Raw genomic sequence first — 71818 nt, forward strand, 5'->3', positions numbered from 1 at the left:
GGGTGGAGGTGATGAATACCTCTGTGTTGTCATGGACAGATAATTTTCTGGTTAGGGTTAGTATCAAAGCTACGATCCGCCCCTGCAGGGTGGCGGACTTATTAAGACGATCCACCCTCAAAGGCTGATGGATCCTCTTGGATTCCAGATAGCCTTAGAGGGTTCTATGGCTGGTATCGTCGACGATCCTATTGAAGCCCTGGTCAATAGATGGAATCAAGACCTAACTAGGGCTATCGACATGATCGCTCCAAACGTCCTCTCCAACCTGCTTCTAACCGGGTGGCTTGGTATACAGAAGATCTTAGGGAGTTGAAGTGGGAAGGGCAATGACTAGAATGACTATGGTGGAAAACTCAACTCATATCTGACAAGACATGACATAGAGAACATCTTTGTTCCTATGGGGTGGCAATATGTGCAACAAAGAAAGCTTTCCTCTTTGCACACATTGCATCTGCAAATTCACATCCAGCAGTACTGTTCAGGCTGGTGAGAAGTCTAACTCAGACACCTTCCCCCCTGAACCTGATTTTAGAGCCTTCTGTAGCTCGCTGTGATGCCTTTAACAATCATTTCACAGATAAAATCTCTTGCGTAACAGCCAACTTAGATACCGTCATTATAGCAGAAGCTGATAATGGAGTGTCCAGCAACTCCCCAAGTAGGATTACACTGGATCAGTTTCAGTTGGTGAGTACCAACGACATGGACAAGTTGCTTGGATGAGTGAGGACGACGACTTGCCCTCTCGATCCCTGTCCTTCATGGCTGGTCGTCCAGGGTGGAGATGCAGTTGGACAACAACTACAGAATATTATTAATGCATCTCTCAGAGAGAGGAGTTTTCCATCATGCTTAAAAGAGGCGGTAGCATGGCCACTTCTAAAAAAGCCCTCCCTGGACAATAATAATTACAGACCAGTATCAAATCTTCCATTTTTCGGCAAAGTGATTGAGAGGGCAGTTGCCTTCGAACTCCAAGCAGTCTTGGATGATGCAGATTTTCTAGACCCATTTCAAACCAGCTTCAGAGCAGGATACCGAGTTGAGATGGCTATGGTCACCTTAGCGGATGATCTATGCCGGAGTATTGACAGGGGGAATGTGTCTGTGCTGGTACTTTTGGACCTCTCAGTGGCTTTCGATACTGTCGACCATGATATCCTTCTGGATCATCTGAGGGGACTGGGAATCAGGGGCACTGTGCTTCGGTGGTTCCAGTCCTATCTCTTGGGCAGGTTCCAGATGGTGATGCCTGGGGGTAGCTGCTCCTCAAAGAAGGAGCTGTCATATGGTGGACCACAAAGTGCTATCCTTTCCCCAATGCTATTTAATATTTACATGAAATCGCTGGGAGAGATCATCTGGAGGCATGGGTAGGGTTGCCATACGTCCTGGAAAACCAGGAATGTCCTGATTTCTAGGAGATTCTGAAATGTCCCAACTGGCGGGGCAAGAATCCTGGATTCCTGGCCCAGCTGGCCGGAGAAATTCTGATCTCCAAATGGTGCCTTGAGCCTGTATAGTGGAGCTGCGGCAGCAGAGACAAAGACGCATCAATCCGTTGCTTTTTCCAGAGCATCACTGCTCCTCCACAGGCTCATCTGAATCACTCACTGAGACTCACCTTATTGTGCCTGCGGCTGCGTAGAAGAAAAACAACAATGAGGAAAGGCGCACGTGTTCTCCTCAGGCTACCTGAGTCCCATGCAATGCAAAGGAGTTTGGTGAGCTTGGCTGGTTGTGGTCAGACCTTTAGAGTAAGTGTGGGGCGGAGCTGCTGGGTTATTTGTGTGGGAAGAAAGAGAGTTTTGTGGGGGACAGGAGCGAGCGAGTGAGTGAGTGAGTGAGTGAGTGGGGGACAAGGGGGTGAAGGAGAGAAAAGGAGAGAGGGGAGAAAGGAAAGGAAAGTCACTCCCCCCCAAAAAACACCCTTTAAAAATCCACCTCCTTGGATTTGGGTTGCAAGCCTCAAATCTGTTACTTGGAAGTAAGATGCAGTTAATTTAAGACGTCTGGTTTTATAGTAGTTGATGTTTTAATTGAAAAATTGGGCTTCACAAAAATTGGGCTTTCCCTAGATATTTACATATTGCTCAATTTTTTTAAAAAAAAATCCTACCCCCCGCACCCCCCAAAAAAATTTGTCCCGGTTTTGTGGATTCAGAATATGGCAACCCTAGGCATGGGGTGGGGTGCTATCAGTATGCTCATGACACCCAAATATATTTCTCTGTGCCTTTGACAACAGTGTCAGCTCAGGGGCAAGAAGGTAGCTCAGTGGCTGGAGCACATGCTTTGCATGCAGGAGGTCACTGGTTCAATCCCCGGCTTATCTGGGTGGCACGAGGAACGGAATCTGCCTGACACCTTGGAGAGCCACTGCCATTCAGTATACTGACTCAGTATAAGGCAGCTTCCTAATGATTAATAAATGGATAAGGTTGCCTGGGACCAGGCCTACTTCTGGACCCTCGGTAAATGCTCTGAGATCCAAGATGGAAGAAAAGGAAGACATCAGCATACCAGTTATACTCCGCTGAACTGGACAATAACTCTTCATGATAAACTGCTATTTAAAGTGTGCGAGTGGTGTGTACACACAGCACACGTTTTGGTTTCAAGCCCCTTTCCAATATGCCTCCCAAACGGGCAGGGTGGCAAGAAGGAGAGAAGGAAGGCTCCATGCCCCCCCCTACCAAGAGGCCTTTTCAATGTCACTGTTTCTTCTTCACCTGATGAAGAACACCCAGATGGATCAGTGGTTTTGGCTGAGTTTCTCATTAGCCACTGTTTATCTTGCCTGACGGCTGGCCATTGTTCACATAGTTACCACTTCATCATCTAAGCAACCTCAGGAATGGGGGCTGGTCAGGGCCATGAGTCCTGGTTGCCCTCAACTAATCTCAATTTTGTCCGCCATATTCCTGGGATAAGGAAGTTGGCAACACCTTGTCACTCAGCCAGATGTCCAGTTTCCTGAAGTTGGCATTTGCAGCCGGACAGTACCAAGGCCCTATGCCCAGTGTGCTTTGCAATATGGGAGAGGCAAGTGACAGAATGAGTACCAATGAGTAGGTAGGGAAATCAGCTTTTTTCAGAGCTGAGAGAGGAGCTTCAGACCCTGCAGCCCATCCTAGTCAATCAACAGCTTGAATACTGGGTGATACTGCACCATGGGGGGCAATCCACATGGACCTTAGAAGGTAAGCTGGCTTCCCCATCACTTGCTGCCATGTGGAAAGGGGTTTGCAGGTAACATGGTATCCTTCCATGTTTGAAGGATGCTGAAAGAGGTAGGATTAACTGAGGGCGATGTTAGGGCCTTTCAATTATTTGATGCTCAGTTAATCACAGAGCAGTACTGCACCAGGCCAGAGAGGCTGAGGCGCTATGGTAATGCCAGTGGTGAGCCGTTGGATAGAGACAGTCTCAACTTATAGCAAATTCCCTATTAATAAATGCAAAATTTGGAAACAAGTTGCATTAAAAGAATAGCTTTGAAAATAATTTTAAGAATGCACAATCAAATGCATTTTTGCACCCTTCTCTTGATTATTTCCTGGATACACGTTTGACACAGTCTGTAAAGGTCACTTTTGCGATCTACTGCTGAGTTTCTTCCAGGTTTGATTCAGCTGGACGGTATCTTGCCCTCAGTCTTCTAAACCGTTGTTTTAGTCCTTTCCTGTAGTACACAGCCAGGCCGATATTAATAGCAGCAGAAGTAAGGAAAAATACAGTTCCTGCAATAATTGCCCCTTTGGAAAAACTCATGACACGCTTCTTTGGTGGAGGCGGCCCACTGTCAGTGCTGCCACCAAGGCCTTTTTTTGAGCAGTCTGGAGGGGTCCAGCCATAATCACAGTGACAATGTTTGTGGTTGTTGCATATTCCGTGATTATGGCACTTTCTGACATCACAATCATACTTCAAAAGGGACACATTTGTGCATTGTCCATCAATACACATCATGTCAGTGCCACAAGGAGTGCCATCTCTCACTGCTCCGATATCAGCTAGTCCCATTCCACTATGGTAGTCTGTACCCCAACACAGCCTAGTGCTAAGGGCCGTTTGTATTACGGTATTGTGTTCTTCCAAAGAAGGCAATTTATCAATATTTTCACACTGGATTCGGCCACACAGGATGTTCTTGGCATCACATTTCCTGAAAGCCCCATGTGTAAGGCCACAGTTGCCAAAGCGGTCACCTTGGACATTCATTTTTTCAAAACAAGCATTTGAAGCAACTGTCGCTTTGTTGCCAAAGATCATTTTGCACTGCCCATTGTGAGTAGTGCAATTTCCATGATAACAGTATGCACCGTCATTGCATGGAGCACCATCTTGCACATAAAGATCTTCAGGACACTCCTCGGAAGTCCCATTGCAGTACTCGGGGAGATCACAGACGCCAGTCTGCCGTCTACAGAGCGTTCGTGCTGGGAGATATTGACACTTGGCACAGCACTGTCCAAAAGCGCAAGAGGTGCCTGAATGGAACTGACAATTGGATTGGCAACAGGGATCCGACTCACATTGCGTTTCTGAACCACAGTCACATTGCTCTCCATGTTCCACGACTTCGTTGCCACAGTATTTGAATTTAATTTTTTTATCAGGGTCTGGTGGAATTAACAAGCAAGCGGTGTTCCTTTTTGCAAAATACTCCTTATAACTGCAATTGCTAAACCTATCTGTGTTTGCTTGATATGTAGCCATAATGCACTTCTTTCGACTACAAGTACAGTAATTTTCATCATGAGACATGCCAAGAACATGTCCTAGTTCATGGGCAAATGTGACAGCAAAAGAGAACAAACTGGAAGTCATAAATGATTCAACAGCAGATGCCCAGTCAGTGCTACAAATTGTTCCTACGAATGCTAATCCAAGTGTAATTCCAAAATTCTTATATGCAAACAAGTGACCAACATCATTCTCTAAGCGTTTGACTAATGAAACTTTTCTCCACTTATTGAAAGCCCCAAGTGTGTGACCTATGCTGTCAGAAATGTTTATGAGGTTCTTTGCAGACCAGATCTCCAGACCAACTAGAGTCAACTGAACAGAAAGTGGGTCATACAATGAGTTTCCAAGATGGATGACATTCAGAACTTGTAAGGTGATAAAGCTTTCATTTTTGCCAAACTGAACATATCGCTCATGCTCTACCACAATTGCAACCTCTGCATACCTGATGTGTGACCACCACTCTGTTTCAGGAACACTTTGGGCTGCTACATTATCTACGTTCTGGATCATGGCTTTTTGACGTCTTTGGTTCTCCTCTGTTAACCCACACCTCATGCGGACTGCACCCTCTTTTTCTTCCAACCGATACACCACATGTTGAAAGGTAGGAGATGCCTGGACAGGTTCTATTTCGTAGCTCCCGTTTTCTAATTGAAAGAGACCCCTGAGTCCCCCTGAACAAGTGCTGAGGGTGACCAGAGAGGAGGGTTTACCTTGTACAAAGCCACGGTAGAAACAGTCATCCCTGATGAAAGGATAGTCCACCTGGAGTTCCCCCTCCTTACTATAGGTGAAGACGGGGAAGTGTTTAGGGACAAATCCCTTCTTCTGCCTGAGGTGCACCATATGGCCCTCCCCCTCAAGCTGTAGTAGGTAGGTGACATCCTGGGGTTCCCATCCTCCATATTTGGGGGTCAGTTTCCTTGGGATGGTCACCTCATACGAAGCATACTTAAAACCCTGGGGAATCTTATGAGCAGTCATGTCAGCTAGGATACTTCTCAAGAACCAAATGAGAAGACATGAGAAACCTCTAGTCATTTTCCTCCAATGTACGTCCACTGGCATCACATCCCCACAAGGGAAGCCCGCTTGCAGCTGTTGACAAGGTGGAATGAGCCTGTCTGTAGTTAGCAGTGGAGGAGGAGGAGGATTCTACACATAGCAACTATCTATGAGCTTCCTTTGGAATGGGGGAGGAGCTTGGAAGATCAAGAATGGAACAGAATGGCAGAGTTATGGTGGGAATGAAATGATCCCCCAGAAGTGGCTGGCTAAGGCCTTAGCTAGACTGGGTTTTATCTCGGGGTGAACCCCAGGATCATCCCTGTGTGTCCACATGATGCACAGGGGATCCCAGGATCAGGGGGATGATCCCTCACTTGCCCTAGGATAGATCCCTTTCCTTTAGGCCCACTTTTTCCCAGGCTGAGCCCAAGACCGCGGAACGTGTGGCCCGTTGCCACTGTTTGACCTGGCTATGCGCGATTACTTGCACGGAGCCTTGAGCCATGCACGGGGCGCAGGGCTCCTCAGGAGCACTGCTCCCATCGGGGGTAAGGTGGGAGGAGCGGGAAAAGTAGTTTTCTCTGTCTTCTTTAAAAATTAAAAAAAATTGGCAGGCACAACACTCCTCTTCCTGAGGTCGTCGCGCCTCACGTGTAAATGGAGGAGGGATCTCATGTTAATTGCAACGCAAGATCTTCCCTCCTCCATCATGTGATAAAAGGTAGGTCTAGCTAAGGCCTTAAAGTGATACCAAGTAATGAGAACTTATTATGGAGGCATTCCACCTCACTGATGGTTTTAGGTAAGAACATGAGAACATCAGAAAAGCCATGCTGGATCAGGCCAAGGGTCCATCTAGTCCAGCACTCTGTTCACACAGTGGCCAACCAGCTGTTGACCAGGAAACCACAAGTAGGATATGAAAGCAACAGCACCCTCACACCCACGTACCCCAATAACTTGTATATAAATGTTTACTGCATCTGATTTTGGAGGTAGCACATTGCCCTCAGGACTAGTAGCCATTGGTAGCCTTCACCTCAAGGCATTCACCCAACCCCCTTTTACAGGTAAAAGTAAACTCCTTTAATGGTAAAGTTATACTCCTCTGACCTTGCCACTAGAAAATTCTATGTATATTGGTAAGGCATTTCATGTTGAAACTAGGATGCATGTGCCAATTGCTGGCCTTCCTTTGGTTGAGAAGAGGTGATTTAGTGCTCATCAATAGTAAATGTGAAATGTCCAGATGTATGGAAATACTTTCAACTTGTCAAAAATGACTTGAGCGGCAATTTTAGAAGCATTATTTATTTCCTTTCTATACCGTCCAATGACTGGAGCTCCCTTTTTCCTTTTTCTGTGATTGGCAACTCCAAGTGAACTGACTCCCAGTAAAACACATGCAATTGCCTTGGTCAGTTCAGGAAATAAGCCTGTGATGAAGGCTGAAAATCCCTTCTACCTATGTAAATACCTGAAAGGTTGTCTGCCCCCACATACAACCATTAGGCCACTGCGATAATCAGGAGAGGCCACGCTGTGCAGAGCCACATCTGGCACCCACAGAGCAGCCGGTCTTCTCTGTGGTAGCACCCTCCCTCTGGAACGACCTCCCCTCTGCAATACATCAGGCACCAATGTTCATGTGCTTTTTTTGATGGTTAGTAAAAACCTACTTGCTTCTCCTGGCTTTCCCCCACCCCCAACTCATCTAACTGCTTCTATGCATTGGATGATGCACTGTTCTGTAGTTTGTCATGAAGCGCTTCAGCATTTTAAAATGGTAAGTAGTTCGCAAATGTTTTAAAATAAATAATAAATAGATCCAATTTGCAGGATCTTGTCACTGCTTTCAGTTAAAAGAAAATAATAATCTTGGGTGATACAAACATGGGCCTCTTGCTTGGACCTTAGAGATATTGTACATGACGTCTGCTATCACCAGAACTTCGGATCCTAGAGGTACTGTATTAGGTGTTTGCTCTCAGCCTTAGAGGGTTCTATGGCTGGTATCATTGACGATCTTGTTGAAGCCCTGGTCAATAGATGGAATCAAGACCTAACTAGGGCTATCAGCATGATCGCTCCAAACGTCCTCTCCAACCTGCTTCTAACTGAGCGTCTTGGTGTACAGAAGTTCTCAGGGAGTTGAAGTGGGAAGGACAACAACTAGAACGTAGATGGCAGACAACTCAACTCATATTTGACAAGACACGACATAGAGAAAATCTTCGTTCCTATGGGATAGCAACAATACATGCAGCGAAGAAAGCTTTCTTCTCTGCATGCATTACATTTGCAAATTTGCATCTAGCAGAACTGTTCAGGCTGGTGAGAGGCCTAACTCAGAAACCTTCCCCCCCTTAACCCAGTTTCAGAGCCTTCCGTAGTTTGCTGTGATGCCTTTAACAATCATTTCACAGATAAAATCTCTTGCATAAGAGCCTACTTAGATACCGTCATTATAGCAGAAGCTGATAATGGAGTCTCCAGCAACTCCCCAAGTAGGATTACACTGGATCAGTTTCAGTTGGTGAGTACCGACAACATGGACAAGCTGCTTGGATGAGTGAAGACGACGACTTGCCCTCTCGATCCCTGTCCTTCATGGCTGGTTGTCCAGGGTGGAGATGCAGTTGGACAACAACTACAGAATATTATTAATGCATCTCTCAGAGAGAGGAGTTTTCCATCATGCTTAAAAGAGGCGGTAGCATGGCCACTTCTAAAAAAGCCCTCCCTGGACAATAATAATTACAGACCAGTATCAAATCTTCCATTTTTGGGCAACGTGATCAAGAGGGCAGTTGCCTTCGAACTCCAAGCAGTCTTGGATGATGCAGATTTTCTAGACCCATTTCAAACCAGCTTCAGAGCAGGATACCGAGTTGAGATGGCTATGGTCACCTTAGCGGATGATCTATGCCAGAGTATTGACAGGGGGAGTGTGTCTGTGCTGGTACTTTTGGACCTCTCAGTGGCTTTCAATACCGTCGACCATGGTATCCTTCTGGATCATCTGAGGGGACTGGGAATCAGGGGCACTGTGCTTCGGTGGTTCCAGTCCTATCTCTCTGGGAGGTTCCAGATGGTGATGCCTGGGAATAGCTGTCATATGGTGTACCACAAGGTGCTATCCTATCCCCAATGCTATTTAATATTTACATGAAACTGCTGGGAGAGATCATCCGGAGGCATGGCTGGGATGCTATCAGTATGTCAATGACACCCAAATATACGTCTCTATGCCTTCGACAACAGCATCAGCTAAGTATACTGTATCTCCTCTGAATGAATGCGTGAAGGCAGTAATGGGCTGGATGAGGAAAAACAAACTGAAGCTGAATCCAGACACGACAGAGGTGTTTGCTGTGAAAGGCCATAACTTGGGTTTGGAGGAATGTCAACCAGATCTGGATGGGGTTACACTCTCCCTAAAAGACTATGTTCACAGCTTGCGGGTGCTTCTGGATCCGTCGCATCAAATGACAGCCCAGATAAATGCGGTAGCCAGGAGAGCCAACTATCAGCTTCGGCAGATACGCCAGCTGCACCCCTTCCTAGAGTCGGAAGTCTTAAGGACGGTAGTGCATGCACTGATAACTTCGAGGCTTGATTTCCGCAATGCACTCTACATAGGGCTTCCTTTGTGCCTAGTCCAGAAACTTCAGCTAGTTCAAAATATGGCAGCCAGGCTGGTCACTGGTACACCTAGGGGAGACCACATTACAACAGTTTTAAAATCTCTTCACTGGCTGCCAATTAGTTTCTGGGTGAAGTATAAAGTGTTGGTTATCACCTTTAAAGCCCTACATGGTTTGGTTCCAGGCTACCTGCGGGATCTCCTTCTCCCGTACAATCCGCCCCGCACACTCAGTCCTCTGGGAAGAATTTACTCCAGTCAACAAAAGCAAGGCTGACAACTATTACCCAGAGGACCTTTTCCTCAGCCGCTCCCAGATTGTGGAATGGCTTGCTGGGAGAGATTTGTCACCTTAACAGTCTTTCGAAATATAAGAAAGCCATGAAGACTGATTTCTTCCAGCAGGCCTACCCAGTTGATTTTTAAGATGTCTTTTTAATAATGTGCTGCATTTAATAATGTATTAATATTAAATGTTTTAATTAGTTATATGTATTTTATGGTGTTTGCATTTGTGTTGTTGATCCAGAGGGAGAGGCAAGTAACAAATAGATGATGATGATGATGATGATGATGATGGTGGTGATGATGATGATGATGATGTGGTGGCACCTTGCAAACCTGGGCTGAGGGGCAAGAAGGTAGCTCAGTGGCTGGAGCACATGCTTTGCATGCAGGAGGTCACTGGTTCAATCCCCGGCTTATCTGGGTGGCACGAGGAACGGAATCTGCCTGACACCTTGGAGAGCCACTGCCATTCAGTATACTGACTCAGTATAAGGCAGCTTCCTAACGATTAATAAATGGATAAGATTGCCTGGGACCAGGCCTACTTCTGGACCCTAGGTAAATGCTCTGAGATCCAGGATGGAAGAAAAGGAAGACATCAGCATACCAGTTATACTCAGCTGAACTGGACAATAACTCTTCATGATAAACTGCTATTTAAAGTGTACGAGTGGTGTGTACACACAGCACATGTTTTGGTTTCAAGCCCCTGTCCAATTTTGCCTCCCAAAAGGGCAGGGTGGCAAGAAGGAGAGAAGGAAGGCTCCATGCCCCCCCCCCACTCCACCAAGAGGCCTTTTCAATGGGACTATTTGTTCTTCACCTGATGAAGAACACCCAGATGGATCAGTGGTTTTGGCTGAGTTTCTCACTAGTCACTGTTTATCCTGCCTGACGGCTGGCCATGAGATACACACAGTCTCTCAACATATAGCAATTCCCTATTAATAAATGCAAAATTTGGAAACAAATTGCATTAAAAGATGCAATTAGCTTTAAAAATAATTTTAAAAATGCACACTCAAATGTATTTTTGCACCCTGGATACACGTTTGACACAGTCTGTAATGTTCACTTTTGTGATCTACTGTGGAGTTTCTTCCAGGTTTGATTCAGCTGGACGGTATCTTGCCCTCAGTCTTCTAAACCACTTCATTAGTCCTTTCCTGTAGTACACAGCCAGGCCGATATTAATAGCAGCAGCAGTAAGGAAAAATACAGTTCCTGCAATAATTGCCCCTTTGGAAAAACTCATGGTACGCTTCTTTGGCGGAGGAGGCCCACTGTCAGTGCTGCCACCAAGGCCTTTTTTTGAACAGTCTGGAGGGGTCCAGCCATAATCACAGTGACAATGTTTGTGGTTGTTGCATATTCCGTGATTATGGCACTTTGTGACATCACAATCATACTTCAAGAGGGACACATTTGCGCATTGTCCATCAATACACATCATGTCAGTGCCACAAGGGGTGCCATCTCTCACTGCTCCAATATCAGTGGTCTCTATTCCACTATGGTAGTCCGTACCCCAACACTGCCTAGTACCTAGGACCGTTTGTATTACGGTATTGTGTTTCTCCAAAGAAGGCAATTTATCAATATTTTCACACTGGATTCGGCCACACAGGATGTTCTTGGCATCACATTTCCTGAAAGCCCCATGTGTAAGGCCACAGTTGCCAAAGCGATCACCTTGGACATTCGTCTTTTCGAAACAAGCATTTGAAGCAACTGTCGCTTTCTTGCCAAAGATCTTTTTGCACTGCCCATTGTGAGTAGTGCAATTTCCATGATAACAGTATGCACCGTCACTGCATGGAGCACCATCTTGCACATAAAGATCTTCAGGACACTCCTCGGAAGTCCCATTGCAGTACTCGGGGAGATCACAGACGCCATTCTGCCGTCTACAGAGCGTTCGTGCTGGGAGATATTGACACTTGGCACAGCACCGTCCAAAAGCACAAGTGGCATCTGAATGCAACTTACAATTGGATCGGCAACAGGGATCCGACTCACATTGCTTTTCTGAACCACAGTCACATTGCTCTCCATGTTCCACAACTTCATTGCCACAGTATTTCAGTTTAATTTTTTTATCAGGGTCTGGTGGAATTAACAAGCAAGCGGTGTTCCTTTTTGCAAAATACTCCTTATAACTGCAATTGCTAAACTTATCTGTGTTTGCTTGATATGCAGCCATAATGCACTTCTTTTGACTACAAGTACAGTAATTTTCATCATGAGACATGCCAAGAACATGTCCTAGTTCATGGGCAAATGTGTTGGAAAAAGAGGACAAACTGGAAGTCATAAATGATTCAACGGCAGATGCCCAATCACTACAAATAGTTCCTACGAATGCTAATCCAAGTGTACTTCCAAAACTCTTATATGTAAACAAGTGACCAACATCATTTTCTAAGCGTTTGAGTAATGAAACACTTCTCCACTTAATGAAATCGTCAAGTGTGTCATCTATGCTATCAGAAATCTTTATGAGGTTCTTTGCAGACCAGATCTCCAGACCAACTAGAGTCAACTGAAGAGAAAGTGGCTCATACATTGAGTTTCCAAGATGGATGATATTCAGAACTTGTAAGGTGATAAAACTTTCATTTTTGCCAAACTGAACATATCGCTCATGCTCTACCACAATTGCAACCTCTGCATACCTGATGTGTGACCACCACTCTGTTTCAGAAACACTTTGGGCTGCTACATTATCTACGTTCTGGATCATGGCTTTTTGACGTCTTTGGTGCTCCTCTGTTAACCCACACCTCATGCGGACTGCACCCTCTTTTTCTTCCAAGCGATACACCACATGTTGAAAGGTAGCAGATGCCTGGACAGGTTCTATTTCGTAGCTCCCATTTTCTAATTGAAAGAGACCCCTGAGTCCCCCTGAGCAAGTGCTCAGGGTGACCAGAGAGGAGGGTTTACCTTGTACAAAGCCACGGTAGAAACAGTCATCCCTGATGAAAGGATAGTCCACCTGGAGTTCCCCCTCCTTACTATAGGTGAAGACGGGGAGATGTTTAGGGACAAATCCCTTCTTCTGCCTGAGGTGCACCATATGGCCCTCCCCCTCAAGCTGTAGTAGGTAGGTGACATCCTGGGGTCCCCATCCTCCATATTTGGGGGTCAGTTTCCTTGGGATGGTCACCTCATACGAAGCATACTTAAAACCCTGGGGAATCTTATGAGCAGTCATGTCAGCTAGGATATTTCTCAAGAACCAAATGAGTAGACATGAGAAACCTCTAGTCATTTTCCTCCAATGTACGTCCACTGGTATCACATCCCCACAAGGGAAGCCCGCTCGCAGCGGTTGACAATGTGGAAGGGGCCTGTCTGTAGTTAGCAGTGGAGGAGGAGGAGGAGGAGGATTCTATACATAGCAACAATCTATGGGCTTCCTTTGGAATGGGGGAGGAGCTTGGAAGGTCAAGAATGGAACAGAATGGCAGAGTTATGGTGGGAATGAAATGATCCCCCAGAAGTGGCTGGCTAAAAGGGCTACCAAAGGATGGGAACTTATTATCAAGGTATTCTGCCTCATTGATGTTTTTAGGTAAGAACATGAGAACATCAGAAAAGCCATGCTGGATCAGGCCAAGAGTCCAGCTAGTCCAGCACTCCGCTCAGACAGTGGCCAATCAGCTATTGACCCAGAACCCACAAGTAGGATATGAATGCAACAGCCCCCTCCCACTCATGTACCCCAATAACTGGCATATAAAGGCTTACTGCATATAATTTTTGAGGTAGCACATAACCATTGAGAGCCTTCACCTCCAGGAATTCACCCAACCCCATTTTAAAGGTAAAAGTAATCTCCTTTAAAGGTAAAGTTATACTCCTCTGACCTTGCCACTAGAAAATTCAAAGTCCCTTGGTAAGACATTTCATGTTGAACCTTGGACACAGAGTTCACAAAGCATGTGCCAATTGCTGGCCTTCCTTTGGTTGAGAAGAGGTGATTTAGTGCTCATCAGTAGTAAATGTGAAATGTCCAGTTGTATGGAAATACTTTCAACTTGTCAAAAATGACTTGAGCGGCAATTTTAGAAGCATTATTTATTTCCTTTCTATACCGTCCAATGACTGGAGCTCCCTTTTTCCTTTTTCTGTGATTGGCAACTCCAAGTGAACTGACTCCCAGTAAAACACATGCAATTGCCTTGGTCAGTTCAGGAAATAAGCCTGTGATGAAGGCTGAAAATCCCTTCTACCTACGTAAATACCTGAAAGGTTGTCTGCCCCCACATACAACCATTAGGCCACTGCGATAATCAGGAGAGGCCACGCTGTGCAGAGCCACATCTGGCACCCACAGAGCAGCCGGTCTTCTCTGTGGTAGCACCCTCCCTCTGGAACGACCTCCCCTCTGCAATACGTCAGGCACCAATGTCCATGTGCTTTTTTTGATGGTTAGTAAAAACCTACTTGCTTCCCCTGGCTTTCCCCCACCCCCAACCCATCTAACTGCTGCTATGCATTGGATGATGCACTGTTCTGTAGTTTGTCATGAAGCGCTTCAGCATTTTAAAATGGTAAGTGGTTCGCAAATGTTTTAAAATAAATAATAAATAGATCCAATTTGCGGGATCTTGTCACTGCTTTCAGTTAAAAGAAAATAAAAATCTTGGGTGATACAAACATGGGCCTCTTGCTTGGACCTTAGAGATATTGTACAAGATGTCTCCCAACACTAGAACTTCAGATCTTAATGACCCCACCAACATGGCTCAGCATCAGGTCGCTGCATGAGAGCCTGACACCTTCCTAAAAGTGAACCAGCGCTGGAGGATACTCAAGTCAAGAATTCAGTTCAACTACGACAGCATGGCACAAGGGGAGTAGGCTGTACCATGCACAGCAGGTTGGCAGGATCTGCTCCAATAGGACCTTGAGGTTCACCTGGTTGGGGCTTGGTGATGGCTTGGCATTTTTTCGTTCCCGTTGGTTCAGAGGAGCCCAGTGGGGGTGTGAGTTCCCAGCAGAAGTCCCTATTGGCATTGCATCCAATGGAAGTGGCCTGCCACCAGCTGCCTTTCAGTGCTTGTTTCAATCACTTGCTGCCTGCTACCAAAGGGGAGATTTGAAGGGGAATACGTGGGTGTATTCCCCATACTTTTCAGATGGTTGAACGCAAGGATGAAGTCAAGAATTGGGAAGAGGAGAGGAGTTAAGGGGAAGAATGTCAAGGTGTCTTGGGCAAATTGGCTGGCTGGCTAACTAAGTTATAGGTATAGCCCAGCAAAAGCATTTGGACAGAGGGATAGTGCTAGCAAAGTACTAGGTGCTATTCAGAATACCTTTGGCCTGCTTGTCTGGGATATGATGGGGCCTTTGGACGCAAGATAGCTTTCAATTCTAAATTAAGTGGGATGTGAAGGGGCCAGAATATGGCTTCAATTCATGATGCCGGCCTGGCCCATCACAAGGAAGGCCCAACAGCACCTCATCCTGTCCCACCCAACTTGTCCTCACCTAGTGCGGGCTTTACCACCTGCCTTGCTCGGAATTGAGCTCTTGGAGTGCTAGCACCAGGTATCTGTGCTACAACGTGCATCTATTCTTAGGATGCTCCCAGTTTAACAGGATAGAGGACCCAGGTAACCACATCCAGAGTGTAAGTGAGACAACCTGTCCCCCTTTATCAAAGGGCCCAAGCCCAATTAAGTCAAAGCTTGGGCCCTATTTCTACCTGATTACCCATATAGCCATGAGAAGAAAAGGCTGAGGGGAGACATGATAGCACTTTTCAAATACTTGGAAGGTTGTCACACAGAGGAGGGCCAGGATCCCTTCTCGATTATCCCAGAGTGCAGGACATGGAATAATGGGCTCAAGTTTCAGGAAGCCAGATTTCAGCTGGACATTAGGAAAAACTTCCTGACTGTAAGAGCAGTATAACAACAGAGCCAATTACCCAGGGAGGTCGTGGGCTCTCCCAGATTAGAAGTATTCAAGAGGCAACTGGACAGCCATCTGTCAGGGATGCTTTAAGGTGGATTCCTGCATTCAACAGGTGGTTGGATTCAATGGCCTTATAGGACCTGCCCAACTCTACTATTCTATGATTCTATATCCCCCTTTGTGCATCTTAGAGTGTTCCCATTGGTTTGGTCACTAAGAGTGCTCCCTGATGAGCATGTTTAATCCTTGTAGAGTATTAGAACTGGGTCAGGCCTTTATCAGACTTCTATTCAATGCCATGATGAGGCAAGTCTCCCTCATCACTGCATATACATTTGTATATGCAGTGGTTAGAAACTTAGATATATGAGGATTTGGCTTCCCTGAAGCTCTTTCCTTTTGCAATAAGGGCTTTGGCTGAGTTTCTCATCAGCCACTGTTCATCTTGCCTGACGGCTGGCCATTGTTCACATAGTTACCACTTTGTCATCTAAGCAACCTCGGGAATGGGGGCTGGTCAGGGCCATGAGTCCTGGTTGCCCTCAACTAATCTCAATTTTGCCCGCCATATTCCTGGGATAAGGAAGTTGGTGACACCTTGTCACACAGCCAGATGTCCAGTTTCCTGAAGTTGGCCCTTGCAGCTGGACAGTGCCAAGGCCTTTTGCCCGGTGTGCTTTGCAGTCTGGGAGAGGCAAGTGACAGAAGCCATTCTACCAATGAGTAGATAGGGAAATCAGCTTTTTTCAGAGCAGAGAGAGAAGCAGACGCTACGGTCCATCCTAGTCGATCAACTGCTTGAATTCTGGGTGATACTGCACATGGGGGGCTATCCACACGGACCTTAGGAGGTAAGCCTACCTGCCAATCACTTGCTGCATGGGGAAAGGGGTTTGCAGGTAGCATGGCATCTTTCCATGTTTGAAGGATGCTGAAAGAGGTAGGATTGCCTGAGGGCGCTGGTAGGGCCTTTCAATTATTTGATGCTCAGTTAATCACAGAGAAGTCCTGTATCAGGCCAGAGGAGCTGAGGCGCCATGGTAATGCCAGTGGTGGTCTCGAGTGAGGGGATATGCCCTTGAGCAGCCTGATCTTCTACTTCACCCTCTAGCAAAAGGAACTTGGGCTTCTGTTTTATCACAAGAAGGGGCTGCCCCTTAACCGGTGCCATTTATACAGTAGCCAAGAAGTCCCTTCAGCATCAGGCTCATGGTACCTGGCTAGAGGTGCCATGGTAACACTCACTGCAGCCTTGAGTGTGGGTATATGCCCATTTGCAGTTTTGACCCTACTTTGCCCTACAGGGGAAAGAACATGGGCTGCTATTTTATCTTAGGAAGGGGCAGCCCCTTCTCTGTACCATTTTGATGGTAGCCAAGAAGCCCCTTCAGACATCAGGCCTATAGAACTATTCCATTTGGCAACCCAGACAGAATTGGGTCACCGCTGCTGCAGCGGACCTGGGGGGTGCCAAGATCTGGGCCATAGAGAGATGGCAGTCTTGGGCATGCATAAGCATACATTCGGAAAGGAAGATGGGTGCAGTTACCATAGATTCAATGTTGATAATTGTGCTCCTTTAACAGATTGGTGGAGACCACAGCCCTTGGGGGTCTTAATCTGCAGATACGGCATGGCACCTGGGCCAGCCGTAGAGTGACGCAATCTACTGTTGGCACGCAGTTGGGCTTGGTCAGTTGGCCTCTATCCAGCGGGGTGGCAGGCGAGACATGCTGTGATGGCATCTCTTCCATAAGCAGTCCAGTCTGGTTGGTTTTGCCCCAATGCAAGTGTGGTGCCCACCTGGGAGGTGGGGGGGGAGAGAGAACAGGGTTCCTGGAGCGCAAGTCTGCAACTTTACAAGCTAGGGCAGTCCTGGAGGATATCAGGATGGCCAGATGTCTATACTGTGTGATCAAACTTGTTCCCTCAGTGCCAGAGGCCTAAGGGTGGGGAAGTCCTTACTTTAAATAGGGCAATGATGAAAGTCAATAGGTAAATTCATCCATCTCCAAGGATTGGCAGGGATGTGCGATCCACCACTATCATGATATTTTGTTTCCATGGTTATCAATATCCTTTTTGCAATGACTTTGCTACAATAGCATCAAATCACTGAGATAGCAAAACTTTCAGTTGCACTACCATTAGGGGATTTAATTGCAATATTATCATGGATGTTTGATCATTATTTTAAATCTACTGATTAGCATTTTTACAGATTTTAAATCCCTTCTTTTTTGCCATGATGTATTTTTATTAACGTCTGTGTACTTATATGCTGTAATGGCAGTCTGTTGACTGTAAATAAAGATTGACTGATTGCAATATTACCCCTGAACAGCCAGCAAACCCTGAGTATAGGAACTCCTTTATTCAAACAACGTCACCGATTATGTAGGTTTGGTGGGAATAAACTCAGTTTCGGGGACAGGCATTTTCTCAGAGACTATGGTCCTCCATTGGAGAGAACAATGTCTTTCTCCCAGATAGCGAAAGACAGAGATTTCTGAGACCCATTGGATAGAGACAGTCTAAACATATAGCAAAATCCCTATTAATGAATAAGTTGCATTAAAAGAACAGTTTTAAAAATGATGAAAAAAATGCACATTCAAATTCATTTTTGTACCCTTCTCTTGATTATTTCCTGGATACACGTTTGACACAGTCTGTAAAGGTCACTTTTGTGATCTACTGTGGAGTTGCTTCCAGGTTTGATTCAGCTGGACGGTATCTTGCCCTCAGTCTTCTAAACCACTTCATTAGTCCTTTCCTGTAGTACACAGCCAGGCCGATATTAATAGCAGCAGCAGTAAGGAAAAATACAGTTCCTGCAATAATTGCCCCTTTGGAAAAACTCATAGTATGCTTCTTTGGCGGAGGAGGCCCACTGTCAGTGCTGCCCCCAAGGCCTTTTTCTGAACAGTCTGGAGGGGTCCAGCCATAATCACAGTGACAATGTTTGTGGTTGTTGCATATTCCGTGATTATGGCACTTTCTGACATCACAATCATACTTCAAAAGGGACACATTTGTGCATTGCCCATCAATACACATCATGTCAGTGCCACAAGGAGTGCCATCTCTCACTGCTCCGATATCAGCTAGTCCCATTCCACTATGGTAGTCCGTACCCCAACACAGCCTAGTGCTAAGGGCCGTTTGTATTACGGTATTGTGTTCCTCCAAAGAAGGCAATTTATCAATATTTTCACACTGGATTCGGCCACACAGGATGTTCTTGGCATCACATTTCCTGAAAGCCCCATGTGTAAGGCCACAGTTGCCAAAGCGATCACCTTGGACATTCGTCTTTTCGAAACAAGCATTTGAAGCAACTGTCGCTTTCTTGCCAAAGATCTTTTTGCACTGCCCATTGTGAGTAGTGCAATTTCCATGATAACAGTATGCACCGTCATTGCATGGAGCACCATCTTGCACATAAAGATCTTCAGGACACTCCTCGGAAGTCCCATTGCAGTACTCGGGGAGATCACAGACGCCAGTCTGCCGTCTACAGAGCGTTCGTGCTGGGAGATATTGACACTTGGCACAGCACTGTCCAAAAGCGCAAGAGGTGCCTGAATGGAACTGACAATTGGATTGGCAACAGGGATCCGACTCACATTGCTTCTCTGAACCACAGTCACATTGCTCTCCATGTTCCACAACTTTGTTGCCACAGTATTTCAGTTTAATTTTTTTATCAGGGTCTGGTGGAATTAATAAGCAAGCGGTGTTCCTTTTTGCAAAATACTCCTTATAACTGCAATTGCTAAAAATATCTGAGTTTCCGTCAGTTCCAGACATAAGGCACTCGTATCGACTACAAGTACAGTATTTTTCATCATGAGACATGCCAAGAATATGTCCTAGTTCATGGGCAAATGTGTGAGAAAAAGAGGACAAACTGGAAGTCATAAATGATTCAACGGCAGATGCCCAATTACTACAAATTGTTCCTACGAATGCTAATCCAAGTCTATGACCATAATTCTTATATACAAATAAGTGACCAGCATCATTCTCTACACGTTTGAGCAACAAATCAGTTCTCCAATCATTGAAAGCCTCAAGTGTGTCCTCCATGCTGTCAGAAATGTTTATGAGGTTCTTTTCAGACCAGATCTCCAGACCAACTATAGTCAACTGAAGAGAAAGTGGCTCATACAATGAGTTTCCAAGATGGATGATATTCAGAACTTGTAAGGTGATAAAGCTTTCATTTTTGCCAAACTGAACATATCGCTCATGCTCTACCACTATTGCAACCTCTGCATACCTGATGTGTGACCACCACTCTGTTTCAGGAACACTTTGGGCTGCTACATTATCTACGTTCTGGATCATGGCTTTTTGACGTCTTTGGTGCTCCTCCGTTAACCCACACCTCATGCGGACTGCACCCTCTTTTTCTTCCAAGCGATACACTACATGTTGAAAGGTAGCAGATGCCTGGACAGGTTCTATTTCGTAGCTCCCATTTTCTAATTGAAAGAGACCCCTGAGTCCCCCTGAACAAGTGCTGAGGGTGACCAGAGAGGAGGGTTTACCTTGTACAAAGCCACGGTAGAAACAGTCATCCCTGATGAAAGGATAGTCCACCTGGAGTCCCCCCTCCTTACTATAGGTGAAGACGGGGAAGTGTTTAGGGACAAATCCCTTCTCCTGCCTGAGGAGCACCATGTGGCCTTCCCCTTCAATCTGTAGTAGGTAGGTGAGATCTTGGGGTTCCCATCCTCCATGTTTGGGGGTCAGTTTCCTTGGGATGGTCACCTCATACGAAGCATACTTAAAACCCTGGGGAATCGTATGAGCAGTCATGTTAGCTAGGATATTTCTCAAGAACCAAATGAGTAGACATGAGAAACTGCTAATCATTTCCCTCCAATGTACGTCCACTGGCATCTCATTACCCCAAGGGAAGCCCACTTGCAGCTGTTGACAAGGTGGGAAGGAGCCTGTCTGTAGTTAGCAGTGAAGGAGGAGGAGGATTCTATACATAGCAACAATCTATGGGCTTCCTTTGGAATAGGGGAGGAGCTTGGAAGGTCAAGAATGGAACAGAATGGCAGAGTTATGGTGGGAATGAAATGATCCCTCAGAAGTGGATGGCTAAAAGGGCTACCAAGGGATGGGAACTTATTAACAAGGTATTCTGCCTCACTGATGGTTTTAGGTATGAACATGAGAACATATGAAAAGCCATGCTGGATTAGGCCAAGGGTCCATCTAGTCCAGCACTCTGCTCACACAGTTATTAATCAGCTATTGACCCAGAACCCACAAGTAGGATATGAATGCAACAGCCCCCTCCCACTTATGTACCCCAATAACTGGCATATAAAGGCTTACTGAATCTAATTTTTGAGGTAGCACATAGCCATTGATAGCCTTCACCTCCAGGAATTTACCCAACCCCCTTTTAAAGTTAAAAGTAATCTCCTTTAAAGGTAAAGTTATACTCCTCTGACCTTGCCACTAGAAAATTCAATGGGTCTTGGTAAGACATTTCATGTTGAACCTAGGATACAGAGTTTACAAAGCATGTGCCAATTGCTGGCTTTCCTTTGGTTAAGAAGAGGTAATTTAGTGCTCATTGGTAATAGGCATGAAACCTCCAGATGTATACAAATGCTACTCTCTACAAATAGCTCTGGTGGTGGACAAGCCACTATGGGCAACACCTTTCTATTTGACTAGTCGTAGACTTGACTAGAGTAAATCACCTGAGGTTGATCCATAATCCCTTTTATTCTTAGGGTAGGAGTGAATGTTCCAGGTCAGTTAGAACTCTAAAGGAGCTATCCAAGGTACAAAGCAGTCTGGATAGCTCATTTAGAGTTCTGACTGAAACCCAGAACAGATTCACTGCTCAGTAACATCAGAACCATCCTGGGTTATTATGTTGTCTGCCGGGAATTTTTAAATTCATCGTGTCACATTTCTCAAAAATAATTATCTCTCATAACCTAGAGTCTGTAAAGTGGGTTATTTAACCCATCTTGGGTTACGGTCAGGAACCCTGAGTTATTTTGCTCACTTACAGAGTCCCACAGCAAGAGTGATTCAAATTGCTGCAGCTGTTCTTTTCGTCACTGGCATTCTCTGTTTCTGAGAACTGCCAGAGTAAATTCACAAAGTTTCATTAACGTCACTTGCATCCCAACTGGGGCGGAGGGGGGCTGTGTATGAAGTTTGGTCCTGACTCTGCCAGCTGTGTGTTTTTTTTTGCGGCACCCCTTTTTTAGTGCATACTGGGGGGGGGGGTTTGCTGCTGCATTGGTGCAAATGGTTGAAACCTTGCTGCTGCGACTTAGCAAAAGGGCAAAACTGCATTGCCACAAGATTAGAGAAGGTTAGAACACACTGCTGCTATATTGTCAATGGGTAAAAGAGTGCTGCTGTGGCAAGGTGAATGGTTAAAACCTCACTGGTGCGATGTGATGAAAGGGCAAAACAGTGCTGGAACAAGATTAGAGGTTAGAACAGGCTGCTGTTAAGTTGTCAATGGGGAAAAGAGTGCTGCTGCGATTTTGTCAATGAGTGAAACAGTGCCTCTGCTCGAGCGGGAGGACAGCAGCAGGATGGGGGCAGGGGCAGGGTCTAAAATCCCCCACTCCAAAAAATATCACACCAGCCCCTGTTTCACAGTCAAACTATATCAGAGAACCCAATTCACACAGCTCCCAACCATGGAACTGCACAACTCTGGAGCTAACACCATGTCACAGAACGGACTTAGCACAGTCCCTTTGCAACTCTGATGCTGCACAGCTCTGGAGCTAACACCACATCACAGAAGCCAATTAACAGAGTTCCAAAGTTAATTAATGCAGGAAGCGCATAGATGTCTCTAAGTGGGAATGCTAAAGGGCTGAATGCAGGAAGGGCCAGTCCGCATTACAGCCAGGTCACAGGCACGCCCAACTTTTAATGTGGAAGCACGGGAACATTGCAGATCAAGCACCTAGGAGCTGCTTTAACTAAAAAGAATGGAGTAATAGGACTCTCCGATACTGCAGCTTTTCCAGGCAGAAGCGGATGGTTGGGAGCACACTGGCCATGGCAACATGTGCCTCAATGGACCTCACAAAGCAGCCAAGCCACAGGAAAATCCTGTGAAGACAGCCCCTTAGTGAGAAGGGCTGGTTCCTCCACAGTGCTGCATACATTTTGGTATTTGTACTTTCAGCGCTTAAACTCTGTGTTGTACCCAATGCAGTGGTGGCGTGGAGAGAAATGTTAGTTGTGTGTGCTTCACAGCTGAAGCAAAACACCTGGTAAGACCATTAAGTGCACGGTCTAAAATTGCGTCACTTCACTACTGGGTTTCTGCGAGAACAGGGTCGTGTTTGGGAGTTCAGCTACTGTTCAGAGTTTTCCATTTCAGATATGGAGGCTCATCCCATCTGATCTAGCAGGAGACCTTTCGGGGGTTTAGAAAATAGATAGGGTCAACATAGAGGGTTTCTTCCCCATGAATGAACCCAAGATTTTCATAGACTGATGTACCTAGAAAACAAGTTCCATTAAAACCCCAGTGTTTAAAACAATAAAAATCATATAGACTCAAATGACTCTTTTGCATAATACTGCCCATTATTAAGTGAGTACAGCTTGAACAGATTCTGCATTGTTCACATCTGTGAGTACATCTTAAATAGACTCTGCATTGTTTGCTTCTGTGATCAACTGTGGACTATCTTCCTAGTTGGATTCTGTGGGATGGTGTTTTGCCCTCAGAATTCTAAATTGATGTATCAGTTCAGTCCTGTAATACACAAACACGTGAACAGGAAGAGCTGAAAGAACAAATAAAATCCTTAAAATAGTAGCTGTTATAGCAGCTGCCTTCCTTGGGGAAGGAGGTCCACTGCCAATACTGCCACCATGGCCTTTGTTTAGACCAGCCTTCCTCAACCTGGGGCGCTCCAGATGTGTTGGACTGCATCTCCCAGTGGCTGGGGCATTCTGAGAGTTGTAGTCCAACAAATCTGGAGCGCCCCAGGTTGAGGAAGGCTGGTTTAGACAGTCGGGAAGGGCCGAGCCATAATCACAATGACAATGTTTGTGAGAGTTGCACATTCCCCGATTATGGCACATTGTGACATCACAATCATAATTCAAGAGGGACACACTGAAGCAGTCCCCATCAATGCACATCTTGGAATCACATTTCTTGTAAACTCCATGTCTAAGGCCACAGTTGCCAAAGCGATCACCTTGGACATTCATTAGTCTGAAACAATTCTCGGAGGCAACTGTTGCTTTCTTGCCAAAGATCATTCTGCACTGCCCACTGTGGGTAGTACAACGCCCATGATAACACCGTCACAGCATGGGGCACTTGTCTTGAACATAAACATCTTCAGGACACCACTCTGACGTCCCATTGCAGTACTCAGGAAGAGCACAGATGCCAGCCTTCTCTCTGCAAACAGGTCCAGCTGGATGATACCAACACTTGGCACAGCACTGTCCAGAAGCACAAGTGGCACCTGAATGCAACATACAACTGGATTGGCAACAGGGATCTGATTCACATTGTGATTTTGAACCACAGTCCATTTTCTACTACTTTGTTGCCACAGTATTCAAATTTATATATTTTATCAGGGTCTGGTGGAACTAACAAACAAGGAGCATTTCTTAAATTGAAATACTCCTCATAACTGCAATTGCTAAACTTATCAGTGGATCCCTGACATTTACCCATAATGCAATGTGTTCTAGCACAATGACAGTACGTTGAATCATGCTGCATCCCAAGATTATATGCTAGTTCATGGGAAAACGTGACAGAAACAAACAGCAAACTGAGACTCATAAATTGTACAACAGCAGAAGCCCATCCTCAAGTGCACATTTTTCCTACATATGCTAATCCCAGCGGTGTTCCAAAATCCTTATATACAAACAAGTGGCCAGCATCATTCTCTAGACGTGTAACTAGCATGTCCTTTTTCCAAAAAGTAAAGGCTGAAAGTGTTTTATGTATGTTCTCCTCAATGTCTATGAAGTTATTTTCTATTCCAACCAGAAAACTCAATTGAAAGTGGCTCGAAGTACGAATTTGAGATATGGATGATAGCCAAAATTTGAAGAACAACAAGAGTTTCATTTCTGTCAAATTGGAGATATCGTTCATGCTCAACCACAATCGCAAGCTTTGCATACCTAGTGTGTGTCTACCACTTTTTTTCAGAAACACTTTTGGCTACTACATTCTCCAGGTTTTGGATCATGGCTTCTTGACGACGTTGCTCTTCCTCCGTTAGCCCACACCTCATGCACATTGCACCTGGCTCTTCTTCCAAACAATACACCATATGTTGAAAGTTAGCAGATGTCTGGATAGGCTCAATTCCATAGCTCCCATTTTCAAATTGAAACACACCCCTGAGTCCCCCTGAGCAAGTGTTGAGGGTGACCAAAGATGAGGGCATTCCTTCTACAAAGCCATGGTACAAACAGTCATCCCTGATGAAAGGATAGTCCACCTGGAGTCCCCCCTCCTTACTATAGGAGAGTGGAGAGTTAGTTCTCGGAGTTTTATTGACCCTCCCTCATGCTGCTGGTGCCACCGCCGTTCCCCAACTTCTACATTCGTTGGGGCTCCACTGCTTGCTGGTCTTCTGCTGGCTGGGCTTCTCAGCTGCAGTCTTCACTTCCCCTGCTTCCTCCTTCTCCACCTGCAGCAAATCTACACAGAGCTGTCGGGGCGCCCTGAAGGCGTTTGCGTGCGCCTCCAGGGCGCCCCGAAACTCCTAGTGTAGATGCTGATCTTCAGGCTAGAAGAGACGGAGGCGGAGGCGGCCCCGCATCGCCCCTCGCTGGGACGGGGCGAAAAGTTTCCAGCTTCTCCGGCCGCGTCCTTGCCGCTGCTCACCTCCACCATCGTAATTCTGTCTTTGCCTCCCCCAGCGCCCCCCCCCCGGAGAAAGAGCCACCCGGGTCGGAGAGCTCGGCGGAAGAAGAACTCCTCTAAAGTCAGCTGAGCCTCACAGACTGAAGTCAGCACGGGCAAAGGCACCAGCCAACCCACGAGGCTCTGCTCTTCTGTGCGCCAGGCAGAAGAGGGCGGGAATTGCCTACAGCTGCTCTGTTCATGGCCCCGCCCCAGCTGAGCTAATCTCCTTTCTTGATCTGTGCATAATTCTTTTCAGGTCGGATCAGGGCCCTAGAAGCTAAGGCAATTGGCTGGTTTTGTTGTAACAGATACGTTCCTAAGCCATCTTTAGATGCACCAACCTGCATTTTCAACTGTTGAGTGGGGGTCATAATAGCATAACACTGGAGCGGAAGTAATGGCTTGCTTGAATTTGTTTACAGCTGCTTGCTGTTCCAGACCCAATTATCACACAATATTTTTGCACAGCTGTTTTGCTAATTAATTAAGGTTCGGTTTTCAGAAGCAATTACAACACAAGTGGTTAAAAGTCCAGACCTAAAAGACTCAGTAATAGGCTGGATGAGGGCCAATAAACTGAAACTGAATCCAGCCAAGATGGAAGCCCTGTGGGTGAGTGGTTCCTGAATCCGGGAGATAGGCTCAATGCCTGTTCTGGATGGGGTTGCACTCCCTCTGAAAGATCAGGTTCATAGTTTGGGGGTACTGTTAAATTTATCTCTGTTGCTGGAGGCTCAAGTGGCCGCCGCGGCTCGGAGTGCCTTTTACCAGTTTTGGCTGGTTCGCCAACTACGGCCTCTCCTGGACAGGAATAGCTTGGCCACGGTGGTACAGGGATTGGTAACGTCAAGGTTGGATTACTGCAACGCACTCTATGTGGGGCTGCCCTTGAAGCTGCTCCGGAAGCGGGAGCTAGTGCAGAATGCTGCAGCTTGGTTGTTGTCTGGAGCTGCCCCTTTCCAGCATGTAACTCCTCTGTTGAGGGAACTGCACTGGCTGCCTATTCGCTACAGGGCCAAGTTTAAGGTTCTTGTACTTGTGTACAAAGCCCTAAACAACTTGGGACCAGGATACCTGAGAGAACGCCTTTTCCCTTACCAACCTGCCCGGTCACTGAGGTCATCCGAGGGCCTGCTCCTGGTGGTTCCACCTAGATCCATCCCCTGATTGGAGTCCACCAGGGGAAGAGCCTTCAGAGTGGTAGTAGCCCCCCTTCTATGGAATTCCCTGCCTCTGGAGGTCAGGCAGGCGCCAACTTTGTATTACTTTCAGCGCCTCCTGAAAACGTCATTATTCCAGGAAGGCTTTCTTTAATGACCAGCCATGGTTTACTGTGCAAAAGGAAGAGGGGCCGACCGAGGGCAAGATGGATGGATGATATTCTGGAGGTGACAGACTTGACCTTGGGGAGCTAGGGGTGGCGACAGCCGACAGAAAGCTCTGGCGTGGGCTGGTCCATGAAGTCACGAAGAGTCAGAAACAACTGAACAAATAAACAACAAAACAACTAAAAGTTTAAAACTTAAATTACAATATAAATGTACCTACTTTATGTGTGTATTCGGTAGTGCACAGGGTTTTTGGAAATTTTAAGTGGAATTTCCTTTAAAAATATATATTTATTTCGAAGCATTCTGGATTGCCTCTTCATTCAAGGAGTTTTCAGGTGGTGCACAATAGAAACACAAAGATTAAATGCATTAAAATCCCTAAATTATATTTTAAAACTGTCAATTAATCATAAAAACAGAGAGTTTCATTAACTCTTAAAGTCTTGGGGGAAGAGTATTGTCTTCAGAAGTCATATATGTGACATTAAGGAAGAGACTACTTTTATCTTACTGGGAGGGTAGTCCAAAACTTGGGTTCTGCAAGCTCTGTTTCTCCAGGAAGTGGGACATGCAACAAGGCCTCAGTTAATGAGCAAAACTTTCAGGTACAGTCATACGGGAGGTGGAGGAGCTGTGTGACCTGAATGCATGTGAATGGATTACCAGGAAAATAGATTCAATTGCCTTGGTCAATTAGGGAAACAGCAGGGAAGCCGCTGTAGCAAACTCTAGGTCAACCTTTTTTTCTCCCTTGGTTAAATTAGGTTAGCCTGGCGAGGGGGGGGGGGGGCAGAAGATGAAGACTCTCAGGCACGTACATAGGCTGTGCGCATGCTCACTTAGGAGTGCATATAATGCATCAATCCTTTGCTTGCGCTTGCTTGGCATGTGCACAAAGGATCAAACCCATTCATGGTTACTTTAAATACAAAACAGACCCCAGATTTTGACATTTTAAATTCAGTGTGGCCTGTATTAGCATTTGTCCTTTCAGGGCTTAAACTTACACCTATTAAGGATGTGTGTGAGTGAGTGTATTCCTTGCACATCCTTTTAGGCTATGATTTGAATGTTAATATTTTTGGTAATAAAGTTATCAGCATCATTTCTGCAGGACACCTGCTAGAATAGTGTGACTTCACTACAAAGCCTAACGATGTGTTCCAATTACACTCAGGAACAGAATCTCAGTTATTCAAAAAATACTGAAGTTTACCTCACTCTTTTCATAGCAATAGGGTCATGTTTGAAATAGGGTTTTCAATCAGGGCCTGAAATCTTAAATTTCAGGGGATGGGATACAGGGCCAGGGCCATGTCACAAAGTGGGGGAGGGGTGGCAATCATTGTGGTGAGATAGAGAAATTCTTGTGAATTGAATTATAAAGGCAGACAGAACATGACAAGGCGTGTGTCTGTGTGTGTGTGTACGTGCGCATGAAATGACAAATTTCCTGTGAGATAAATAAAAATGACTTTTTACACAACGTTAATGGAAAGCTTACAGCATTTAATATATAAATATATTTACACTATATTACCCATTATTTTCTCAATACGTTTTTGATATTCTGTACATTCTTCATTCTGTGTTTCTTTCCTCTGTTGATTTTGTTGGATGGATACTTGAACTCATTCTTCTAAACTTCTGCTTCAACACAGTCCTGTAATATAGACCCAGGCCAAGACCAACAGTGGCAGCAGAAAGGAGGAAAACAACTCCTACTGTGGTTCTTATAAAGGCACCTCTCCTGTTTTCTGGAGCAGGTCCACTGTCAAGGCTGCCACCATACCCTTTGTTTAGACAGTCGGGAGGCGCCCAGCCATAATCACAATGGCAATGTTTGAGGTTGTTGCATGTTCCCCGATTATAGCACATTGTGATATTACAATCGTACTTCAATAAGGACACATTTCTGCATTGCCTATCCATACACATCATGTCAGTGCCACAAGGAGTGCCATCTCTCACGGCACCAATATCAGTTGTCTTTGTCCCACTGTGGTAGTCAGTGCCCCAGCATTCATCATTGCCAACCTTTGAATGAATTATGGTGATGTGTTCCTCCAAAGAAGGCAAGTCATCAATATTATCACACTGGATTCTGCCACACAAATAACTGTTGGGATCACATTTCCTGTAAGCTCCATGCTTAAGTCCACAGTTGCCAAATCGATCACCTTGAGCATTCATTGCTCTGAAACAACTCTCTGAAGTAACAGTTGCTTGGTTGCCAAAGATCGCTTTGCACTGCCCACTGTGAGTACTACAATGCCCATGATAACAGTATGCTCCATCACTGCAGGGGGCACCATCTTGCATATAAACATCTTCAGGACATCTCTCTGAAGTCCCATTGCAGTACTCAGGAAGATCACAGATGCTAGTTTTCTGTCTGCAAATGGATCGAGCTGGAAGATATTGACAATTGGTGCAGCAAAGTCCAAATGCACAAGCGGCACCTGAACGCAACGTGCAATTGGATTGGCAACAGGGATCCGAGGCACATTCAGCTTTTGAGCCACAGTCACATTGCTCACCAATTTCCACTACTTTGTTTCCACAATATTTGAAGTTATACATTTTGTCAGGGTCTGGTGGAATTAACAAGCAACGAGTGTTCCTATGTTTGAAATAATCAGAATAACTGCAATTGCTAAACTTATCAGTATGTTTCATATATTCAGCCATGATACAGAACTTTCGATCACAATGACAGTGTTTTGTATCATGCATCATCCCAAGATTATGACCTAGTTCATGGACAAACGTGACAGAATACAGGAATAAATTGTCAGTTCCAGATGATATAACGCTAGATCCCGCCTGGGGAGTACAAATTGTTCCTATAAATGATAATCCAAGTAAACCTCCATAATTCTTTGTAAAAAATAAGTGGCCGGCATCATTCTGTAGACGTTTATTTAGTGTGTTTCTTCTCCAAGAATTAAAATTCCGAAGTACACCATTAATTGTGTCAGTAATGTTTATGAGATTCTTTTCTGACCAGATCTCCAGGCCAGCTATAGACACCAGAACAGAAAGTGGCTCATAAAATGAATTTCCAGTATGGATGACATCCAGAACATTGAGTATCACACGAGTTTCATTTTTGTCAAACTTCAAATATCGCTGATGATCTACCACTACTGCAATCTTGACGTACCTCGTGTGTGACCACCATTCTCCTCTGGAAACCCTTTTGGCTACTACATTCTCTGCGTTCTGGATCATAGCCTTCTGACGACTTTGCTCTTCCTCCGTTAGTCCACACCTCATGTGCACCGCACCTTTCTCTTCTTCCAACCGATACACCACATGCTGAAAGGTAGTAGATGCCCGGACAGGTTCAATTTCATAGCTCCCATTTTCTAATCGAAAGAGACCCCTGAGTCCCCCTGAGCAAGTGCTGAGGGTGACTAAAGATGAGGGTGTTCCTTCTACAAAGCCACGGTAGAAACAGTCATCCGGGATGAATGGATAGTCTGTGTGGAGTTCCCCCTTTTTACTATAGGTGAAGACAGGGAAGTGTTTAGGGATTAATCCCTTCTTCTGCCTGAGGTGCACCATGTGGCCCTTCCCCTCAATGTGTACCAGATAGGTGACATCCTGGGACTCCTGTTGTCCATACCTGGGGGTCAGTTTCCTTGGGATGGTCACTTCATAAGAGACATACCTAAACCCCTGGGGTGGTATCTGACTTGCAGTCCCATTCAGCCAATTCCATAAGATCAGCACCAGCAGCCAGTCAGAAATGTTCCCCATCTTCCTTGACAAGGGAAACTTCCTGCAGCAGGCATAAAGAAGGATTAGAAGGAGGCTGCCCATGAGACAGAGAAGGAGGGGGGTTGTGTCCATGGCAACAGTCAATAGAATTGTCTTTAGAATATGGGTGGAGCTTGGAGGGTAAAGGATGAAAAAGAATGAAAGAATAATGGCAGAAGAATAGGAAGGAAAAGATGGCTGAAATGTGGTTGCTGAAAGGGCTACAGGAAGAAAAGGCAGATGTGCAGATAATGTGAGGATGAAAGATCAGTAAAACAAAAGATACAAAAATAAGATAATTGCTCAACCAGATATATGTCGGTATACCATCGGAAGTTGGGAATCCCAGGTCGGAAGATGGTCAAAATGCTACTGGGGAGGAACAGAGGATAAGTTCAACTAGCCCCAGATGTGATGACGCAGCTAGCTCAAAGCTGAAAGGACGGCTAGCGGCCGACGGTGCTGGTGGTGAACGACGAATCTGATGTTCTAAAGATCAACACACCATAGGAACCTGGAATGTAAGATCGATGAGCCAGGGCAAATTGGATGTGGTTATTGGTGAGATGTCAAGATTAAATATAGATATATTGGGTGTCAGTGAACTGAAATGGACTGGAATGGGCCACTTCACATCATATCACCACCAGATCTACTACTGTGGACAAAAGGATCACAGAAGAAATGGAGTAGCCTTCATAATTAATAATAAAGTGGCTAAAGCAGTGCTTGGATACAATCCAAAAAATGATAGAATGATCTCAATTTGAATTCAGGGTAAGCCATTTAACATCACAGTGATCCAAATATATGCCCCAACCACAGATGCTGAAGAAGCAGAAGTAGATCAGTTCTATGAGGACCTGCAGCACCTACTGGATAATACACCAAAAAGAGATGTTATTTTCGTTACAGGAGACTGGAATGCTAAGGTGGGTAGTCAAATGACATCTGGAATTACAGGTAAGCATGGTCTAGGAGAACAAAATGAAGCGGGACACAGGCTGATAGAATTTTGCCAGGACAACTCACTGTGCATAACAAACACTCTCTTCCAACAACCGAAAAGACGGCTTTATACATGGACTTCACCAGATGGCCGGCACCGAAATCAGATTGACTACATCCTTTGCAGCCAAAGGTGGCAAACATCTATACAGATGGTAAAAACAAGACCTAGAGCTGACTGTAGTTCAGATCACGAACTTCTTATTGCACAATTTAGAATCAAACTAAAGAGAATAGGGAAGACCCACAGATCAGTTAGATATGAGCTCACTAATATTCCTAATGAATATGCAGTGGAAGTGTAGAATAGATTTAAGGGACTAGATTTAGTAGATAGGGTCCCGGAAGAACTATGGACAGAAGTTCGCAACGTTGTCCAAGAGGTGGCAACAAAAAACGTCCCAAAGGAAAAGAAAACCAAGAAGGCAAGATGGCTGTCTGCTGCGACACTGGAAGTAGCCCAAGAAAGAAGGAAAGCAAAAGGCAACAGTGATAGGGGGAGATATGCCCAGTTAAATGCAAAATTCCAGAGGTTAGCCAGAAGAGATAAGGAATTATTTTTAAACAAGCAATGCGCGGAAGTGGAAGAAGACAATAGAATAGGAAGGACAAGAGACCTCTTCCAGAAAATTAGAAACATTGGAGGTAAATTCCAGGCAAAAATGGGTATGATCAAAAACAAAGATGGCAAGGACCTAACAGAAACAGAAGAGATCAAGAAAAGGTGGCAAGAATATACGGAAGATCTGTATAGGAAGGATAATAATATCGGGGATAGCTCAGACGGTGTGGTCAGTGAGTTAGAGCCAGACATCCTGAAGAGTGAGGTTGAATGGGCCTTAAGAAGCATTGCTAATAACAAGGCAGCCGGAAACGACGGTATCCCAGCTGAACTGTTTAAAATATTGCAAGATGATGCTGTCAAGGTGATGCATGCCATATGCCAGCAAATTTGGAAAACACAAGAATGGCCATCAGACTGGAAAAAATCAACTTATATCCCCATACCAAAAAAGGGAAACACTAAACAATGTTCAAACTATCAGACAGTGGCACTTATTTCACATGCCAGTAAGGGAATGTTCAAGATCCTGTAAGGTAGACTCCAGCAATTCATGGAGTGAGAATTGCCAGATGTACAAGCTGGGTTTAGAAAAGGCAGAGGAACTAGAGACCAAATTGCCCACATCTGCTGGATAATGGAGAAAGTCAGGGAGTTCCAGAAAAACATATACATGTTCTAAAGCCTTTGACTGTGTGGATCATAACAAACTGTGGCAAGTTCTTGGTGGTATGGGGATACCAAGTCATCTTGTCTGCCTCCTGAGGAATCTGTATAACAACGGAGTGGTTTAAGATAGGGAAAGGAGTACGGCAGGGCTGTATACTCTCACCTTACCTATTCAACTTGTATGCAGAACACATCATGCAACGTGCTGAGCTTGACGAATCCAAGGCTGGAGTTAAAATCGCAGGAAGAAACATTAACAATCTCAGATATGCAGATGACACCACTTTGATGGCTGAAAGCGAGGAGGAGCTGAGGAGCCTTATGACAAAAGTGAAAGAAGAAAGTGCAAAAGCTGGGTTGCAGTTAAACTTCAAAAAAACCAAGATTATGGCAACCAGCTTGATTGATAACTGGCAAATAGAGGGAGAAAACGTGGAGGCAGTGACAGACTTTGCATTTCTGGGCGCAAAGATTACTGCAGACGCTGACTGCAGCCAGGAAATCAGAAGATGTTTACTTCTTGGGAGGAGAGCAATGACAAATCTTGATAAAATAGTTAAGAGCAGAGACACCACACTGACAACAAAGGTCCGCATAGTTAAAGCAATGGTATTCCCCGTAGTAACCTATGGCTACGAGAGCTGGACCATAAGGAAAGCTGAGCGAAGGAAGATAGATGCTTTTGAACTGTGGGTGTTGGAGGAAAATTCTAAGAGTGCCTTGGACTGCAAGAAGATCAAACCAGTCCGTACTCCAGGAAATAAAGCCAGACTGCTCACTTGAGGGAATGGTATTAAAGGCAAAACTGAAGTACTTTGGCCACATAATGAGAAGACAGGATACCCTGGAGAAGATGCTGATGCTAGGGAAAGTGGAAGGCAAAAGGAAGAGGGGCCGACCAAGGGCAAGACGGATGGATGATATTCTGGAGGTGACAGACTTGACCTTGGGGGAGCTAGGGGTGGCAACGGCCGACAGAAAGCTCTGGCGTGGGCTGGTCCATGAAGTCACGAAGAGTCGGAAGCGACGGAACGAATAAACAACAAAAGCCTTCTGCTGTAACCATTGCATATGATAAGCAATATGAAATAATACCATGTAAAATGGAGCACAGACATGTTACTACACAGATCTGGACTGTAAGGTGGTGGTGGTGGGACTTTCCCACCCTCCTCTAGCTGTGGCCCCAGTCTAGATTAGATTATGCATGCCTACAATTTACATTGCCAAAGAGCATCCAGTTGTAAAACATATTCAAGGCATAAGGAGACTATAGGGTCCTGATCCATATCAACTTATTTTTGAGTAAAACAAGAAATTTGGGGGGATGGAATACACAGGTCCAGGAAACAGGTGGTGTGTTATCATAGAATCATAGAATAGGAAGGGGCCTAGAAGGCCATTGAGTCCAACGCCCTGCTGAATGCAGGAATCCACCTTAAAGCAGACCTGACAGATGGATATCTAGCTGCATCTTGAGGGCTTCTAGTGTGGAAGAGCCCACGAGCTCCCTAGGTAACTGGTTCCATTGTTGTACTGCTCTAACAGTCAGGAAGTTTTTCCTGATGTCCAGCTGGAATCTGGCCCTTTCAAGCTTGTACTTGATTTTTGCTGGGGTGGGTGGGTCATAGACCTGCTTTTGGGAGAAGACTGGGCTAAAGTAGGAATTGAGCACTTCGGCCTTTTGTCATCTGTTATCAATTTGCCATCCTCATTGAGTAGTTGAACCACCATTTCTTTCCTCAGTCTTTTACTAGGCACGTACGTGAAGAAAGCTTTTTTGTTGCTTTTAGCATCCCTCACTAGCCTCAGCTCATTCTCAGCTTTAGCCTTCCTGATGTCATTCCTGCACTCCTGTGCTTCCTGTCTGTACTCTTCTTTTGTAGCCTGGCCTTCCTTTTACTTTCCATATGTGTCCTTTTTTTGGTTTTCAGGTCATCTCTATGTCCGGGATTGGATTTCCATTGTCCACAGTTTTAAACTCACCCTCCTGATGTAAGGTTTACAGGACGTTTCATCAGCCAACTTGAAATGTCAAGGTTAACAATCAGAGTCTTGGCAGGAGTGGCTTGATTGCCAATTAGTGCTAAATTTTCTGTTTAGATAATATTTTGTATATAAGTTCTGTACAGAAATGTCTATTCCCCTTCTCCTTATCCTCCTTATACCACATCTTTCTGTATCCGTGATGCTGTGAGTATGAAATGCTGTATATATCTTTGAGTAACTAAGCTTTAAGCCTCAGTAAATCGTTATTGAAGAAACTGCTGTCTGCTGTGATCTGTCTAAATCCTATCTGTGGTTTCCACTGTGCACGATAAAACTTCCAGCTGTGTTCTCTCTAGCCGGGGAGAAACTTTGCTACCGACACTCTAAGCTTTTTGTGGAGCCACATTGGTTTCTTCTGTTGTCTTCTATCTTTTTTCCTTGTTGGAATTGTTTGTAATTGTGCCTTTAACATTTCTTTTTTAAAAAATCTTCCATCCATTTTCATTAGGGTCACTTGCCATAGGACCTTACTTATCATAGTTCTGAATTTATTAAAATCAGCTTTCCTAAAATCCAGAGTACACGTATGGCTACACTTAGCATTTGTTTCCGTTAAAATAAAAAGTATGATGTGGTCACTGTCCCCCAGAGTTCCTGTAACTGCCACTTTATCCACTAAGTCATCCCTTTTTTTTATATATATATAATAATTTTTTATTCATTTTCAACACTATATAAACATAGATAAACATTTCCAAAATATAACTGAAACAAACACAATAAGAAAAAAAATACATCAAATATCTGCTGCATACATATTGAATAATTGTTGAGTACAAATATCAAAAACTATTACATATGCCTTATCACACTACAACATCTTCATTCTTAACATAAAAGTGCACCCCCCACCTCGGGATCATTCTTGAGTCCAAAATCTAATCATTTCTTCTGCTGGTGGTTTCCCACTTCCCTTAGTAAACACAAACACTAGGAACTGTTTCCAGATTCCTTCGAACTCATTTATTTTAGTTACGCCTTTTCTCCACTTAATATTGCATGTCAGTTTATCATTAATGGCTATATCCCATACTACTTTATACCATTCCTCAATAGAATATTCCCCTTGGATCTTCCAGTTCCTAGCTATCATCAATCGTGCTGCAACCAACAAACTCGATATCAGCTCTATAGTTCCTTTTCCACACTTTATATCTTCAAATAGTGACAGCAATGCTATTTTTGGTGTTTGTTCTATTTTCATTCCCACTATTTCTTCAATTTCTGAGAACACCATCTTCCATAATCTTTGTACATATTTGCATTGCCACCACATATGTAAATACGTTCCTTTTTCCCCACATCCTCTCCAACAATTTGCTGAATGTTGATCACTTATCTTATTCAATCTAACCGGGGTTAGGTACCACCTCCATAAAATTTTAAAATAATTCTCCTTTATTCTTACTGATAAACTTCTCAACACTCTTTGTTTCCATAGTCCCTCCCAGCTCTGTCGCCCTATTTGTATCTTCAAATCTGATTCCCAAATCATTTTCTCTGTATTCTCTCTAAACTCCTTCTCTAACAATATTTTATATATTTCACTCATTAATCCTTTTGAAACTATACTACCTCCTTTTCCTTTCTCCTTACTTACTACTAATTCTTCAAACCTCGTCATCTTTCTGCACATTCTATTATCTTTAATCCACTTTTTATTCCATTGTTCTAATTGACCATATTCTAGCCAAGATAGCTTCTTCTCCTTTAACAAATTTTCCATATCTTCTCTTGTTTTAATATCTCTTACCCAATCCTTTAATTTTATTTTATTTTTCTCTTTTAATATTTTACATAATCTGCCCTTTAGATCCTCTGGGAAATTCTTTAACATTATTATCGGTGCTAAGGGAGAGTTGCTCGGAAGCAGCTTCCCTTTAAATTTACTCCAAATTTCCCATTGAGTCCTCAGGAGTGGATTATCTATACTTCCAACCCTATTAGTATCAAGTCAAGGATAGCCAATCCTCTAGTTCCTTCCTCCACTTTCTGTAGGAGAAATTTATCAGCCACGCATGTCAGGAATTTCTTCGAGGGGGCACTTTTGGCAGAATTTGCCTCCCAACAGATATCGGGGTAATTGAAGTCCCCCATTACTACTACATCACACTTCCTTGAAATATTGGCAATTTGCTTATCAAAAGTTTCATCCGCATCTTCTTGAATGGGTGGCCAGTAGTAGACTCTGACTATCATGTTCCTTTTATTCCTTGCCCCATTTATTTTAATCCAGATGCTCTCGATGGGGCTACCAGGCTCATCCTCCTGCATTTCTATGCAGAGATAAGTATTTTTTTAACATATAGTGCAACTCCGCCTCCCTTTCTATTTCTTTTGTTCTTTTTGAACAAGTTCAATTGCCATATTCCAGTCATGGGAGTCATCCCACCAAGTTTCAATTATACCTATCAAGTCGTATTTGCCTTCCTGCATTAAGAGTTCAAGTTCTTCCCTGCTCAGTCCCTCTTCCCCCCTCCCTTCCGGGGCTTTGTTCTGTGCCTCCTCTTTGCACCTCTCTCTGCCCGGGTGATCACTCAAGGCTATTTGGGAGATAAGGGCCAGCATCCCGGCGCCAAGCCCAGCTATCTGTCTCTCTCCCATCTCCTGGTGTCAACCAAGGCCAGTTGTCTTAACTTTTAGTACATCATAAAAACCAGCTAAAATCCTCCCTTCCCCACTACATCATCCATGTGTTTTCTGTCCAGAGCAGTCTACCCACTTTCCCTTACAATCTTCACACCAACGTGACAGTGTAAGAGAGGATTAGAAGAAAGTGGTGTTCCCAGGAGCAAAACAGGTTCTTGCATGGGGCTACACTTTACATTAGCATGTTTCCAACTTCAGTTCCCATCAGTCTTTGCCAGCATGACCAATGGTCAGGAATCCTGTGAGTTGTAGTTCAAAACATTTGGAGGGTACCAAGTTGGGAAGGCTTCTTCACATCATTACATAAAAGGGGTGTTCACACTTTACACTGAATTCTCAAATATTTTTTTCCTTTCTTCCTTTGTAGCATATAATGGACAGAAATGAGTTTCCAATGGTAGTGACCTGCAAAGTGTGTGCAACGTTAGTGTTCCTGCCTGAGATCGACATGGTGTACACCTTCAAGAAGTGCAAGCTGATTGCACTATTGGAAGAGAAAGTGAGAGGACTTGAGCAGCGAGTGTCCACCCTGCAAGGAATAAGAGAAGGTGAAGAGTTTTTAGACAGAACCGTGGAACTGCAACAGCAGCAATAAGCACAAGGGAAAGCTGCTCTGCCACCTCTTTATGTTTAGTGCCAGCAGTCTGGTTCTATTTTGGTTCAAGTGCAGCCCATCCCTCTTGTACAGGGCCGGCTTGTCCCAAAATGTTTCCCAGTGCCTAACAAATCTGAACCTCTCCTCTCTGCACCATCATCTCATGCACGCATTGAGACTTCTCAGCTGCACAAGTCTAGCTGACCCTGCTCGTGGAACTGGTAGCATTTCGGAGAAGGCCACCTTGGTGATCCTGGATTTCAACCTCCTGCCTAGCAACCTGGCTCTCAGGACCTCACAACTACATTTCCCCACACTGTTGGTACCAACATGGACAACGACAAATGGCTCCACCCCAGCACTGTCTACTATGCTATCTAGACAGCATGTGATTTTTGCAATCTTCGCAATTCACGCCCATCACAAACCCAGCTGTCCATATGAATAATGATCGAATCTCCCACTACCACAAGCCCCCTCTCCCCAGAGGCACATCCTCGGTGTGAGAGAATATTTGCACATCTCGTGAGGAAAGGGCCCCTTCTAAGGGATCATTTCCCTCTTCCTCGGAGTGACGCCCTCCTTCCTCAAGACCTGTATTCTCTATGACTGCAGAGGAGCTGTCACTGATGGAGTGAGACATCACTGTTAGGTCCCTGAAGGTCTCATCTATCAACCTCTCTGCCTCTCTTAGCTTCTTCAGGTCAACAACCTTGACCTCAAGGGAACAAACTTGTTCCCCGAGAGCCAAGCACCCCCCCACGATTTCTGTTCAGCAGGCAGATAATCATACATGTGGCACTCAGTGTAATATACTTGGAAGCCCTCACACTTCTGTTGACTTTCTACCTTTGTAAGTGATTTTTTATTGTTATTATTGCTGTTATAGAGTTTCTTTACTAGGAGTTTGGTACTGGGAGAAGGTAGGGAGCTTATTTATTGCTTAGGGTTTGTTTGGGCTTGTCTAGACAATGGGTTTGCCCCAGGGTGGATTTGCAGTAGTGGCAGGTCATCTACATGAACACAACAGCCATTACGAAGCCATCCAGGGCCAAACCCCAGAAACTCCACTGAAAAAACATTGGGCGCTTACCTGATTATTTTGTCTGTGGAGGTGTGTCACAGCCAATGTCATCCCCTGATTGGTTGCCATTGGCTGGACAGGGAAGGAGGCAGACCTCCAGGAGCTCAGGAGAGCCCTGTGGTAAATTTTTAAAAAATAAAAACGGGGGGGAGGCTTCTTTAATATAGAAACTCATAAGTTTAACTATAGTATCTCCAGGAAGATGAGACCTCTTTTTTTGTGGGGAGCCTATTCTATAGGCCATTTCCATCCCCCCCCCCACCCCCACCCCACAAGCTTGGGGCCCTTTCTACACCTAAGAGTTATCCCAGGAAAATGGAGGTATCGTCCCTGTCTGCTCTAGGGATCCCCTGTGTGGCATTTGGATGCACAGGAATGATCCAGGGACAATCCTGGGGGGGAAAGGCAGTGTAGGATTCTGTGGGAGAAGTATAGGAGACAGAGTGTGTGGGTTAGGATTCTGTGAAGAGAAGTAGAGAATTAAAGTGTTTGATTCTGTGAGGGGCAGATACTGAATACAAAGATTTGGTGTGGGTTATTGTGCTTTAGAATAGATGGTAGTATGCTATAGAGGAACTTTTAAGAAAGAACTGACAGAAACGAATACGCTTAGAACCTTATAACCATACACATTTGAACTGAGGAAACCAATAAGCTTATGTACACGCACTTAAGTTAATAAATTCAAATTACATTTAAGAACAACTGGTGTGGTCTGTGGAGGAGTGTCTGAGGAGAAAACAATTAATGGTGGCAGTGGAATGGGAAACTGAGGACTAGGTTGCTGGGCTGTGGAGCTGTGGGGGCTGAAGAATGAAGACGAGACAGGAGCGGCAGCAGTAGGCCGAAACCCTCACACTCGTCATCAGCACAGCACATTGAAGTAGCCCTGGATGCTAGTGGCGTGGATAGTCCTGTCAGGTAGCTTGTGGGTGTCTTAGGTGAAGCCAAGATGACACAGGTGGGCAAGACATCACAATTACGTGCCTTCGAAGTCTGTGTCTAGTGGCAGTATGTGCAACTCCTTACAGACAATACTGCCGTACTTTGGTGCATCAATAAACAGGGAGGTACCCATTCATCCAAATTGGTGGCTCTGACAATGGGCATCTTCAATTGGATCATACCTAGAGGAATTCATTTAACTATACTGCATATAGCAGGCGTTGACAATTATCTGGCAAATGCTCTAAGTTGTGTACACAGGACCTCAAATGGCACCTCTAATCCTTTGACATGTGTTCCACAAGTGGGGGTGCCCATTGATGTGTTTGCAATGCCGATGAATGCTGAATGCAGCAGATTTTGCTCAAGGTGTCCCTACGGGATAGTTTTAGTCCCGATGGCACAGAGCTCTACTCTACTCTTTCCCCTGTCCCCCCTAATTCCTTGGATAGCTGCATAGTCGAGAGCCAATGATGCAAATTGCATTCTCATCACACCATGATGGCTCAGACAATTGAGGCTCACCACCCTGTTATGGCTGTCCAGGAAGGAATACCTCCGTCTACCACCGATACCAGATTTTATCTCTCAGGATCCAGGCAGGATATGGCTCAGACCTAACAACTCTAAAATTGCCAGTGTGGCAGCTTCGATAACAAATAACCAGTCTTTGATGCCAACTGGTGTCCAGGCCCTTTTACCGGCAGCACAAAAACCAGCTACTAGGAGATCTTATGTGGCTAAATGAAGCTAATAGGATGGCTAGGATGGCTTCTGTGCAGAATGTTCTACTTTTTCTTCAGCAGCTTTTTGAGAAAAGGACTGAAATACTCTTCTACTAAGGTTTATCCAGGAGTTATCTCAGCGTCCAAGAATCAGGAACTTTTTGCTTTTTGCTCATTCTGTGGTCCAACAATTCCTAAGAGGATTGAAAAACCTTGTGCCTCCAAATTGATCTCTGGTGCCTCAGTGGAGCCTATCAGTCATGCTCATTGCCTTGGTGTCCAAGCCATTTGAACCGTTAAGTATGGTAGATTTTCAACTGCTGTCCTGCAAGGTTGCCCTTCTAGTGGCTATCACATCTTTCAGACGTTCCAGTGAATTTTGTGCCTGCATGTTGACACCTAGTTTTTCAGAAGGATAAGGTGGATGTATGCCAATACCACTTTTTTTGCCAAAAGTAATAGTAGTTTTCCATATTAATCAGTACATTTCCCTACCAACTTTCCCCCCAACATCTGCTTCCAGAGTGGAGACGAGGCTACATGCCCTTGAGGTGTGAAGGGCATTGACTTTCTATAAGTCAAGGACTGCAGTTTTTGAAACTATGTAATATCTTTTCATCTGTTACAGATCAGCCAGTGTAATCACTAAGACTGGAATCCTGGCTTGTCCAAATTATAAAACTAGCATATGAAGTGGCGGGAGTAGATTTGCCACCATAAATTCTGGCACACTCAACATGAGCGATGGCAACATCTATAGCTTTTGGCAGGGATGTGACCCTGTTGGATCAATAAATGGCGGCTACTTGGACTAAGCTGTCCATGTTTGTGGAACATTACAAGCTCAATGTACGGGCATGAGCAGATTCCACATTTGGACAAGCTGTATTGTCATTGATTCTGTAGTAAGACCCCAACCCTCCACCGGTAAGTAAGTTTGTTAAATGTCCATATGTGTGATGCACAGAGACCACGAAGAAGGCAGGCAGGTTGTTTACCTGTAACTGTGGTTCTTCGGGGGGGGGGTCATCGTGCATTCACACAACCCTCTCACCATCCCCACTTTGGTGTCTATGTTGATTCCGATGTTGGTCCCAGATGGATTTTCTCAGTTTCAAAGCCACTTTGGCAGTCTCAAGGAACTGAGGGAACAGGTGGGAACCCGTTGGGACATACACAGTGCAACGGTGGGGGAGGTGTCCCACTAAAAACGTTTTCTCAGCTATTGAAGTTTCCCGAATTAGGCTCCGTGGAGGTGCGGAACCCTTTTGTGTGAATGCACAAGTGAGCACTCGAAGAACCAAAGTTACACGTAAGTAATCTGCCTGTACCATGAGAAAGGAATCTTTTACTTTATGCTAAGGTTGTCCTTATAATTTAACCCCCAGGAATCTCTCCTTCTATCTCACTGTGTGGCCCAAAAAATGTTGTCTAAAATAAAAGATTATGGAGGTGGGAGTTGAGAGAGGGATAAAGCAGTGTGTGCTTGTTATCATCCTACCTTCCATGAAGAGCAGCAGCTGTCTTTACAGCCTCCAGCCCTGTGAAGAGCTTGCCTTGGCCCAGGAGAGGGCAGGGCCTGGAGAGACGTGTTGTTGAGCCAGACTGGTCAGAGGCCTATACATTTACTTGGAGGGAGAGGAAGAAACTGAGATGCAAAGTAAAACGTTGTTTGAATTTAAGTGGATGGACTTTCCAGATGAATCTAAAATGACATCCTATATCAGGAAGATGGGCAGAAGAAATAAAGGTCAGCAAGGGAGGGAGGAGGAAGAAGGAGGAGGTTTTGTGATAACTACAGAGAAGATCCAGGAATTATTTAGCACAGAGTTTAAGGCATTTGAAGAAAGAAATCTAAATCTACAACAGGAAGGGGAGAAAAGATATGAAAAATGGCTGAATGGAGCTATGGCAGATTTAGAGAAGAAAATGGAGGATAGAGATAGGAAAAACAAGGATAAGTTTAATATAATTGTGGGTAAAGTTGATGGCCTGGAGGCTAACATGAGATCTATTTCTAGGAAAATTTCCTGCCAAGGGGAGAAGATACAAAAAATGGAGGCAGGTCAGGCTGAAATAAGGCTTTGCTACGGGAAACCAAAAATATAAATAAAGCACTGGAAGCAGAACTGGAAAGAACACGTAACAGCCTTGAAGAAATCCAATATGAGGTCAGAAAAATGAATCTGAAATTGAGAGGCATGGCTGAAGGTGTGGAAAAGGGAGAGCTTGTAGCTTTTTTGGAAGACCACCTAGCTAACTATCTCAGGCTGTTTCCACACCTGCCTTTCATAACTCTTACTTAACTGTCTTGCTGTCAGCTCAAACTCTCTCTAAAAAGTACCACATTTCTCCAGCTCCTCCCACTCCCACCATCCAATCAGCACTCAGGTATTGAACACCACCACCACCACCCTTACGAACACAACCTGTGCATAAAAATTGTAAGTACATTGAGGCCTACTTACTTGCTGGAGGTTTATGCATAATATAAACCATTAACTTTGCATATATTTAGATTTAATGCATAATAGGCAGCTGAACATCACAGTAATGCCTTCCAAACAACCAGGAGCTCTAGTGGGTTTATACGGTACGGGTTCTTCTCTCATGACCAAACACACTGGATCAGGAGGGAGCTGCAGTGGGCACACCATCCCGGGAGTGAAGCATCAGTTGTCAATATTCAGGATAGCAGAGGATGAATGGAACACTCTGGCACAGATGCCATGAGTCAATCCATCACAGTAGCGCGTGAGCAATGTCATGTGGGATTTTTAGGGGGAACTGGCAAGCATTAGAGTTGATGGGAAATACCTGGAAGAACCAATTCTGTAAAGGCCTCATCCAGAGACACACCCACGGTACTACAGAAACTGTTACTGCCATCTGTCCCCCAAATCTCAGAATTACATGTGCATTGATGAACTGATCTAGGTACAGATGTTTCACAAGTCTGATGAAAGCTTGCATTTGATCCTGAGGTAAGCAAGCCTGGCCTCTTTTGGAGTCCAATATCATGTTGCTGAATTATAGCTGTTGTGTTGGGTGAAGGGACAACTTTTTGGTGTTGGCATAGAGGTCCAACGTCTGAAGAAGATTGAGGATGAACTGAACAGCAGAGTTCAGAGAAATCTCGGATGGAGGAACAAGAAGCCAGTCATCCAGGTAAGGGTATACTTGTACTCCCCGGAGGCAGAGAAACATGCACACAACCACCATGCAAGTTTGTAAAAACTCTTGGAGCTGTTGCTAACCTGAACGAGAGGACTTGGAATTGAAACACATGCAAGCCAAGTGCTGCTGAAGAGAACATCCTCTGATCCAACAAGCCGAGTCTCCAACTCTCCTTATCCACCAGCGAAGTATGCCCATTCTGGGAGCAACCCTGTGCAGTTTCCACTGTAATGGAATTTTGTCGTGGGTGTGCAGACAAGAATGTAATGTCTTTCTCTTGGACCTGGTACATGGACTCAAGTCCCTTGGAAGTAGGGGCCATAGAAGAGGGATTGTTGGACAGACTGAATGAGTTCAAATCTCTGATGACCTGCATCCTACAGTAATAAAGGAGCTATCAGAAGAACTCTCAGAACCACTGTCTATTATCTTTGCAAAATCATGGAAGATGGGTGACATGTCAGATGACTGGATGTGGGCTAATGTTGTCCCTATTTTCAAAAAGGGCAAAAAGGAACCTGGAAACTACAGAACAGTTAGTCTGACATCCATCCCTAGGAAAATTTGGAGCAGATTATAGAGAAGTTAGTCTGTAAGCACCTTGTAAACAATGCAATTATTACTAGAAGCCAGCATGGATTTGTCAAGAACAAATCCTGCCAGACTAATTTGATCTCATTTTTTGATCGGGTAACCTTCCATGTGGACTGTGGGAATGCTGTGGACATAATATAACATGACTTCAGCAAAGCTTTTGACAACGTTCCACATGACATTCTGATTAGCAAACTAGCTAAAAGTGGGCTACAGAATTGGCTGAAGATTTGGACTCAAAGAGTGCTTAACAAAGGTACCTTCTCACCTGGGGGAGGTGAGCAGTGGGGTACCACAGGGCTCAGTACTGGGCCCAGTGCTCTTCAACATTTTTATTAATGATTTGGACGAGGAGGTGCAGAGACGCTTATGGATTTTGCAGATGACACAAAATTGGGTGGGGTAGCTAATACCCTGGAAGACAGAAACAAACTTCAAAGTGATCTTGATAGGCTGGAGTGCTGGGCTGGAAACAACCAAATGAAATTCAATAGAGATAAATGTCAAGTTCTACACCTAAGAAAAAGAAACCAAGCTGAATATGAGCCAACAGTGTAATGTGGCTGCAAAAAAAAGCAAATGCTATTTTGGACTGCATTAATAGAAGTATAGGTTCCAAATCATGTGACGTACTGTTTCCCCTCTATTCAGCACTGGTTAGGCCACATCTCAAGTACTGTGTCCAGTTCTTGGTAGCAAACCTCAAGAAGCATACAGCCAAGCTGGAGCATGTTCAGAGGAAGGCAACGAGAATGATCAGGGGTCTGGAAAGAAAGCCCTATGAGGAGAGACTTAAAGAGTTGGGTATGTTTAGCCTGGAGAAAAGAAGACTGAGGGGAGACATGATATCACTCTTCAAATACTTGAAAGGTTGACACACTTCTCAATCATCCCAGTGTGAAGGACACGGAATAATGGGCTTAATTTACAGGAAGCCAGATTCTGGCTGGACATCAGGAAAAAAATCCTGTTAGAGCAGTATGACAATGGAACCAATTGCCTAGGGAGGTTGTGGGCTCTACCACACTAGAGGACTTCAAGATGCATCTGGACAGACATCTTTTGGTATGCTTTAAGGTGGATTTCTGCATTGAACAGGAGGTTGGACTCGATGGCTTTATAGGTCCCTTCCAACTCTACTATTATATTATTCTTTGATCTCACCTGTGGAGATTGGTTCAATAACTGGCGATTTGGCGGTTCCTCCAAAACTATCGGGATAGGAGACATTAATAAGAGTAAAGCTGTCAGGACTTTTGGTCTCAATACCGTCATGTAAATTTGGTTAATTCCCAATGATTCCTTTCGTCCATTTCTCCCCTTCCCTTCTTCTCCTCTAAACCCTCCTTCCTCGCCCTGAATTACCATCTTTTGGTTTTAGATGAGTAGAGTAGATCCTCTACTCCCAGGTAGGGAAGAAAAGCCCCATTTACCTATTTGGGTAAGGTCGCTTACTCAAGTGTAAGGGACAAGCCCTAGCTGCTGGTTAAATCGCCATGCGCTTGCTTGCACAGACACACACCTTTTTCCTTTCCCCACGGCTCGGCGGGGAACCAGGGAGGGAATGGTGGACTGGGATTAGTTAAAGACAATGGAATACGTGGCAAGAATGTTCCAGGATGCATTGCTAAGAGAATCATGTGATAATGGAGTAATTGCAAGGTCAATGTGGTCTCTCCCCATCCGGGCATGTCAGGAAATCGGGGAGGAGGATCAGCTGTGACAGGTCGGCTATTAGCCAATTGTGTGTGTGTAATGTTTCCTCCCTGTATACGACTGGAAGCTAATTTCTGCTCTGGGCCCTTTTTCCTCTAAATTGGCAAGGGAGAGGGGACCTTTACACAAAGAGATTTCTTGGTACCTGAAGTGAAAAATAAAGCTTTTTCTTTGAACCCGAAACGACGCATCCGGAATGCTTTTTATTTTATTTAATTGGGTTGTAATCCACAGTTTTTACAACAATGCCTGCTCAGGGTTTTTTAGATTCCTTGTTTTTCTTCGCAGTCTCAAGAGAATGCTTTAAAGTATCTTGATATGTTTTTTTGCTGCAGAAATAGAGAGCATCCTGGTCTTGGCAGGTCCATCTGGCTAGCCAATGCTTGTGGAGAAGAAGGGATAGAAGAGACTATGACAGGTACAGGTTGTCACGAGACATGTGAAGTGGGAGGCCTTTGTGTGTCCACCACTTCTAAATCTCTTCTCCAAAGCTCAGCCTTAAGTCTATCTGCTCTATGCTTCCTTATTATTATTATTATTTATTTATTTATTTATTTATTTATATAGCACCATCAATGTACATGCCTTGTTTGTTTAGTGAAGGACAGACAAAGGGAACAGACCTCAGGTACATGCGATACCCCAAACAAAAGAGACAAAATGAATGACGATTGGTTGGAGGAAGCTTGCTACCACAATGCGTACACTTACAAAATGGGCCTTTTAAGGCCAAACGTCTGAATAAATCCCATGGACTGCAATGGCAGCCTCAAGAAATTTAAAATACAAAACTATTCTTTTCTTCTGGATGACAAAGGGTGAAGAGAACAAGAAAAATATAAGAAGATAATATTTGAACTCACTGAAGTTTGAATAGAATGAGATAAAAGAAATGCAGACAAAGTTCCCATTAAGGCAAAGTTCCCATTAAGTTCCCATTAAGTGCAATAGTGAAGGAGGATTCACGCCAAAAATGTTTTTCACGTATAGAAGTTTCCCAAATTAAGCTCAACGCAGGTGCAGAGCCCACATGTTGATGCACAAAGACAAACTGAAGAATTTCCTGTGAGACAAATTTAATTTAAAAACTAGTTTCAAACAATATTTATTTACCAAAACAATGAAAATGGCAGTTAAGCTTAACTTAGGGAACATTATTGCAAATGTAAAATTTGATCTGGTTAAAATTTGAGTTGGTTAACATTGTCAGTGAGCATCTGAGGCAAGATCAATGTTCTAAGGATGGATGTCCTGCCTAGATTGCTTTATATCCCCAACAATACTCCTTCAACAATACTTCAAACAAATAGAGCAACACTTTAAACTGTTTCTGTGGACTATGGCTACCATTTTAAAACAGAAACTTCTGGTTGAGCAACGTAGTGTTAACCTCTCCATTATGCAAATTTATCATAATACATACCTAATTGCTCTTCAAATTTCTAATAAAAATATTTTTTTAAAAAACCAATGCCAGGCCATTACCTACTAGAATAGCAGCGGCTGAGGTAGCCCTGCAGCAACTCTGTGCTGTGCTGGGAACAGAGAAAACAATGACCATTTGCACATAATGAGCTCTTTATATCTGGGATAATCCACACATTTTGATAGGCAACAGAAAGGTAATGTGGAAAATTTAGACTGACAGAGCTTTGTATTTCATATCACAGCTCCAAGCTCTTTGGTGGGTTACAAGATGAATTTGGCTTACCTCCCCTCAGCAAACCTTACAATATTTAAAACATAAGAATACTATCACTAACAAATTCAATGTAGGTACATTGGTTGCCTCAGAAGTCCCAGGCCTACTTCAAATGGCAGCGGCTGTGTCAGATTTAAATAAGGCCAACAAATTCCTGTATGACTTAGTTCAAGATACCATTGCTCCAGACTTGGATTAATCAGAATTGCGGATTTAGAAACTCAACAGAAGCCTTCCTATTGGAAAGCAACCTAGAAATGTGTCAAACAATTTGATATCAATCTCAGGTTGTAGCTTGTGCGGGCAGTGCTTAATTGGATTCAGTTGGTGAAGGAACAAGAACACATAGGGCCTTGCTAGACGAGGCCTTAGCGTAGTGGTTCCCAAACTTTTTCAGGTAACCGCCCCCTTGGTTCCACAAACTCATGCCCAGTGCCCCCTGTGTGCGGCCCCTTTAAATGGGAAGCACCCGCCGCAGACTTGCCGAGAGAGGGAAGGAAAAGAGAGCGAACGCTTCTGCTTTGCAGCCGACGTGGCGGGGCACACCAAGCAGGGTATGTCTCTTCATTAATGTTTTGGTGCTTTTGAAACATTTCAATTCACCATTAAAAGGACTCTTCTTAAACTGTATTAATACATGTGTGGATTCTTCCCCTATATGGCTTGGGACCAAACTACCTTCTCCCATAAAAATGTCCCTCGGTCTTAAGACCTTCTGGAGAGGCGCTTCTTGGAAAAGACCACTTTAAGCTCCCCCCCTGCCACCCCTTTGCCTCTTAGCACCCCCTGCAACCCCATTGCCGCTTAACGCCCCCCTATGCAATCCCACCGCCCCCAAGGGGGCAATACCGCCCACTTTGGGAACCACTGCCTTAGCGCGCTGTGAGGCCTGGTTTCCCTGCTGTGCATCCAGATGACGCACAGGGGAATCCGGGCCCAGGCTGCACTGAAATCTCCCCTAACGCGCCATAAGCGAATTCGCTTATGGCGTGCCTTTTCTGCAGCCCCGGCCTGAGGCCGGGGTTGCGGAACGTCTAGCAGGGTCCGTGGCTTTTTGCAGCTACTCACTGACTTACGAGTAGCCGGGAAAAGCCACGGACTGGGCACAGCGCTCTTACGAGCGCTGTGCCCATCGGACTGGGGGGGGATCCTGGGGGGGGGATAAAGGGGCAGGGGGAAGGCCAGACCCGCCAGGAGAGAGGGGGGGAAGCCGGACATCGGCGATGGTAAGGGAGGGGGCAAAGATCGGGGATGGGGCTGCCAAGGGAGGGGGCAAAGATCAGGGACGGGGCTGCCAAGGGAAGGGGCAAAGATCGGGGACAGGGCTGCCAAGGGAGGGGGCAAAGATGGGGACGGGGCTGCTAAGGGAGAGGGCAAAGATCAAGGACGGGGCTGCCAAGGGAGGGGGCAAAGATCAGAGACGGGGCTGCCAAGGGAGGGGGCAAAGATGGGGACGGGGCTGCCAAGGGAGGGGGGAGAAGATCGGGGACGGGATCAGGGATGGCGGATGTGGGGAGGATGAGCGAGCAGGCAGGGGGCCATGGGGAGGGATCAGCAGCGGGTGGGGGGCTTAATTTTAAAAGAAAAGGCACTTACCTTGTCCGGCAGCTTCGGGGCGCACGTGGCCCCTTTAACAACAACCAAAAAAAAAAGGGCCGATGCTGCAGGGCTTCTGTAGTCCCTGCGCGTCGGCTGTCTAGGAGGCGGGGCGGCACGCGCTAAAGTTAGCGCGCCGTCGCCCCGCCTCCATGCCGGCTTCTCCGGCATGGTCTAGCAAGGCCCATAGACACACAGGCATAGCTGCAATAATAAATTAGCCACAACTTTATTGACTTCCTTGAATAGGCTTGGTGTTGGCATAGGGCATGGATCCTATCATTTAGCCAGCTCACCTGCTGACTGATTCCTCATTCTGGCCCACATGCCAGGAGCACTGGTGGTGATGGAAGGGCCAGGGGCACACCACAGTGCAGATTGCAAATGTGAATGACTTTCCACAACCACAGACGTAGCCAGCTCACAGCCCCCATGTTGGTCTGGTCTTGGTGTCACATCCCCAAGATCCATTATGGGAATCCTCACTGTGGGAGAACAGGGAGTCCAATCCCAATCCTCTCACCAATGGATCCAGCCTAATGCTCCTCATGCCTACATAAATTGTGACAAAAGTTATAAAATGAACCACCAACAAGGAATTTACTGATAATCCAGATCTATTTATTTACAATGGAATTAATCTTGCAATGGGGAAAGTAAAAACTCTGCAAAGTTTTTGTCAATTGGTATGCAGGTAAAATTCCTTCAATGTCCCGTTATCTCACAAAACCTTTTGCCACTGTAAAACATCTTACTACGGAGATAGGGTGCATGGGGAAGTCAGCAACTGCCATCCTGGAGCTGCACAGGTGGTCTGCCTTTAGGGGCCTCAGGCTAAACTGGAATGAGAACAAAGAAGATATCTTACTCTGCTGTATGACATAGCAGTCCCCTCCTGGGAAGGAGATATGGCTGCTACAGCTGTGCAGCCATATCTCCTCACCAGCCCATCCTCCTGCTTGCCTCCACAAATCACAACTCCCCAATAAGAGGGAAACTGAGGGTATTCGAAGTAAGATTTTATACAGGACACACAGAACACCAAACTACCTGGGCATCTCATAGGATATATGCTGTAACAGTCCATAGGTTAATCTCTGTGTTATGCAGTTGCCCAATAGTGATGCCTTCGTGGATTGAGGATGTGACCAAGATGATGATGGTCCCAGAAACCTCTATGTAAATTTCGGTGACCAGCCGTGAGTCAAAGCGTTCTACTAAAGGCTTTATTGCTTTAGTGTTTTATTTCCAATTACTCAGCTATAAATCTCTGGCCAAGCATGCAGGAGGCGACTGCTGCTGTTTAAGAGAAACACAGTCCCTTACCTATAGCTCTAGCCAGAGACAAGTTCTGAAGCTCAAGCCTACTGATCCGGGTGGAAGAACCAAACAGAGGGTGCCGGTGTCAAGGAGCCAAGAGCAAGCGAAAGTCAAGTCCAGTCCTATATCAAGAGCCAAGTCAGTCATCCAAAATGCCAGGGATAAACGTTCAAGCGGAGTCAATCAAGTCGGTCCAGGTCAGGAATCCAAAGTCACGGTCAAGAGGCAAGGCGTGGGGGCACAGTAGCAACCGGAGGAACGAAAGGTGTTTGCTACACCGGACCAGCGGTCAGATTTCCCCTTTTCAAGCCCTGCCAGCATGACCCCACCCAGCTCCCAGCTGTGCCTCATTCCTCCACCCTTTGACCCAACGCCCTACTTCAGCTCGGCGTCTTTTCCCTGCCTGTTCTGCAGGCGCATACTTCGCCTGACCCCCTGCATTTGTTCTGCCCTTTCCCTACGTCTCCTTTCTCTCCTTTCGCGGGGGCTAGGTGGTCGAACCACCTCCGTCTCTGACTCAGCCTCAGGAGAGACAGGCAGAGGAAGCGGCGGACTGGCCCATGGCTCCTCTGCGGGACCTGCATCCTCCTCCATTGCACGACTCCCTTCCAACTGTGCACCGGTCTCTGGTCCGGCTGTGGGGAAGGAAACACCCTCTACTTTTTGTAAGTTTGCCTCCTCCTCATCTGAGGAGGCTTCCTCGGGTGCAATCCTAACAGTAAAAGATGTCCATGCTTTGGGGTATACAGGACTTAGTAAGGCCACACAAACAGCTAAGTGTATAATCCTACAACACCGGGTAGCAAACAAAACCCCTTGGGTAGTATCCAATGTTAGCGTTATGTACAGTAGACCCATTCAAATGAATAAGACTCAAGTTAGTAGTGGCTTATTTAAATTTAAAATTAATATGGGGAAACTACGTTGAATTAACTGCAGAATGCTGCGATCCACTGCAAAACCAGTTCAGGCATTCAAGGAGAAGTATTTGAAACAATCATTTTATTATATTTTATTTTCTTTAACTTTTTAATCTGTTTTTCCAAAGTAACTACTAATTTAATCAATTTTTGTCTGACTATTTTACTTAAAGACATGAAATCTTAAATTTTAAGTACGAGACAATATGACGAAGGGAGAAGAAATGTGAAGGGGAGAAAGTGTGGCAGTGGGTAGAAGGGGGAAGGGATTACTGTTTGTACCAGGCATCTCATATGATATGTGCTGGAGGTGTAACAGTCCATAGCTTAATCTCTGTATTATGAAATTGTCCAATAGTGATGCCATCTTGGATTGAGGATGTGACCAAGATCATGATTGTCCCAGAAACCCCTATGTAAAAGATGTCCATGCTTTGGGGTATACAGGATTTAAGTCCATGCTTTTGGGTATACAGGATTTAATAAGGCCACACAAACAGCTATTATTCTACAACACTAGGAAGCAAATAAATCCCCTTGGGTAGTATATAATGTTAGCCTAATGTACAGTGGACCCATTCAAACGAATAGGACTCAAGTTAGTAGTGACTAATTTAAATTCAAAATTAATATGGGGAAGTTATCTGGAATTAACAGCAGAATCCTGTGATGCACCACAAAACCAGTTCAGGCATTCAAGGAGAAGTATAAGAAACAATCAGTTTAATATATTTTTCTTTAACTTTTTAATCTGTTCTTCCAAAGTAACTACTAATTTAACCAATTTTTGTCTAACTATTTTACTTAAAGACATGAAATCTTAAATCTTTAAATACAAGACAATATGAAGAAGGGAGAGGGGTAATGCAAAGGGGAGAAAATGTGGCAGTGGGTAGAAGGGAGAAGGGATAACTGTTTGTACTGTACCGGAAAGCCAAATAAACTTATAAAAACAAATACTAATAACTATGAAACGTTTGCTGAGTGTAATATATATGTTACATCATGCAACCCATTATATCTTCCGTGCACTTCTGATATGTAATTCACTGCGAGTTTCCACCCTCTGTTTATTGTCCTGGAGAGATAATTGAACTCATTCTTCTAAACTTCTGCTTCAACACAGTCCTGTAATATAGACCCAGGCCAAGACCAACAGTGGCAGCAGAAAGGAGGAAAACAACTCCTACGGTGGTTCTTATAAAGGCACCTCTCCTGTTTTCTGGAGCAGGTCCACTGTCAAGGCTGCCACCATACCCTTTGTTTAGACAGTCGGGAGGCGCCCAGCCATAATCACAATGGCAATGTTTGAGGTTGTTGCATGTTCCCCGATTATGGCACATTGTGATATTACAATCGTACTTCAATAAGGACACATTTCTGCATTGCCCATCCATACACATCATGTCAGTGCCACAAGGAGTGCCATCTCTCACGGCACCAATATCAGTTGTCTTCATCCCACTGTGGAAGTCAGTGCCCCAGCATTCATCACTGCCAAACGATGAATGAATTATGGTGATGTGTTCCTCCAAAGAAGGCAAGTCATCAATATTATCACACTGGATTCTGCCACACAAATAACTCTTGGGATCACATTTCCTGTAAGCTCCATGCTTAAGTCCACAGTTGCCAAATCGATCACCTTGAGCATTCATTGCTCTGAAACAACTCTCTGAAGTAACAGTTGCATGCTTGCCAAAGATCGCTTTGCACTGCCCACTGTGAGTACTACAATGCCCATGATAACAGTATGCGCCATCACTGCAGGGGGCACCATCTTGCATATAAACATCTTCAGGACATCTCTCCGAAGTCCCATTGCAGTACTCAGGAAGATCACAGATGCTAGTTTTCTGTCTGCAAATGGATCGAGCTGGAAGATATTGACAATTGGTGCAGCAAAGTCCAAATGCACAAGCGGCACCTGAACGCAACGTGCAATTGGATTGGCAACAGGGATCCGAGGCACATTCAGCTTTTGAGCCACAGTCACATTGCTCACCAGTTTCCACTACTTTGTTGCCACAATATTTGAAGTTATACATTTTGTCAGGGTCCGGTGGAATTAATAAGCAACGATGGTTCCTTCGACGGAAATAATAAGAATAACTGCAATTGCTAAACTTATCAGTATGTACCGCATCTGGAAACATAAGGCAAAACTGTTTACTACAATGACAATAATCTGCATCATGAGGCATCCCAAGATTATGTCCCAATTCATGAGAAAATGTGCCAGAAAACACAAACAAACTGGACGTTGCATATGTTTCAACAGCAGCTGAATAATGGTTGTCACATAAGAATCCTAAATATGTCATTCCAACGGCGCCTGTTAAAGACTTATTAACAAATAAATGACCAGCATCATGTAGTAGACGTTTAACTAGTGTGTCTCTTCTCCAAACCCTAAAGTTCTCAAGTGCACTTTCAATTGAGTTAGTAAGGTTTATGAGGTTCTTTTCTGACCAGATCTCCAGACCAGCTATAGACACCAGAACAGAAAGCGGCTCATAAAATGAATTTGAAGTATGGATGACATCCAGAACATGGAGAATTACAAGAGTTTCATTTTTGTTAAACTTCACATATAGTTCATAATCAACCACAATCGCAACTTTTGCATACCTAGTGTGTGACCACCACTCTCCTTCAGAAACACTTTTGCCCACTACACTCTCCTTGTTTTGGATCATGGCTCCTTGACGACTTTGCTCTTCCTCTGTTAGCCCACACCTCATGCGCCCTGCACCTTTCTCTTCTTCCAACCGATACACCACATGCTGAAAGGTAGTAGATGCCCGGACAGGTTCAATTTCATAGCTCCCATTTTCTAATTGAAAGAGACCCCTGAGTCCCCCTGAGCAAGTGCTGAGGGTGACTAAAGATGAGGGTGTTCCTTCTACAAAGCCACGGTAGAAACAGTCATCTGGGATGAATGGATAGTCTGTGTGGAGTTCCCCCTTTTTACTATAGGTGAAGACAGGGAAGTGTTTAGGGATAAATCCCTTCTTCTGCCTGAGGTGCACCATGTGGCCCTTCCCCTCAAGGTGTACCAGATAGCTGACATGCTGAGGTTCCTGTTGTCCATATCTGGGGGTCAGTTTCCTTGGGATGGTCACTTCATAAGAGGCATACCTAAACCCCTGGGGTGGTATCTGAGCCCCTGTCTCATTCAGCACATCCCACAAGATCAGCAGCAGCAGCCAGGTAGAAATCTTCCCCATTTTCCTTGACAGCGAATAGCATCTGCTAAATCAACACACACTGTCTCTCTTTACTTAGGACAGTGAAGCCCCCTGCAGCAAGTGGTTCTGGCTGCGCCTGCAGGAGGATTGGAAGGAGGCTGCACATGAAATAGAGAAGGAGGAGGATTGTGCCCATGGCAACAGTCAACAGAATTATCTTTGGAATGGGGTGGAGCTTGAGGGGTGATGGATGGAATAGATGAGGAGAGAATAGCAGCAGATGGATAGGAAGAAAAGATGGCTGAAGGGTGGCTTCTGAAAGGGCTACACGAAGAAGAGGTAGGTGTGCCATGAACTTGGGGACCAAAGATCAGTGAAATGAAAAATATGAAAATAGGATGCTGGCTCAGCAGTTGCCTCCTCTTCTAACCAGAGCATGTATGCAATATGGATCTGCAATATGAAGTAGTTTTAGCAATGATGGAGCACACTTTCAAATGCAGATTGTGATGTTTTGCAATTGGGTATACAGCTTGTCTTTAAATATTTACATTGTTGACAAAGAACTTCACTCTCTTCATTTCTGCGTGTAACAGCAATGTGGGGGTCTATGATCACTGCCAGACTTGGTAACTTCAACTTAGTAGTGAGTATAGCTCCCTCTAGCAGAGGTATTCCCATCTGCCTAAAGTCACATGAAGCATCTGCTGTGGGATATCATGTAAGAATTTGTATTTGGGGAACAAATAGTGGTTCAGGTACTCCTCTTTCCAAAAGTTCCAGTAAGATCTGATGACCTCTGGTACCAAGGACTACCAGCAGGATTGGGATTCCTCTTTTGATCTAGGATTGTAAGGGAGAAGGTAACCTGGACCCAAACCATATAGGGCTTTTGTCATGCCCTGCATGGAACCGGAGTCGGGAGATGAGGGGGAGTTGGCAGAGGCTGGACCCAGTACAGTGGGGCCTGGCTCAGGAGAGGAGAATGGACTGGCAGAGGCTGTGGCAGAGCCTCAGGGAGAGGAGCCACGGCCAGCAGGAACCTCTGCCAGCTCTGAGGGCCTGATGCCAGCAAAGACTCTGGAAGAGCAGCAGGGATCTGAGGAGGAGACGGAGAAGCCCGGTTTCAGCCAGTTCCGGGCGGAGAAGGCCACCCGACGCAGGTCTAGCCGTCTCCAACAGAAATGCCAAGCACTCAGAGACCAGCTGCGGAACGCTGACTCAGCACTCTGACTAAGGATAAAAGAGCAGCCGGGAGCCCTGCCAAATTGTCAGAGATTATCTGAGCTTTCTGGCGAAAGCCTTGGTTCCTGCATCTCGTGACCTCGTGCCTTGCTCCCTGACTCCTGGTTCCTGATTCCGGCATTGACTCCTGGACCCCGTGACCACGCCTTGCTTCTCTGGACTCCTGGTTGACCACGGACTGGTTTGTGACTACGCTTGCCTGTTATTGCCCCTGGACTTTTGGACTGTTGTTTGGACTTTGCTGAATGCTGGCTGCGCTGACCCTGGACTGGACTCTCGACTACCTGCTTTGCCAACTCCCTAGACTTTGGACTGGACATTGACTTCTCTGTAAGCTTGAATCCTGATCTGCAACGTCCTTTTGCTTTTACGTTCAAAGCTCCGTTTGCACTGCCTTCCCTGAACTGTTTGTATACTGCAATAAACTCATCTGTTGCTTAGTTACCCGCTGGTCTAATCTGTCTTTGTCAAGCCATTTGGCAGCTTTCCCGGACAGAATAATCTCTGACCTGGCTGACAAAGATAAGGGCAATGGAAGAATTACTAGCAAAAAACCAGCAACTGGAGACTCTTGTTATGCAGTTACAGACCGCCGTCGCTGTATTGCAAACGCAACCAGCCCAACCCCCGCCCCCCCCCTCGAAGGAATAAATGTTTGGCAGCCCTACCTGAGAAATTCTCTGGCAAACCGCAGGAGCTGGAAGGCTTTTTGGCCCAGTGCCGGCTGCATTTCCAACTCAGGCCAGAGGATTTCCCTACAGACACTCAGAAAGTGGCGTTTGTCATCAGCCTCCTGTCTGGACCAGCGCAGCGATGGGCCACTCCGTATCTGCTCCAAGACCACCCGTTCCTGAACCAGCTGGACAATTTTTTAAAAGAGATGTTGGCTACCTGGGGAGATCCAGTTAAGGTGGAAACAGCAGAAAGGCTCATCCAGCACCTGCACCAGGGAAAGGGCTCCGTGAGGGAGTACACCACGGAGTTCCGCCTCATCGCTCAGGACCTCACCTGGAACGATAGCGCCCTCCAAGCCCAGTATAGATATGGACTCTCAGACGCTATCCTCGATGAATTGGCTCGAGCTGCTCCACCTGGGTCTTTGGCTCTGCTCATGGAACAGGCGGCACGGATTGATGGCAGGCTGCATGCCCGCAGGCTAGCCCGCTTACAGAACCCTCCCAGGTCAGAAGGGTGGGCTTTGGGAGGACATGCAGCTGCTCCAGAGACATCCATAGCCTCGCCCAAGGTTCCTGTACCTAGCCCACCAGAGGAGCCGATGCAGCTGGGAGGAGCACGTCCACGTCTGTCAGCAGCAGAAAAAGAGCGAAGGAGGGCAGGGGGCCTTTGCCTTTACTGTGGACAGGGGGGCCATTTTGCCCGTGTGTGTCCTCTCAAGCAGCGAGGGGCCTCCTTGCCGGGAAACGGACCCTCCCAGGCTTAGTTGGGGTTAAAAGCCTGGGAGAACCGGCTTTAGCCACTACCCCACCCCAGTCAGAACCCCGAAGGGATCCATTGCTGGTCACAGCTACCCTTAGGGGACGGGAGGGCCCGGTGATGTCAGTAGGGGCCATGATTGACTCTGGGGCGTCCAACAGCTTTATGGACCTGGGGTTTGCCACCCAGCATCAGGTGCCGTTGCAGCAATTGGAAGAACCCCGGCCGGTGGAGACGATTGACGGACGGCTCCTAAAGTCAGGCCCCGTGACCCAACAGACGGAGGTGCTGACTATGGAGATTCAGGGCCACGTGGAACAGGTCCAGTTTTTCGTGGCCGCGGTCCCACACTTCCCGCTGGTTCTTGGGATGCCCTGGCTGACCCAGCACGACCCTTGTATATCATGGGCTCGGAGGGAAGTGCTGTTTGCCTCACCCTACTGTCAGGAGCACTGCTGGCCCGAACGGATCCCTGCCGCCCCAGAAACACCCCCCCAAGAACCTGCGGGCAGCCTACCCGCAAAATATCAGGAATTTGCGGGAGTCTTCAACAAAAAAGAAGCTGAGCGACTGCCTCCACACCGGACATATGATTGTGCCATAGACTTAGTCCCAGGAGCCCCTATACCGGCGGGGCGCCTATATTCATTGTCGGAACCGGAACTGGCCACCCTAAGGGAATTTTTGGAGTCCAACTTGAGGAAGGGCTTCATTCGTCCATCCACGTCGCCTGCAGGGGCCCCAGTCCTCTTTGTGAAGAAGAAGAACACTACTGAACTCAGGCTCTGCAATGATTACAGAGCTCTGAACAGAATTACCATCCGCAACCGGTACCCGCTACCCTTAATCCCGGAATTGTTGGAACGTCTTCGTCATGCTCAGGTTTTTACAAAGCTGGATTTAAGGGGAGCCTATAACTTGGTGCGCATCCGACCCGGGGATGAGTGGAAGACTGCCTTCATGACCAGATACGGCCAGTACGAGTACACGGTCATGCCGTTCGGCCTGTGCAACGCCCCAGCCGTGTTTCAGCACTTCGTGAACGATGTGTTCCGGGACTACTTGGATCGGTTCGTAATAATTTATCTGGACGATTTTTTGATCTATTCCCCGAACCAGACCATCCACGACGTCCATGTGAAGGCAGTGCTTCGGAGGCTCCAAGAACACCACCTCTATGCAAAATTAGAAAAATGCGAGTTCGATTTGACGGAGGTGGAATTTTTGGGGTACCGGATCTCGGCAAGAGGGGTGGAGATGGACCAAGCAAAGGTGGAGGCGGTGTTATCCTGGCAGCCTCCGAGGAACAGGAAGGAGGTTCAGAGGTTCTTAGGATTCGCAAATTTTTATCGGAGATTCATTCCCGACTTTGCAACCCTCGCTGAGCCTATCACCCAGTTGCTCCGGGGTAAGGCCCCGTTCCAGTGGACTATGAGCACCCAGCAGGCCTTTGAGAAACTGAAAACTAAGTTTACCTCGTCTCCAATTCTACAGCATCCCGATCCTCGGACCCCTTTCATAGTTGAGACAGACGCCTCGGACGTTGCTATCGGAGCAGTGCTGCTGCAGCCAAACAAGGAGACATCTCGGTTGTCGCCTTGTGCCTTTTACTCCAGACAGCTCACGCCCCCAGAACGTAACTACACCATCTGGGAGAAGGAGCTGCTGGCCATTAAGGCAGCCTTTGAGGCATGGCGGCATTTGCTGGAGGGAGCAGTACACCCGGTGGAGGTGAGAACGGACCATCGTAATCTGGAGTATTTGCAGACTGCACGAAAATTGACGCAGCGTCAGAAGCGATGGTCCTTGTTCTTCGTCCGGTTTAACTTTAAGCTGAAGTACATCCCACGCTCCCAGAATCGACAAGCGGATGCGTTATCCCGGAAGCCTGAATATGCGACACAGCCTGGGGAAGAAAAGAGGTCAACAATTCTGCGTCCAGAACATTTTGCGGCTGCCCCAGTAGGATCCCCCTTGATCGAGCAAATTCGGGACCTCCAGGGGCGGGACTCTTTGGTGGCAGCACACGCCAGGGATGACCCACCAACTCCGTTCGCCATGAAGGACGGCCTTCTGTATCACCGTGGCCGTCTTTATGTACCAGGGGGGCCTTGTCGGGATTCGGTGCTTCGCCTGTGCCACGATTCAAAGCCTGCACTTTGGGTTTTGCAAAACGCTGCATCTCCTGACACGTGAATTTTGGTGGCCTCGGGTCCGAGCGGATGTTGGCCGCTATGTGCAAAGTTGCCCAGTCTGTCACAGAGCAAAGGATTTGCGGGGGCGGCCGGCAGGGTTACTGCACCCCTTGGCGACTCCTTCAGGTCCTTGGCGGGTGATCTCAATGGATTTTATAATGGACCTTCCGCTGTCTGCAGGCCATACCACCATCTTCGTGGTAGTAGATTTATTTTCAAAGATGGCCCATTTTGTACCTTGCATAGGGATGCCCACGGCAAAAGAAACGGCGAGGCTCTTTGTAAATCAGGTGTTCAGGTACCATGGCCTCCCAGAGGGAATAGTCTCAGACGGTGGAGTGCAGTTTACGGCCAGGTTCTGGAAGAGTCTCCTCCAGCTGTTAGATATCAAGGCCCACATGTCGTCAGCATACCATCCTCAGACGGACGGTCAGACGGAGCGAACGAACGGCACACTGGAGCAGTACTTACGCTGTTATACAAACTATCAGCAGGATGACTGGGCGGAGTTGCTCCCCTTGGCGGAGTTCGCATATAACAACTCGGTCCATGCCTCCACCCAGCAGACCCCTTTTTTCACGACAGGGGGGTTTCATCCTCGATGGTTTCCAGCAGTCGTTCCTTCTTCGGCGGTTCCTGCAGCAGACCAGTGGTTGCGGGAATTACAGGCAGCTCGGGCATTGCTTCAAGAGCAGTTGGAGGTCGCCAAAGAAGCATATAAGGCCGGGGCGGATCGGAAGCGACAGGAGGGACCTCCCTTAAAGGTGGGGGACCGAGTCTGGCTGTCGACCAGAAATCTGCCTCTGCAACGCCCGTGTCGGAAGCTGGACGCTCGGTTTATAGGGCCGTACCTAATAACCGCAGAGGTCAACCCAGTGGCATTCAGATTACAGCTGCCTCGAACCTTACGGATACACCCAGTCTTCCACCGATCCTTGTTGGTCCCGGCGACTGGGGTGCGGCCGGATTCAGGGGCAGGGCCTCCTCCTGCTCCAGTACTCGTAGATGGGGAAGAGGAATTTGAGGTGGCACAGGTGTTGGACTCCCGAAGATACCGTGGTCGACTCCAATATCTGATCGACTGGGTGGGCTATGGTCCTGAGGAGCGATCGTGGGAACCAGCTTCAGAGGTCCACGCTCCCATCTTGGTTCGCGACTTCCACCGCAGGTATCCCCGGAAGCCGGGCCCTCAGGGTTCGGGGGAAGGGGATAATGGAGGGGGGAGTAGTGTCATGCCCTGCATGGAACCGGAGTCGGGAGATGAGGGGGAGTTGGCAGAGGCTGGACCCAGTACAGTGGGGCCTGGCTCAGGAGAGGAGAATGGACTGGCAGAGGCTGTGGCAGAGCCTCAGGGAGAGGAGCCACGGCCAGCAGGAACCTCTGCCAGCTCTGAGGGCCTGATGCCAGCAAAGACTCTGGAAGAGCAGCAGGGATCTGAGGAGGAGACGGAGAAGCCCGGTTTCAGCCAGTTCCGGGCGGAGAAGGCCACCCGACGCAGGTCTAGCCGTCTCCAACAGAAATGCCAAGCACTCAGAGACCAGCTGCGGAACGCTGACTCAGCACTCTGACTAAGGATAAAAGAGCAGCCGGGAGCCCTGCCAAATTGTCAGAGATTATCTGAGCTTTCTGGCGAAAGCCTTGGTTCCTGCATCTCGTGACCTCGTGCCTTGCTCCCTGACTCCTGGTTCCTGATTCCGGCATTGACTCCTGGACCCCGTGACCACGCCTTGCTTCTCTGGACTCCTGGTTGACCACGGACTGGTTTGTGACTACGCTTGCCTGTTATTGCCCCTGGACTTTTGGACTGTTGTTTGGACTTTGCTGAATGCTGGCTGCGCTGACCCTGGACTGGACTCTCGACTACCTGCTTTGCCAACTCCCTAGACTTTGGACTGGACATTGACTTCTCTGTAAGCTTGAATCCTGATCTGCAACGTCCTTTTGCTTTTACGTTCAAAGCTCCGTTTGCACTGCCTTCCCTGAACTGTTTGTATACTGCAATAAACTCATCTGTTGCTTAGTTACCCACTGGTCTAATCTGTCTTTGTCAAGCCATTTGGCAGCTTTCCCGGACAGCTTTAAAGGTAATGAAGAACACCTTGTACTTTGCCTGGAAACTCATTGGCAGCCTGCGGAGTGATTTTAATGTTGGGGTAATATGCTCACCCCTAGATGTACTGGTGACCAACTTGGCTGCCATATTTTGAACTAGTTGAAGTTTCCAAACTCGGTACAATGGTAGCCATATTTACAGCGCATTGCAGAAGTCGAGCCTCGATGTTACCAGCTATCATCTTTAGGTCTTCCAACTCTAAAAAAGGGCATAGATGGCAAGGTTCAATACACTTTGAACCTTGTAACCGTACACATTTGAACTGAGGAAACCATTAAGCTTATACACACATTTACTTGAGTTAATGAATTCCAATTATGTTTACAAACAACTGGTGTGGTCTGTGGAGGTGTCTGAGGAGGAAACAACAAATGGTGGCAGCAGAATGGGAAACTGAGGGCTAGGTTGCTGGGCTGTGGAGCTGTGGGGCCTGAAGAATAAAGGCGAGACAGGAGCAGCAGCAGTAGAGGTAAACCCTCAAACACGTCATTAGCACGTGGTCCTGGGTGCTAGTAGTGTGGACAGTCCTGTTGGGTACTTGTGGGTGTCTCAGGTGAAGTTGGGACGACACAGGGAGCAGGGCATCACAGGGAGTTGTACAACACATCTGGAGGGTAGTAGGTTGGGGAAGGTTGGTTTAGAGTTACTTTATACTGTAATTTGAAACATTTACATTCTAACGTGTAGTATTTTATGCTTTTAATTCTTGTGAAACACCCAGAAAGCTTCAAGTACTGAACGGTATAGATATCTAAAAAAATGAATAAATAAAAAAACTGATTTGCTGGGATGGATGCACTTGCAAACCACTTCTGGTTTGCAGAAAAAATCTACACAAATCCTGTTTGTAGAGCTTAGCGTGACATCCAAACCTGGACACTTGGAGTCCAATATCATGCCTATGATATTGGACTCCGCCACCCTAAGATCTTATTGATATAGGGTGGGATATAAATGTTTTAAATAAATAAATAAATAATATCTGTTGTGTGGGGCGAAGACTCGACTTTTTTGTGTTGGCATAAAGGTCCAATGCCTGAAGAACATTAAGGATGAACTGAATGGTAGAGTTCTGAGAGATCTCGGATGGAGGAACAAGAAGCCAGTCATCCAATTAAGGGTATGCTTCTACTCCCCGGAGGCAGAGAAACATGCACACAACCACCATGCAAGTTTGTAAAAACTCTTGGAGCTGTTGCTAACCTGAAGGAGAGGACTTGGAATTGAAACATTTTGATCCTCATCACAAATCAGAGAAAGCATTGGTATGAAGTCTGGATTGCTATGTGGAAACATGTGTCTTTCAGGTCCACAGCCATGAACCAAGAGTTGTTTTGTACAAGTGGAAAGATAGTTGCTAAAGTAGTCATCCTGAACATTTTGGTAAGGATAAAAGCAATGAGTTCTCTGAGATCCAGGCTCAGGTGACCTCAGTGGCACGGAGTGCCTTTTACAAACTCCGGTTGGTGGCCCAGCTACGCCCCTATCTGGACAGGGATAACCTGGCTTCAGTTGCCCGTGCTCTGGTAACCTCCAAGTTAGATTACTGCAATGCACTCTACGTAGGGCTGCCTTTGAAGATGGTTCGGAAGCTGCAGCTCGTGCAAAATGCAGCAGCCAGATTGATTTCGGGAACCAGAAGGTTTGACCATTTAACACCTGCTCTGGTCCGCTTGCACTGGCTGCCTGTATGTTTCCGAGCTCAATTCAAGGTGTTGGTTTTGACCTATAAAGCCTTACACGGCTTGGGACCACAATACCTGACGGAACGCCTCTCCCGACGTGAATATACCCGGTCACTACGTTCAACATCTAAGGTCCTCTTCTGGGTGCCTACTCTGAGAGAGGCTCGGAGTGTGGCAACGAGGGACAGAGCCTTTTCGGTGGTGGCCCCCAGACTATGGAACGATCTCCCTGACAAGGCTCGCCTGGCACCAACGCTGCTATCTTTCGGGCACCAGATTAAGACTTCCCTCTTTGCCCAGGCATATGGCGGCACATCTTAATCATCCACATGTTTAGTTTTTAACGGTTTTTAATGCTTTATGTGTGTATGTTCTGTGTTTTAGAATTTTAAATTTTGTATACTCGTTTTTCTCTTAATTTTAGATTTTCTGTAAACCGCCCAGAAAACCCTGGCTATGGGGGCAGTATATAAGTGCAATAAATAAATAAATAAATGCTCTATGAAGTAGCAAGAGAGAGAAAACTTCTCCAGACGATGAGGTGTTACTCAATGAATAGAAGGCTCATAGTCTCTAAAGGCAATAATTCCGAAGGAAGTGTTATGTGTTAGTGTTGGGGAGGAAGGATAAAGAACTCTATCCTGTGACCTTGACATGCAATGTCTAGTAGGGCTGTGCCCCGCCTTGGACCAAGGCCCCAAATCCGAGCTGAGGCAGTCCTATTCAGCCCGCCTCGATTCCGAGGCAGTTCTGGCTAAGCCCAAGGTGGCCTGAAGCCAAAGCCAACTGGATCCAAACCTTCGGGCCGCCTCGGCACTTCAGAGCCAGCCCTCAGCGGGTCCCTTACCTGCTGCTGCTCTGCCTCCTCTGCCAGACGTCCTGTATTCAGAACACTGCTGTCTCATTTTCTACCAGCCTGGACACTACTGTCTGCAGATTCTTGGGTCCTAGACATTAGGGCTGTGCACCCACTGACCTATTCACCTCGGAGGATGGTTCAAAGCATCTGAAGCAGCTCTGGTTCCACTTGGGGGTGCTCCGGGAGTTGCCCAAACCGCCTTGGCGCTGAAGCCGAGGCGAAATTCGGGCCCTCCGAGGCAACTTGGACTTTTCTGGGTGCTGGCTGCGCAGCCGGCACCCAGAAAAGTCTCCCCTTCCCCACTTAGGTGCCTCCGCTGTCCATCACCACCATCCTTGCATCTGGCAGCTTCCACTGTCACCGATGCAGAAGACCAAAAGTAGAGGCACCAGGTAAGTGGGGAAGGGAAGAATTTTCTTGGTGCTGGCTGCATAGCCCGGATGCGCAGCTAGCACCCAGAAAAGTCCAAGTTGCCTTGGAGGGCCTGAATGTTGCCTCGACTTCAGCGCCGAGGCGGGTTGGGCACCCTTGAAGCACCCCCGAGCCAAACCTGGGCTGCTTCGGGGCTCCGAACCAGCCTCCGAGGTGGATAGGTCGGTGGGTGCACAGCCCTAATGTCTAGGACCCAAGAATCTGCTGACAGTAGTGTCCAGGCTGGTAGAAAATGAGACAGCAGTATTCTGAATACAGGAGCTTTGGCAGAGGAGGCGACACCGGAATCAGGGCGTCAAAGCCAGTGCTTACAGGCTGGATTTCATTTTCCATGCTTCTGGCACTATCTTGAAGTCGATGACTACTGTTTTCACTGTTACTGATGAGGTTGATACCGAGGTGACCTGTCAAAGGTTTGCCATGGAAAAGGTGGTTGTTGCCGCCTGAACCCATGACATGGCTTATATGGCAGGTACTGTTGTTGAATTCCCAAGCTCATGTTCTTTGCTGTTGAGTTCAACCACTTTCATTCATTTTACCATGGAAAGACTCCCTCCATCAAATGGTAGTTCTTCAGTTCTAGAGCATGCCTCTGGAGTTAGGACCATTACTCAGAGCCATGCATGTCATCTCAATGCAATGACGCCTGTGATGTTCAGCTGCCTAATACGCATTAAATGTAAATATTTGTCAAGTTATGGTTTATATTATGCATAAAGTTCCAGGAAGTAAGTAGGCTTCAATGTACTTATAATTTATATTTGGGGGTTGAATGCTTGAGTGCTGATTGGATGGTGGAGGGGGAATGCTTGGATTGGCTGTGTGAGAGGAGGAGGAGCTAGGGAAATGTAGCTCTCTCTCTATATATATATATAGTCTGAGCTGACAGGAAGACTGTGGGGGGGGCGTTATGATTCTGTGAAGTGAAGGGTAGAAGTGGGGTAGAGAAAGTGAAGGAGTGCTTAAGGAATGTGTATATGATTCTGTGAGGAGAACAGAGATGTATGAGAGAAGTGGATGATTTTATGAGAATAAAGATAATAATGGGCTTAATTTACAGGAAGCCAGATTCTGGCTGGACATCAGGAAAAAAATCCTGTTAGAGCAGTATGACAATGGAACCAATTGCCTAGGGAGGTTGTGGGCTCTACCACACTAGAGGACTTCAAGATGCATCTGGACAGACATCTTTTGGTAAGCTTTAAGGTGGATTTCTTCATTGAACAGGGGGTTGGACTCGATGGCTTTATAGGTCCCTTCCAACTCTACTATTCTATTATTCTTTGATCTCACCTGTGGAGATTGGTTCAATAACTGGCGATTTGGCGGTTCCTCCAAAACTATCTGGATAGGAGACATTAATAAGAGTGAAGCTGTCAGGACTTTTGGTCTCAATACCGTCATGTAAATTTGGTTAATTCCCAATGATTCCTTTCGTCCATTTCTCCCCTTCCCTTCTTCTCCTCTAAACCCTCCTTCCTCGCCCTGAATTACCATCTTTTGGTTTTAGATGAGTAGAGTAGATCCTCTACTCCCAGGTAGGGAAGAAAAGCCCCATTTACCTATTTGGGTAAGGTCGCTTACTCAAGTGTAAGGGACAAGCCCTAGCTGCTGGTTAAATCGCCATGCGCTTGCTTGCACAGACACACACCTTTTTCCTTTCCCCACGGCTCGGCGGGGAACCAGGGAGGGAATGGTGGACTGGGATTAGTTAAAGACAATGGAATACGTGGCAAGAATGTTCCAGGATGCATTGCTAAGAGAATCATGTGATAATGGAGTAATTGCAAGGTCAATGTGGTCTCTCCCCATCCGGGCATGTCAGGAAATCGGGGAGGAGGATCAGCTGTGACAGGTCGGCTATTAGCCAATTGTGTGTGTGTAATGTTTCCTCCCTGTATACGACTGGAAGCTAATTTCTGCTCTGGGCCCTTTTTCCTCTAAATTGGCAAGGGAGAGGGGACCTTTACACAAAGAGATTTCTTGGTACCTGAAGTGAAAAATAAAGCTTTTTCTTTGAACCCGAAACGACGCATCCGGAATGCTTTTTATTTTATTTAATTGGGTTGTAATCCACAGTTTTTACAACAATGCCTGCTCAGGGTTTTTTAGATTCCTTGTTTTTCTTCGCAGTCTCAAGAGAATGCTTTAAAGTATCTTGATATGTTTTTTTGCTGCAGAAATAGAGAGCATCCTGGTCTTGGCAGGTCCATCTGGCTAGCCAATGCTTGTGGAGAAGAAGGGATAGAAGAGACTATGACAGGTACAGGTTGTCACGAGACATGTGAAGTGGGAGGCCTTTGTGTGTCCACCACTTCTAAATCTCTTCTCCAAAGCTCAGCCTTAAGTCTATCTGCTCTATGCTTCCTTATTATTATTATTATTTATTTATTTATTTATTTATTTATATAGCACCATCAATGTACATGCCTTGTTTGTTTAGTGAAGGACAGACAAAGGGAACAGACCTCAGGTACATGCGATACCCCAAACAAAAGAGACAAAATGAATGACGATTGGTTGGAGGAAGCTTGCTACCACAATGCGTACACTTACAAAATGGGCCTTTTAAGGCCAAACGTCTGAATAAATCCCATGGACTGCAATGGCAGCCTCAAGAAATTTAAAATACAAAACTATTCTTTTCTTCTGGATGACAAAGGGTGAAGAGAACAAGAAAAATATAAGAAGATAATATTTGAACTCACTGAAGTTTGAATAGAATGAGATAAAAGAAATGCAGACAAAGTTCCCATTAAGGCAAAGTTCCCATTAAGTTCCCATTAAGTGCAATAGCGAAGGAGGATTCACGCCAAAAATGTTTTCCACGTATAGAAGTTTCCCAAATTAAGCTCAACGCAGGTGCAGAGCCCACATGTTGATGCACAAAGACAAACTGAAGAATTTCCTGTGAGACAAATTTAATTTAAAAACTAGTTTCAAACAATATTTATTTACCAAAACAATGAAAATGGCAGTTAAGCTTAACTTAGGGAACATTATTGCAAATGTAAAATTTGATCTGGTTAAAATTTGAGTTGGTTAACATTGTCAGTGAGCATCTGAGGCAAGATCAATGTTCTAAGGATGGATGTCCTGCCTAGATTGCTTTATATCCCCAACAATACTCCTTCAACAATACTTCAAACAAATAGAGCAACACTTTAAACTGTTTCTGTGGACTATGGCTACCATTTTAAAACAGAAACTTCTGGTTGAGCAACATAGTGTTAACCTCTCCATTATGCAAATTTATCATAATACATACCTAATTGCTCTTCAAATTTCTAATAAAAATATTTTTTAAAAAAATCAATGCCAGGCCATTACCTACTAGAATAGCAGTGGCTGAGGTAGCCCTGCAGCAACTCTGTGCTGTGCTGGGAACAGAGAAAACAATGACCATTTGCACATAATGAGCTCTTTATATCTGGGATAATCCACACATTTTGATAGGCAACAGAAAGGTAATGTGGAAAATTTAGACTGACAGAGCTTTGTATTTCATATCACAGCTCCAAGCTCTTTGGTGGGTTACAAGATGAATTTGGCTTACCTCCCCTCAGCAAACCTTACAAAATTTAAAACATAAGAATACTATCACTAACAAATTCAATGTAGGTACATTGGTTGCCTCAGAAGTCCCAGGCCTACTTCAAATGGCAGCGGCTGTGTCAGATTTAAATAAGGCCAACAAATTCCTGTATGACTTAGTTCAAGATACCATTGCTCCAGACTTGGATTAATCAGAATTGCGGATTTAGAAACTCAACAGAAGCCTTCCTATTGGAAAGCAACCTAGAAATGTGTCAAACAATTTGATATCAATCTCAGGTTGTAGCTTGTGTGGGCAGTGCTTAATTGGATTCAGTTGGTGAAGGAACAAGAACACATAGGGCCTTGCTAGACGAGGCCTTAGCGTAGTGGTTCCCAAACTTTTTCAGGTAACCGCCCCCTTGGTTCCACAAACTCATGCCCAGTGCCCCCTGCGTGCGGCCCCTTTAAATGGGAAGCACCCGCCGCAGACTTGCCGAGAGAGGGAAGGAAAAGAGAGTGAACGCCTCTGCTTTGCAGCCGACGTGGCGGGGCACACCAAGCAGGGTATGTCTCTTCATTAACGTTTTGGTGCTTTTGAAACATTTCAATTCACCATTAAAAGGACTCTTCTTAAACGGTATTAATACATGTGTGGATTCTTCCCCTATATGGCTTGGGACCAAACTACCTTCTCCCATAAAAATGTCCCTCGGTCTTAAGACCTTCTGGAGAGGCGCTTCTTGGAAAAGACCACTTTAAGCTCCCCCCCTGCCACCCCTTTGCCTCTTAGCACCCCCTGCCACCCCATTGCCGCTTAACGCCCCCCTATGCAATCCCACCGCCCCCAAGGGGGCAATACCGCCCACTTTGGGAACCACTGCCTTAGCGCGCTGTGAGGCCTGGTTTCCCTGCTGTGCATCCAGATGACGCACAGGGGAATCCGGGCCCAGGCTGCATTGAAATCTCCCCTAACGCGCCATAAGCGAATTCGCTTATGGCGTGCCTTTTCTACAACCCCGGCCTGAGGCCGGGGTTGCGGAACGTCTAGCAGGGTCCGTGGCTTTTTGCAGCTACTCACTGACTCACGAGTAGCCGGGAAAAGCCACGGACTGGGCACAGCGCTCTTACGAGCGCTGTGCCCATCGGACTGGGGGGGGGATCCTGGGGGGGGATAAAGGGGCAGGGGGAAGGCCAGACCTGCCAGGAGAGAGGGGGGGAAGCCGGACATCGGCGATGGCAAGGGAGGGGGCAAAGATCGGGGATGGGGCTGCCAAGGGAGGGGGCAAAGATCAGGGACGGGGCTGCCAAGGGAGGTGGCAAAGATCGGGGACAGGGCTGCCAAGGGAGGGGGCAAAGATGGGGACGGGGCTGCTAAGGGAGAGGGCAAAGATCAAGGACGGGGCTGCCAAGGGAGGGGGCAAAGATGGGGACGGGGCTGCCAAAGAAGGGGGGAGAAGATCGGGGACGGGATCAGAGATGGCGGATGTGGGGAGGATGAGCGAGCAGGCAGGGGGCCATGGGGAGGGATCAGCAGCGGGTGGGGGGCTTAATTTTAAAAGAAAAGGCGCTTACCTTGTCCGGCAGCTTCGGGGCGCACGTGGCCCCTTTAACAACAACCAAAAAAAAAGGGCCGATGCTGCAGGGCTTCTGTAGTCCCTGCGCGTCGGCTGTCTAGGAGGCGGGGCGGCACGCGCTAAAGTTAGCGCGCCGTCGCCCCGCCTCCATGCCGGCTTTTCCGGCATGGTCTAGCAAGGCCCATAGACACACAGGCATAGCTGCAATAATAAATTAGCCACAACTTTATTGACTTCCTTGAATAGGCTTGGTGTTGGCATAGGGCATGGATCCTATCATTAGCCAGCTCACCTGCTGACTGATTCCTCATTCTGGCCCACATGCCAGGAGCACTGGTGGTGATGGAAGGGCCAGGGGCACACCACAGTGCAGATTGCAAATGTGAATGACTTTCCACAACCACAGACGTAGCCAGCTCACAGCCCCCATGTTGGTCTGGTCTTGGTGTCACATCCCCAAGATCCATTATGGGAATCCTCACTGTGGGAGAACAGGGAGTCCAATCCCAATCCTCTCACCAATGGATCCAGCCTAATGCTCCTCATGCCTACATAAATTGTGACAAAAGTTATAAAATGAACCACCAACAAGGAATTTACTGATAACCCAGATCTATTTATTTACAATGGAATTAATCTTGCAATGGGGAAAGTAAAAACTCTGCAAAGTCTTTGTCAATTGGTATGCAGGTAAAATTCCTTCAATGTCCCATTATCTCACAAAACCTTTTGCCACTGTAAAACATCTTACTACGGAGATAGGGTGCATGGGGAAGTCAGCAACTGCCATCCTGGAGCTGCACAGGTGGTCTGCCTTTAGGAGCCTCAGGCTAAACTGGAATGAGAACAAAGAAGATATCTTACTCTGCTGTATGACATAGCAGTCCCCTCCTGGGAAGGAGATATGGCTGCTACAGCTGTGCAGCCATATCTCCTCACCAGCCCATCCTCCTGCTTGCCTCCACAAATCACAACTCCCCAATAAGAGGGAAACTGAGGGTATTCGAAGTAAGATTTTATACAGGACACACAGAACACCAAACTACCTGGGCATCTCATAGGATATGTGCTGAACAGTCCATAGGTTAATCTCTGTGTTATGCAGTTGCCCAATAGTGATGCCTTCGTGGATTGAGGATGTGACCAAGATGATGATGGTCCCAGAAACCTCTATGTAAATTTCAGTGACCAGCCGTGAGTCAAAGCGTTCTACTAAAGGCTTTATTGCTTTAGTGTTTTATTTCCAATTACTCAGCTATAAATCTCTGGCCAAGCATGCAGGAGGCGACTGCTGCTGTTTAAGAGAAACACAGTCCCTTACCTATAGCTCTAGCCAGAGACAAGTTCTGAAGCTCAAGCCTACTGATCCGGGTGGAAGAACCAAACAGAGGGTGCCGGTGTCAAGGAGCCAAGAGCAAGCGAAAGTCAAGTCCAGTCCTATATCAAGAGCCAAGTCAGTCATCCAAAATGCCAGGGATAAACGTTCAAGCGGAGTCAATCAAGTCGGTCCAGGTCAGGAATCCAAAGTCACGGTCAAGAGGCAAGGCGTGGGGGCACAGTAGCAACCGGAGGAACGAAAGGTGTTTGCTACACCGGACC

General features: G+C 46.0%; 5 protein-coding genes and 1 pseudogene across 5 annotated transcripts; all 6 read right to left on the reverse strand.

The window, feature by feature from the left end:
- Positions 1-3609: 3609 nt before the first annotated feature.
- Positions 3610-5802, reverse strand: LOC134393764 (disintegrin and metalloproteinase domain-containing protein 20-like). Its single transcript, XM_063118854.1, has one exon. The coding sequence runs from the start codon at positions 5800-5802 to the stop codon at positions 3610-3612; it is 2193 nt and encodes a 730-aa protein (XP_062974924.1).
- A 4985-nt stretch (positions 5803-10787) lies between these two features.
- Positions 10788-12977, reverse strand: LOC134393765 (disintegrin and metalloproteinase domain-containing protein 20-like). Its single transcript, XM_063118855.1, has one exon. It carries the CDS (start codon positions 12975-12977, stop codon positions 10788-10790), a length of 2190 nt encoding a protein of 729 aa, XP_062974925.1.
- Positions 12978-18325: 5348 nt separating this feature from the next.
- LOC134393766 (disintegrin and metalloproteinase domain-containing protein 20-like) lies at positions 18326-20515 on the reverse strand. The gene has a single exon (XM_063118856.1). The coding sequence runs from the start codon at positions 20513-20515 to the stop codon at positions 18326-18328; it is 2190 nt and encodes a 729-aa protein (XP_062974926.1).
- Positions 20516-23402: 2887 nt separating this feature from the next.
- On the reverse strand, positions 23403-25535 carry LOC134393414 (disintegrin and metalloproteinase domain-containing protein 20-like; annotated as a pseudogene).
- Positions 25536-27643: 2108 nt separating this feature from the next.
- Positions 27644-31682, reverse strand: LOC134393416 (disintegrin and metalloproteinase domain-containing protein 25-like). The gene is made up of 3 exons (XM_063118442.1): positions 31676-31682; positions 28813-29427; positions 27644-27648 (listed from the first exon to the last, which is right to left on the reverse strand). The coding sequence occupies exons 1-3, from the start codon at positions 31680-31682 to the stop codon at positions 27644-27646; spliced, it is 627 nt and encodes a 208-aa protein (XP_062974512.1).
- Positions 31683-53000: 21318 nt separating this feature from the next.
- LOC134393417 (disintegrin and metalloproteinase domain-containing protein 20-like) lies at positions 53001-55184 on the reverse strand. The gene is given in 1 exon segment (XM_063118443.1): positions 53001-55184. A coding segment is annotated over 1 exon segment (2184 nt).
- Positions 55185-71818: the final 16634 nt, after the last annotated feature.

This window comes from Elgaria multicarinata, chromosome 2 (assembly GCF_023053635.1).
Source record: "Elgaria multicarinata webbii isolate HBS135686 ecotype San Diego chromosome 2, rElgMul1.1.pri, whole genome shotgun sequence".
Lineage (NCBI taxonomy): Eukaryota > Metazoa > Chordata > Lepidosauria > Squamata > Anguidae > Elgaria > Elgaria multicarinata.

Excerpts from the sequence above, each read along its gene's own strand:
- LOC134393765 (XM_063118855.1), bottom strand. The coding sequence starts at position 12,977 with ATGACTAGAGGTTTCTCATGTCTACTCATTTGGTTCTTGAGAAATATC.
- LOC134393764 (XM_063118854.1), bottom strand. The coding sequence starts at position 5,802 with ATGACTAGAGGTTTCTCATGTCTTCTCATTTGGTTCTTGAGAAGTATC.
- LOC134393766 (XM_063118856.1), bottom strand. The coding sequence starts at position 20,515 with ATGATTAGCAGTTTCTCATGTCTACTCATTTGGTTCTTGAGAAATATC.